General features: G+C 47.8%; 1 protein-coding gene and 1 long non-coding RNA gene across 2 annotated transcripts; one reads left to right on the top strand and one right to left on the bottom strand.

The window, feature by feature from the left end:
- Positions 1-2,577: 2,577 nt before the first annotated feature.
- ACTA2 (actin alpha 2, smooth muscle) lies at positions 2,578-20,742 on the bottom strand. Its single transcript, XM_058696270.1, has 9 exons — positions 20,639-20,742; positions 16,677-16,831; positions 14,846-14,974; positions 12,226-12,336; positions 10,105-10,189; positions 9,142-9,303; positions 7,501-7,692; positions 5,966-6,147; positions 2,578-2,872 (listed from the first exon to the last, which is right to left on the bottom strand). Exons 2-9 carry the CDS (start codon positions 16,803-16,805, stop codon positions 2,729-2,731), a joined length of 1,134 nt encoding a protein of 377 aa, XP_058552253.1. The 5' UTR covers positions 16,806-16,831; positions 20,639-20,742; the 3' UTR covers positions 2,578-2,728.
- Positions 20,743-20,868: 126 nt separating this feature from the next.
- On the top strand, positions 20,869-22,659 carry LOC131492594 (uncharacterized). The gene is made up of 2 exons (XR_009252154.1): positions 20,869-21,139; positions 22,121-22,659. It is a non-coding gene; the product is annotated as an uncharacterized LOC131492594 (long non-coding RNA).
- The last annotated feature ends 30,678 nt before the right edge of the window (positions 22,660-53,337 follow it).

Raw genomic sequence — 53,337 nt, 5'->3', positions numbered from 1 at the left:
GGCATCTTATGGAATCAAGGGGAGGAGGTGTTGCTCTAGGACTGTGCACGGTGTGGAGACACTGAAGCTGGGTGCTCACAAGGAAGGGGCGACTCACTTAGGCTCATTTAGTGAGTGGTTCTGGCTCTCCTGGTCGCGGCCTCTGGCCATGGCTCCTTCAGATCCTGGGACTATTCCAAGCCCTCATTCGCTGACCAGAGACCCCGCATCCTCTGGTGGTGGATACGAGTAGGACAGTGCAGGGATTTGTTTTACTTTATGTAAACTCTGCAGTGATGACGGGAACGGTTGGTGATTTCTGCCTCAGTTACCAAAGCGATCTGGCTGCAGGTGTCTGCACTAATGCCTAAGTTCAAGTGTAGGACGTAGGGAGCGCCCTTGCCTGGTAAGTGTAATCCTGCAACTGGGAAATTTCCTTCCGTCACAGCATGTTACAGTGCTTCTCAAATTTTGCTGTGCAAAAGAGGCATCAGAGAAATCTTTTTTAAATATTTTGAGAGAGAAAGAGAGAGAGAGAGAGAAACTGGGAAAGGCAGAGAAAGAGAGAGAGGGAATCCCAAGCAGGCTCCACACTGTCAGCGCAGAGCCTGATGTGGGGCTCAAACCCACGACGGTGAGATCATGACCCGAGTTGAAATCAAGATTTAGATGCTCAACCGACTGAGCCCCCCGGGGGCCTCTCACCAGAGAAATCGGACAAAAACCTCAAGCCCCTAGCCTCAGATCCAGAGATTCTAGCTCAGTACGCTTTGGTTATGACCCAAGAATGTGCCCGTTTAAAAGGAGCTCCCGATGACGTTGACCTGTATGGCTTACTCCTTGAGACACAGCAGCCTAGTAGCTAAGAACCGGGCTTGGAACCAAGGTCAAGTTGCCCCTCTGCCAGGGGCAGGACCACTCACAGCTTCAGTTGCTTCATCTGTTAAAGGGCAGGAGGAATACCAAGTGCACAGGGCTCTTGTGGGATAAAATGAGGTCCTAGTGTAAAGGTTTGGTATAGAATCTGCTCAGGACAGTTCCCAGCACACGTCAGCTCTTTTTATTTGTGCTATTCGTCTTCATTAGTTCAAGCGACAGGGCCAGAGAAGCGTGGACTTTCTGGGCCAAACAGATATCAAATCGTGCGTAAATCTCTGCGGTAAGATGCCGCGATGGACAGAGACCCCTCACTCGAAGGACCACCAGTGGTGACTGATCCCACTCGGACTTTCACACACAGGACGAGCGGCCCCCAGCTGGATTATCCGCCGAGGACGCCAAGCAGCCTGGGCAGAAAAGCACTTGAGAGGAAGGGCCTTACGGGTAGGGAAGATGTCTCTGTGCACCTTGGCACCTCCCAGGCCAAATCGGTAAAAGAGAAGTCGAAGTTGGCAGCTCTTCCTAATGATGATGTTAAGGGAACGTCTGTTTCTTCATCTGTGAAATGGACGCGATCACAAGATTGTGCCCACATCGTTCTGAAGAACACACGAGGGAGGATATTTATAAAATCCCCTGTATGATGACGGACACAGTGGTCCTCGGCTGGTATTGCTAGCGCCCCCTCCCTTCTCGTGTGAATAGATCCAGAGCCTCCTTTTCAGGCACAGATATTGGTCGAGGGGAGGGGAACCGATGATCCAGTTGTGTAATGAGAGTTTAGAGCGCTGTTTCTTGTTTTTGAAAAAAAAATCTGTTTCCTCTGAAAGACTTAAAAGTCACACTTTCTTCTAACATACGGATGGTCCCAGCTCACAATGGTTCGACTTGAGGTTGGTGTGAAAGCAAAAGGCATTCAGTAGAAACTGTACTTTGAATTTCGATCTTTCCCTGGGGCTAGTGCTCTGTGTGGTTCCCTCTCTCCCGAGGCTGGGCGGGAGCAGAGAATACAGCTCGTGGGGTCAACGACAGACCCCTTCCCGCCACTCTGTACCCATATCCTGTCTTTCACTTTACAGTATTTCATAAATTATATGAGACATCCAACACCTTTTTAATATATGAAATAGGCTTTGTGGTAGATGATCCTGCCCAACTGGAGGTTACTGTAAGTGTTCTGAGCACGTTTAGGGTCACCTGGGGTAATTTCCAACATTCGGTAGGTTTAAGTACGGAAAAAGCATTTCAACTTACGATGTTTTCAACTCGGGTTGAATTTGTTGGGCTGTAACCTTGTCGTAGGTCAAGGAAAATCTGTATATTTATTATGTTTCGTATGTGTTTAATATATATTATAATCAGACATCTGTGCGTGTGTAATACACGAAGTTGCTATTCTGTATTCGCATATAAGGCTACCGGTACTGAGGTCATAAGACAGCAAAGTGATATAATGGCCCGGCAGTTTGTGAAGTCACTGTGGGTTATCCTATTGGTATACTTTCATCTATGTTTCCATGTACCTGTGTATTTTCAAATTCTTTCTACTTCAAGCATTTAGTTGGAACTTCCCAGGCTAGTGTGAGTGTACCTTTTCCTGGGAAGCGTCCACGTCCACAGCCCTGTCACGTCCCGGGATGTGCCACCAGAGGGAGCCACGATGTAACGGGTAAGGTCCCCCTACAGAAACCTGAGAGGGGCAGAGGCCAAGGCCGCAGGTTACCAGTAACATATTTCAGATTTATTAAAAAACACGTAGGTAACAAGTCAGAGCTTTGGCTAGGAATGATTTGGAAAAGAATCGAAGGCGTTACTCCACAAAACATTCACAGTTGTGTGCCAGAGACAGACAAGAGAGCAAGGAAGTGTTTTAGAAGCATTTGCGGTGGACAATGGATGGCCCGGCCTCGTCGTATTCCTGTTTGCTGATCCACATCTGCTGGAAGGTGGACAGAGAGGCCAGGATGGAGCCCCCGATCCAGACAGAGTATTTGCGCTCCGGAGGGGCAATGATCTGTTGGCCGGGAGGAGAAAGAAAGACTGTTAGCGAATTAGGGTAGGGCCGGACATGCCACCATGGTCCACACAGCTCAGGTTCCACGGGCAGTGGGACAGTCTTGGCTGTCAGATGCCTAACCCCAACCCCAACCCCAACCCCAACCCGAGGGATGTGACTAGGCTGTGAAGTTAGAGACTCTCCAATGAGCGCATTTGTTCCTCTGGTTTCTTTTACACAATCTATTCCAAAGCACCTGTAACAACTCTAAGGGGGTTGGTCTATGAAATGAGAAACTAAATGTGGGCCCCAAATCCTGCACGGCCTCCACTCAAGAACACTGATGACGTCTCAGACTCTGTGTCTCAGAACTCAGCACGACCCCAGCATCCTCAACGAGAAGCTTTGATTGTGCCAGAACTTACGAGATGAGTCTTGCTCCACCTGATTATGTCTACTGAGACCGTGGGGTCCCCCGGATGGATACCACTTCCCTGGGGGTGGCTCCCAGTTGAGCTGCACTGACTGGCTTTCCCGCTGCACAGACCTGACACGCAGGCCATGCTAACGTTTCTTAAATGAATGGTTTGGACGCAGAGAGCAGTGAATCGGGGTCCAGGGGTCCCCTCCACCTGCTATCGCCCAAAACACAGATAGCTACAGTTAAGCCAGTCCCAAATCCACTCCAGACTTAGATTCTTGGGTAGGAACAAAGGTGGACATTTGGGCAAAAAGACAAGGTATTTCTGAAACCCTGGGGGAAAGGTTTCATTTCTGTTTATCCCCCAAGCTCCGTTTGAACATTTATTTTTGAATACAAGTAGCTGCTTTTCACTGCGTACTTACCACGTGCCTACTATGCTCAACGTTTTACATGAATTATTCTCATAACCACTTTAAAGAGTATTGAGTAGTGCCCTGCCACACGTGGGGAAACTGAGGCTGAGAGAGTTGTTGCTGTTGTTGTTGTTGTCGTCTTTAAGCAGACTCCACGCCCGATGTGGAGCTCAAACTCACAACCCCAAGATCAAGAGTCACGTGCTCTACCGACTAAGCCAGCCAGGTGGCCCCGAGAGAGGTTGGAGCAACAGGCGTAGGTCCCACTGGCTGTATGCCTGTCAGACCCAGTATTCAAACCCGGACCTCTCCCAGGTGGTTTTTGTTTTTGTTTTTGTTTTTTTTAATTTTTTTTTTCAACGGTTTTTATTTATTTTTGGGACAGAGAGAGACAGAGCATGAACGGGGAAGGGGCAGAGAGAGGGAGACACACAGAATTGGAAACAGGCTCCGAGCCATCAGCCCAGAGCCCGACGCGGGGCTCGAACTCACAGACCGCGAGATCGTGACCTGGCTGAAGTCGGACGCTTAACCGACTGCGCCACCCAGGCGCCCCTCCCAGGTGGTTTTTTTGTCTGTCTGTTTGTTTGTTTCATTTCGTTTCATTTTAGAAGTAACTTTTCCAGTTGGGGGTAATTTTAGATTTACGGAAAAGTGGTTAAAGCGAGTGCAGGGTTTCTATAGCCCCCTTCCAGTTTCAGTTTCGCCTAATGTCATAACCTTTACTGCCCCAGGTTTTTAACGGTGTTCTCTCACCACACCGGAGCCCAAAGTTCCATATTCATTTTATTCCAGAAGCTGAGTTTGGAGGAGCAGGAGCCAGCCAGCTCCGGCTGCAGCTGCTATAATGCACCCCCACCTAGGCTGGCTTTGTCTGTGAGCCCGGAGCTGGTTTCCTGTCTCTCCCTCCAGTGTGGGGTGGGGTTGGGGGGGGCGGGGAGACAGCCGATCAGAGGAGCATCCAAGAAACACCAACCTCAGGAACCTGTCTCTCCTGTCACCATGCAGTCTTTCAGAGCCCGGGACGCAGGCCGAGAGCTCTGGTCTGGAACTCTGTACGTGATCTGCAGACCCTCTTCCCGAGAAAGAGAAGGGAGTGCAAATCACAGAGAAGGTGCCTGAACACTTCTCGTGTGTGTGATCTGCACGTGGAATGCCCTTTCTCCCTCTCCCTGCGACAGGGGTCAGAGAGTCCCAGCAGGGCCTTCTGATTTCAGAGAGTGATAACAGCTTTCGGGAATCACCGGGCACATGTAAGTTCGCCTCCAAAGAACGGTGTCTGTTTAATCTCTGAGTTGGCTTCGCTGGGACTCGGAACACAATAGAAGGGTCTTTGGTGGCTCGGGGACTGAGCTAGCTCATCCTGGAGTGATTCTGCGCTTCTGAGCGCCCGGATCAAAAGGCGCCCCAGACAGAGATGACGAAACAACTCTAATCCCGGCCACCGACAGGTGATCACTTTTAGTAGGGGAAGGAGGAGCGGATGCTATTGAACCCACGGCTTTTCAGCCTCTTCAGAAATATGTGTGGCTCCTCTGACTTTTTTTAAATGTCTCTGTGAGACGTGGATGCACTATTTTTGTGATGGGGAGAAACGACACGCGTGTATTTTTAAGAGCAATGACGGAAATCGTCTAGACTTATGGTGATCGCTTCACAATATATACAAATACTGAATTAGGTTGTACACCTGAAACGAATCCAATGTTATATGTGAGTTATATCTCCATAAAAAAAATAACGGGATACGCACACACGGGAGCTTTGGTGACCTTTACCTGAAAGTAGCTGATAGACAAGATAATTGTAGATTAAATTTTGTATAGAATAACTTAGCTTCTCTTATGAACTGGACTGACTTATAGCCAATAAAGAGTGGAATTTGTGGGGGCGGCTGGGTGGCTCCATTGGCTAAGTGTCCAGCCCTTGATTTCTGCTCAGGTCCTGATCTCATGGTTTGTGAGATGGCTCTGCACGTCAGGCTCTGCAGTGACAGCACAAAGCCTGCTTGGGATGCGCTCGCTCTCTCTCTCTCTCTCTCTCTCTCTGCCTCTCCCTTGCTCATGCTCTCTCTCTGTGTCTCTCAAAGTAAAATAAACATCAATAATAATAATAAAAATAAAGAGTGGAACATGTGGACGTGGACCCACCACCTAGTCCTGGAACCCATGAGCACACGTAAGTAACACGTGTTGCTCTGAAGAGCCCGTCACGTCTGGTGACAGGGTCGGTACCTCCAGCAGCAGAACCGTAGCATCTGACCCCGAACCGTACCTTGATCTTCATGGTGCTGGGCGCCAGGGCGGTGATCTCCTTCTGCATGCGGTCGGCGATGCCCGGGTACATGGTGGTGCCCCCGGAGAGGACGTTGTTGGCATACAGGTCCTTCCTGATGTCAATGTCGCACTTCATGATGCTGTTGTAGGTGGTTTCGTGGATGCCGGCAGACTCCATCCCTGCAAAGGAGACACAAGCCATGACCCTCGGGTGGTGGGCGACACCCAGGTCGGACGCAGAAGACCTGTGTGAGCCTCTGGGGGGGGGGGGGGGGTCTCACAGTGGGCTGAAGCTCGGCAGGAACCACAGTGTAAGAACCGCCCATCCGAGCGACCAGAAGGCTCTTGTAATGCTCCGTGTGCTCCCATGTCTGATCTAGCGAGGAGGCCCTGATGGGACACCGTAGGGGCGGAGGGTTACAACATCACATCGCTGATCTTTAACAGACTCACTTCTAGGTGGGGTGCAAGGAAGGGCAGAGCCTTCAGGCCCCCCACGGAGGGTCCCGTGCAGAGCCAGCGCCCCTGCCGTAGCTCAGGGCACTGACTCCCCGGGGAGGTGCTTCATCCGATTTGGACAAGGCTCCTTTCTCTTCTTTTTTTATGTTTCTTCATTTTTGAGAGGGGGGAGGGCCAGAGAGAGGGGGACAGAGGATCTGAAGCAGGCTTCGAGCTGTCGGCACAGAGCCGGACGCGGGGCTTAAACCCAAGAACCGTGAGATCATGACCCGAGCGGAAATCAAGAGTCCTACGTTTAATTGACTGAGCCACCCAGGGGCCCCACAATCCTCATTCTACACATGAAGACACAGAGGCTTGGGGACGTTAAGTGGCCTTCCTTCCCAAGATCATGAAAGTATAACTGAGACTGAGCCCGGGCTCCCCCCTCCCAGAGCCCACCCTCTGTGAACAACAACGCTCACCTTTGTCCGAGGTCAGTGCTCATGTGGGAACAGGCTCTTCCATTTTTCTCTCTCCCGCCCCACTCCTCCCACAGTCCCAGCATTCAGTGTTATCCTCCCCATCTGTCGATGGCGCCACTGTGTCCTCGGCACAGGCAAGATCTGATTTGTTCACCATTCTCCAGACACACGGACAGTGTGTGCTTAGAAAGAAAATTCCTGGGGCACCTGCGTGGCTCAGTCAGTTGAGTGTCTGACTTTTGGTTTCAGCTCAGGTCATGATCTCACGGTGCATGAGTTCAAGCCCTGCATTGGGCTCTGCACTGACAGCACAGCCTGCTTGGGATTCTCTCTCTCCCTCTCTCTGCCCCTCCCCTGCTTGCACTTTCTCTTCCTGTCTCTCTCTCAAAATAAATAAGGAAAAAACACTCCTTTCCTGGCCTCCTTCTCTCTCTAAAACTGTGACACTCTTTCCCTTGCCCTGGTTTAGAAATGCATTTGGTCCTGTGGCCCCTGTCACATGTCCCCCCCCCCCCCCCCCCATGTAGAAGGATGCTGATGGCCAGGGGCTAGGGGGATGCAAGGGGCTAGGGTGCCTTCCCCTTCCCGGGGATGGGACGCTGGGACCCACCGATGAAGGACGGCTGGAACAGGGTCTCCGGGCAGCGGAAGCGCTCGTTCCCGATGGTGATCACCTGCCCGTCGGGCAGCTCGTAACTCTTCTCAAGGGAGGAGGAGGACGCGGCTGTGGCCATCTCATTTTCAAAGTCTAGAGCTACATAGCACAGCTTCTCCTTGATGTCCCGGACAATCTCACGCTCGGCTGTCAAGATACAGACACGAGGGTTTGCGCCTGTGCTAGAAACCCACCTGCCTCACATCAGTCTCTCCCACGGTGTGGGTTCACGGGGTGTAAGTTCGCCATTCTGCAGCCCCACATCCGCGATGGTAATGAAACTATAGAGAGTCCCTGAGGGAACCACTCTGTCCCTGGCAGAATGGTGGGCTCGTGGAAAAGATTGTCTGGGAAATGCAGGGCAGGAGTGAAAGGAGCAAGCCAGAGAAAGGCGCAGAGGAGGGTAGCCTTCTGTACCTTATGTTTTCTTTTTTTCGGGAGCAACGATTCACTCTCTGTTATAAGTGTTTTATACTAGTTTGTCATATTGGATTTTCGGTTGACCAGGAAGTCTTATGCTGAAATCTTATGCTTTGGGGCCCCACGGTTTTCAAAAAGCTCCACAGATCCACGGTGCTTGGCCCAGTAGCTATACCACTGGTGTATCCATTACCTTCCAGAAGGAGGCAGGCCCTGGCTCAGGACCAGTCCTAGACCAGAAGGCTCAGTGATGCATATTGAAGGAGGTGTGGAGGAAGCAGGCGGCCAGTCTCTTCCAGATTCCTACACTTGGAACTTCTAAGCTATGGGTTCCATCCAGGCCCCTGGAACCTTTGGGAGATATTCTGGGGTTCTTTGCGGGGAGAAGAGGAATGTAGGAATTAATTCACCTCCCTACCCCAGAAGGAAGCCTGAACATCCACAGGGCTCAAGCTCAGAGTCTATAATAAACCTGAGGCATGTCCAGAAACTGAGATATTTGGATAGTACCTGACCGATGAGTGGAGGGAAGGCAGTTAGGGCTGACGAGTGGAGGGAAGGCGGTTAGTGGAGGACATCCCAACATGTCTAGCACCGTGGGACTCTGCCTTGTAAGTTCGCACTGGGGGCCACCAACACAGAGGCCAAAGACACATGGATAGCTTCCTGCCAGGTTGGCCTTCATGCCAGCTAACAATCACTGAATTACTGACTTACAAACACTGAATTACTCAGTGTCGGTATCACTTAATCGGGCAATCACGTCGGGGGTGAAACCTTATTCACGGATGAGGAGGCCGCAGGTTGGTGAGTTGGGTCACCCCCACTAGTGCGTGGCAGAACTGGGACCCACGCCCTACCTAGATGTCACCAAGCCCGCCAACCAGTGTGCCACATTCATTGCATTCCATCTCTGCACTCTCAGCTTCCCATTTGTGAACTGAGGAGGTTAAAAAGTGTCCAAGTAACAGGCCCCTGACGAGCTTACGCTGGAGGTTCTCACCATTCTTCTCAAGAAAGAAGGCCGTGCTTTGCTCTGAGCGTCCGAGGCAGGCCTTGCCAGCTGCACGGTCCCCTCCCGTCATGTCCCTGGATGGTGGCCAGGGTCCTCGAGGTTCCCGTGAAGAAGACGCGGCCCCTGCACCCCCGCCCCTCACTCCCACGGGCCTCACTCACCGGTGGTCACGAAGGAGTAGCCGCGCTCGGTCAGGATCTTCATGAGGTAGTCGGTGAGGTCGCGGCCGGCCAGGTCCAGACGCATAATGGCGTGGGGCAGGGCGTAGCCCTCGTAGATGGGCACGTTGTGGGTGACCCCGTCTCCCGAGTCCAGCACAATGCCTGGGGGACAAATCGCATGACAAAAGTCACCACGGCCCCTGGTGCGTGGTCCCTGGCTGGCCCAGGAGAAGGGGAGTTTCTGAGCCTCTGACTTGAAAAAGAGAAAAAGCATGTGGTAGGATAGGCGAGGCAGGACAGGCTTGGGGAACATAAAGAAAGAGCAGGAAGAGAGAAAAAGTCCTGCTGGAAATAGGAGCTTGAGGGCTTATTTTCATTATTTCTTTTAAGCTTATTTACTTATTTGTTTGTTTATTGAACATTTATTCAGTTTTGAGAGACAGAGATAGAGCACAAGCAGGGGAGGGGCAGAGAGAGAGACACAGAATCCGAAGCAGGCTCCAGGGTCTGAGCTGTCAGCACAGAGTCCGACGTGAGGCTCAAACCCACGGACCATGAGATCATGACCTGAGTCGAAGTCGGGCACTTCCCGACTGAGCCGCCCGGGCACCCCTATTTATTTTGAGAGAGAGCGTGAGCAGAGGTGGAGAGAGAAGACAGAGAGAGAATCCCAAGCAGGCTCCACGCTTTCCGCACAGAACCTGACTTGGGGCTCCATCTCACCAACCGTGAGATCATGACCTGAGCCGAAATCGAGAGCCAGCCACTCAACCAACTGAGCCACCCAGGCACCCCTCCAGGGCTTGTTTTTAAAGGTGGAAAGAAGACCTTTCAGGGCTGGGATTGGCCCTGTCAGTTCTAACTACCCCCCACCCCAGGCCATCCAAACCCCATGTTGATAACCATCAAAGCCCACAACGGATGGTGCTTCTGGTCGGGGCTCCCAATACCGCGTCCACCTACCAGTCGTACGTCCAGAGGCATAGAGGGACAGCACCGCCTGAATAGCCACATACATGGCCGGGACATTGAACGTCTCAAACATAATCTGCAAAGCAACCGAAAGAGCTTAAGTTAGTGATGTCTCCAGTCTCAGCAAGAATGTTCAGGGGAGCACCTCTTGCGGGTGGGCTCAGAATACAGATGGGCCCGCCTGGCTCTGGGCAGAGGAGACTGGGGCAGGGGGGCGGTGCACCTGTGACTGGCAGGGGCTGTGCGGGCTCTGGCCTTGGCCCTGGCTCCAGTGTGACCCAGGAGGGCTCACCAGACTAACAGCTGACTTCTGTGGCCTTCCTTCCTGGTGTCTCAACTGTGAACGGAGGAGTTTGGTCTAGGGGAGCTTGAGTGTGGGCAGTCGAGGACGCACGCATGATATCAAAGCCAAAAGACCAAGGAAAGACAGCATTCCAGTTTTGACGTCTCTAGTCTACAGGAGAAGACCTTTTAAACCAGAAGCTCAGATGGGTTTGGATTAGCCCAGTTCTGTGATTTGTCTGAAGTTCCTTTTAACCTCTTCCACTTTCCAGGGAGCTGCTGAGTCAATGTCAGCCCTAGACTCTGAGGCCACTTTGGCTGCTGTGGTCGAGACCTTGATTCCTGGAAGACAAGATCTGCCCACTGATAGCAGAGGACCACGTGTGAATGGCAGGGCCTCAACTCATGTGGTGTGGGGACAAGATCAGAATGGGAGCCCCTCCAGGTCACTCATGAGAAGTGTGTGCCCACAAACATGCCCACGGGCCTCCATTTCTCCATCGGCAAAGCCCCCCCTGGGCCATCCCCCAGAATGTCTGACATTGTTTGCTAGAGAGCCATGCTTCCCAAATATTTTTCTGCCTCCGCACCATTCACAAGGACGATCACGCCCATCAGAAATGACATCGCTTGCCTCACGGAGTGACTCCCAGGCACACAGATGTCCCCTGGAGAGAATGACCACGCATGTGTTGGGGTAATCAGCAAGAGCTCTTCTGGGGAAGAAGCCATACAGTATTTCTATGATGTCTATGGATTGTTCTCCAAGGCCAAAAGATCCTAGGTCAGTTCCAGGCTCTGGCACGTCTAGCTGTGTGACCTTGGGACAGTCTTATGTATTGGATCCTTGAATGATTCATTTATATAATCAGATATATAATTATATAGTCATTTATATAGTATAACATGCTTCACATTGCTAAGATTTAAAGAGACCATGCATGTAAAATTCTTAACCCAGAGCTTAACTATAACAAGTGTTAAATTGACATCAGATTTTTTATTCGATAGCTCATCCAAACTGGAAACCTTGTCTGGCTGGTGGAATGGATGGTCTCCTGCTATAAGGTCTTTGAGTTTCAGGCTAGTCACAAGAATGCTAATAAAAACCATTCGGTGAAGCATCCGACTTCGGCTCAGGTCATGATCTCGTGGCTCACAAGTTCAAGCCCCGCATCGGGCTCTGTGCTGACAGCTCAGAGCCTGGAGCCTGCTTTGGATTCTGTGTCTCCCTCTCTTTGCCCCTCCCCTGCTCACACTCTGTCTCTTTCTCTCTCAAAAACAAATTTAAAAAAATAAATAAATGAACTATTCTTTGTTGAATGTTTACTATATGAGGCACCATGAAACACATTTAACATTTTGCCTCGTTGATCTTCACGTCAGCCCTCTGAAAAGTGATAGCACTAATATTATTCCCCATGTATAGATGGACAAGGACACTAAAACTCAAAGAAATGAAGTGGCTTCATTAAACTCATGTAGCTGATGAGTGACAGATCCAGTTTGCAAACCTCTCTCTGACCTAAGAACCAACTTCCTGCCGTACTTTGAAACGATTTCTCCTTGGAAGTTTTTAAGCTAACGTAACACCTTTGACAATGAAATATTTTCATTTCCTATTGCTTTTGGAGTCACGGGGCAGTTTCTGCAGTAAGGATGTGAGTTACCATGGCCACGCTACTGTCTCTGGCCTCCCCGGAGTCCCTGGAAAGCTGTTGGTCTGTGAGGGGGCCGCTGGGCGCACTATCTCTCTGCTGTCCTGCCCCGTCCCTTTCCAACAGGACTGTCCCCTAACCCCAAATGCTGGATCCTGGAGTGGATGCTCACCTGGGTCATTTTCTCCCGGTTGGCCTTGGGGTTCAGGGGCGCCTCGGTGAGCAGAGTTGGATGCTCTTCGGGGGCGACACGAAGCTCATTGTAGAAAGAGTGGTGCCATATCTAGTGGGGGACAGAGGAGAAACACAATGATGCAACGTCACGGAAGGCTGCAGACCCCAGAGAGGGGCCGGAATGAGCTAAATGAAACAAGGATCAAGCAGAATGTTACAAGCACTCATCAGATGTCCACAACTTTACTGACGTGGGCACCGCAGCCCAGAGATTGTGCGTAACTTACCCAAGGGTTCACAGCTTGTAAGCGACTGAGCAAAATCCCAAACCCAGGTCTATGGGCCAGGATGGCATGGTGGCTCACAGCACAGAATCTGAAGTCAAAACGGGTTCAAATCCCAACTCAACCTCCATTTCTTGGTTGTGTGAGCTTAGGCAAATCTTAACCCTTCTCGGCTCACCTCACCATGGGTAATATCAAAATAACTAGTATGTCTTTGCAAGAGCCCTACAGTTACTATTGAGTCCAGGGTCTGACCCAGAATGAATAGTCCTATTATTCAGCTATATGTTTTTTTTTTTAAAGTAATCTCTGTGCCCAATGTGGAGTTGGAACTCACAACCCTGAGATCAGGCGTCTCATGCTCTACCAACTGAGCCAGCCAGGCGCAAACCGTGTCTTTCCTCCTCCTTCCACTTTAGTGAATATTCACGGCAAAATGGTTTAGTTTAGCAAGCAAGAGACAAATGAGTGAATGTGTGAATGGGAGAATGAAGCTGACCTAAAAAAATCTACTTGCCCTTTTTAATACATTTCAGGAAATTTCCCTCTGCGATATATGCTAAGAGGACAGGTCTCCCCGCCTCCTCCCTCCCCTCCTTGCTCTCCAGGGCTGGCTGAAGCCTGCCTTCGGTGGTGCCCTCAGGACCTCCCATTCGTGGTCAGGTACGTGACCTTCAGGTGCTTCCCAAAAAGCCTGCGCCTATTCATAGCGTGTTTGTATGATGTACTCTGGTCGTGAGTTTGCTTCATGGTTGAGCATCCTCTTTAATCATCAGATGCCAAAGAGAACAAACCATTGCAAAGAAGTCTAAATTAATGATTTCTAAAGGCCTGGAAATTCTCCCCTGGAACCAGGAGTATTAGATTCATCCAGAATGAAAACAAAACAAGAACAGCTCGTGAAAATTGACAAATTGACGAAAGCTAGATTGATCTTGTCCCAGTCTCTCCGGTGTTGAATTTGCGGTTTCTAGAAAAGAACTAGGGAGCTTGAAAGTTATACCCCTCTGAGGGAGTAGAAACGGCAGAGAGCTCAAGAAATCCCGCCAGTCATATTATATACTGTGGTTATTCTGGAACAGCACTGACGATACAGCTGATCCCCCGTCCACAAACCTCTCTGCCCACCCCCCTCGCCTCTCTCCAGAAGACGCTTTAAATTCAGATTTTAGAAATGATGACTTTATTCATCCCAGTGCTCTGGCTGCAGTCTGAGATGCTGCCAGCTCCACGGGGAAGCTCTTAAGAGCATTTCCTACTGCCGTTAATAGCGTCTCTCAGCGCAAACTGCAGCCTTAACCAAACCCAGCCTCTCAGACTAAGCAAACCTAAGGAAATGCAATTTTTATAGAGAGCTAGAGGCTTCGGCATTATTGCTGATCAATTCTGGCAATACCACTTTCTGAGAGCATGTGTACATGCGTGTGCCTGTGTGTGTGTGTCTGTGTGTCTGTGTGAGTGTGCATGAGTGTGTGTGAATGAGCGTGCACGTGGGTATGCGTGTGCGTGCCTGTATATGCATGTGTGTGAGCATGTGTGAGTTGTGTGTGCGCCTGTGTGTAGGGAGCTGACAAAAGTCCAGGTATTGTGGTTCTAATATATTTTGCTACCTTAAGAGAATTAGTGTCTTGTTCTCATTGGTCTTTCTGTTTTTTCTCCGATCGCTTGCGTGTCTATGATGCCTAATACCAAACATCAAAATCCTAGGATTTAACTCTTCTCGGAAGCTCTTTTATATGAATCTGGGAGGTTTTAAAGCACTCTCTTCATAGAACACAGAGAGGCACTTTCTCAAATACTTATTGAAAAATGTCCGCTCCTTGCGCTTCAGTGCGCTGGGGAACTTTCAGGAATGTCCCAAATCTGCAATGTCACGGCTCTCCCTTCTAGAGTGAAAACTAAAATACTTCAAAAAAACGTTCAGGGTGAGTTAATGAAAAGCTTCCAAAAGAGCATGGGCGGGGCGGGGCTTCACCCAGCCCTCCTCCACTGGGAGTCCTTGTCTCCCCGCCTCCAGTAGGCGGTGGGGGGCGGGAGTGGGAGTGTTGTTCCCCCCTCCCCGCCCACCCCCCCCCCCACAACCTGCTGGCCTTAGGAAGGTAATCCAGTGCAACAGGCTCTTAATTCCCACCACTGGCAAATGGCTACTGTTCGAATCCACAGAACACTATCCCTCTGATTAGTGTAGAAACCCTGTTAGGCAAGAGATTAGTGTGTGCGTGTTTTTAAAGACGTATTTCAGGATTTTTTTTTCAACAGTAACAAGATGCTTTGAGTCAGGAGCCACAGAAACCAGGCATCCTGAGGGCTCCGCACACAGAGAACCTCCAGTACCTTTTCCATATCGTCCCAGTTGGTGATGATGCCATGTTCTATCGGGTACTTCAAGGTCAAGATTCCTCTTTTGCTCTGTGCTTCGTCTCCCACGTAGCTGTCCTTTTGTCCCATGCCCACCATTACTCCCTGCAAAGATTCAACACAGCACAAGTCAGCCTCCCCCAGGACTCGTGGACTGATGACAATCCAGTCACAAAGGGTTAAGTCATTGCGGTAGAAAGTTCCTCTTTTGGTATCAGGAACATGACATTCTGTCTTAGGGTCACTATGCTCTGAAGCAACATCCCTCAGTTGACTGGCAACAGGCCTGAAGCAGTCTCCAAATAGCAGAGGGCCCTGTGGGGGAAGCAACTTTACGTTGCGTTTTTTTTGTCTGCCGTATTTCTTAGCAAGCTCTATTAGGACAGAAGCTGTGTTGGCTTGTTCACCACGACAACAAATTGCCAGGGACTCATGTGTCACTCAACAATTACTTGCTAAATGAATGTATGAAATTTTACATATTAGTTAAATGGCACTGTGCTCTTATAAATCCCTTAAGCTATTAAAATTGTCACCCACCCAAGAGTATGTAAACAAGCATCATATCTACAAATGACCACTCAGTGCTTCGTTTCTAATGGATAAATCCATACCAATCAACAGTAAGACATTTGCCTAAACTAAGCAGAAGTATTTTTATTTTTTTTTATTTTTTAATATAATTTATTGCCAAGTTGGCTAACATACAGTGTGGACGGTGTGCTCTTAGTTTTGGGGATAGAGTCCCATGATTCATCACTTACATATAACACCCAGTGCTCATACCAACAAGTGCCCTTTAACGCAATAAAGAGAAGCTTAAAAAACAAACAAAAAACTCCCCAAAAACAAAAACAAAAGAAAGGGAATTCTCATTACTGGGATTTTAAATTGCACTGGGGTGATTGTTTTAGAATTGCAGAACAGCATGGCTGCTAGAGATCCATAAATAGTGGCTTGTGCAAAATATCTCCATGCATACAGTTCAACAAAGAAACATCTCAGGTTTCATTCAGTGGAAGGGGCTATTATTCATTCTTGCGACCGTATGCCAAACTGAGAGCCACGAATATCAGTCAGATAGGGTCAACAAGCAGCTATATTTCTGACGTGAAGAATTTCTAAAACTGAGAGGTTTTTTTTTTTACCATATGGCTCAGTTTTTTTACCATATGGCTGCCCCCAATATTTTGTTTATATGTAATGTTCTATAAAATTAACATGTGGCTGTCCACATATATTTCATTGACACCTAAAGTATGTAAAATTACCTTCAGTAACAACGCTCAGTTTCATCTAATATCAAGATCTTTGAGAGTGAGTGCCCTCAGCCTTTAATTTAGTTTCTTTCCAAAGAGTAGCTGAGGTACACATTATTAGGTACCTCATAGTATTTCTGATGATGATAATGATCATGAGACAAAAAGGTGAACTTATATCTGATAGGTGAACTTTATATCTGATAGGCACCCACCAGACAATCTGTCTATATCATATGTGAAATTCACACTTACTCCTACACATCCATCACCAGAGGTGTATTTTTAACAAGGTCACATAATTTCTGGGCAGAAAGCAATAGACAGACTGTGGGTACTCATGGGCACCCCGTCACAGAGGGGCCTGATGTGTCGCCCTGTTTCGCTCTACTGCAATCCAACCTTCCTTTTCTTGAATAAATCTGGTGTGCGACATCGTGTGGTTTTAAGGTATACGGTTGTTCTCTGGATGCATTTGTGTCTTGTCATGCGATGGTCGATGTGGCGATATTCATCACGTTACATAATCGCAGTACAATATTGCTCACCTGATGCCTGGGGCGCCCCACAATGGATGGGAAAACGGCACGGGGAGCATCGTCCCCAGCAAAGCCGGCCTTACAGAGCCCAGAACCGTTGTCACACACGAGGGCAGTGCTGTCCTCTTCTTCGCACATCTCGGCTGGAGCTGCTTCACAGGGTCCTAGGGGAACAGGAAGGAAGCCGCCCCCGCTGTCATCCAGCAGCCATGTCATTTCACTGACCACTCCCACCTTCCAGAAGGGATGTGGGGTCCTTCTCTGTACTCCCGGAGCGGACTCCACTGACCCTTATACGACACAGCATTTATCTCAACGTACCGTAATTAGACTGACGCCAGAACTCAGACTTCCACATTCATACAACTGACCTCTAGCACGGTGGCCAGCACATCACAGGTGCTCGTGGGCACTTTAAAGAATAACCAAGCAGGTGAATAAATGAACAACCGCAGAGCGCAGACAGGAAGATCCGATTAACGTGTCATGTGGGAGAGAAGTTTCTGGAATATGCTGTCTGCATCGGCCCAAACACATTTTTCTAGATATGTTATAACTTTTAACTATTTTATTTAAAAGGTAGGTTTTGAGAGCCAGGCTGCATGTGAATATTTGGAAATGTTGAATGGAAGGTGTTTAAAAGAAAAATCTCGCGGCGCCTGGGTTGGTTAAGCGTCTGACTTCGGCTCAAGTCATGATCTCATGGTTTGTGGGTTTGAGCCCCACATCAGGCTCTGTGTTGACAGGTCAGAGTCTGGAGCCTGCTTCGGATTCTGTGTCCCCCTCTCTCTCTGCCCCTCCCTTACTTACACTCTGTCTCTCACTCAAAAATAAATAAACATTAAAAAAAAAGAAGAAGAAAAATCTCTTTTGGTCCTGAGAACTTTTATTTTACCTTTGGAGAAACATTAAAAACAATTGAAACTTTCTAAGAAGGTGCTTGAAATTTTAGGGGCCATAGTTATTCTCCATTAATAAAAATCACAGCTAACCTAAAATCCAAGCGAGGGAGAGTCTAATAAGTTACACATACCATAGTATAATATTTTGCTGCCATTAGGAAAGATAAATTAAGAGATAGGGAAAAGGTATATTCTATGTAAGAATAATAGATTAGAGAAAGTAACATTGTATGATCCTATTTAAAAATGTACATTTATGCATTGAAAACAGGTCAATTGTATTTGCCAAGATGTTGATGAGTATTATTTTGAGACAGTGGGTTTTGTAGGTGTTTTTAATGATCTACCCTGGGTTTTGTAATATTTTCTAAATTGGGCATGTATTCAATATTTTGAATATCCAACCCTTAAGCTCCGAGCCTGTAACAAAATCTGAAAAGTGGGAGCAAAGCAGCAGCTTTGGAGAACAGGTCCATTAGAGAGACCATTTGCATGCAATGCCCTCATTTCTACTAATGAGAAAACCCAGAGGAAGTGTTTTGCTCAAGGGCACACAGGGCACTGGAGGCAGAGTTGAATCAGAGACCAAATGTCCTTGGCTACCCCCTGGACTTTCAATTCAGATTCCCTTCCATTTTTCCAAGCAGAATTACCCCATAAAAAGCGGGACACCCACCATTGTCTGCCCGACTTTGAGAGCTTAGGATTTCAAGCTGAGGAAGATTCTTCTAAGTTGGTGCACCCATTGAACACCCTGACCCAGATATGAAATGCAATTCTTTAAAGGAAATTTCTGGGATGTAGGAGAAGAAGAAAAAAAACACACAACTTTTGCTTTTGTTCCGGAGCTCTGCCAGATCATTCCCACGAAATCAGTGCTGTTTGTTTCGGAATGCTGTGTAACCCTTCGCAAAAGCATGAACCTCAACTGAGGCGATGCGTTTTAAAATCCAGGACGGGTACTATTCTCTCCCATTGACAAACAAGGAAATCAAGACTCAAGCCATTGAAGTGACTTATGCAAGATCCCAATGCTGGTAAAGTTAGGACCACGGAGACGGCAGAGTATGATGATTATAGGCTGCGACCTGGTAAGGTATTTAACATCTCTAAATCACAGTTTCCTTCCCTGTAAAACAGCAATAATATCAGTATGTGCTATACAGAGCTCTTACAATGGGGGGGTTAGATTTTTAAAAAGCATTTGAAATGCTTTGTAGTGGCAAACACATTACGGATGCCCATAAATGTTAGTTTTAAAGGGATGATCATTGATAGCATGATAGCACTATGATCATTATCCCGTCCTCTTTATTTCTAGTTTTTGCTTTCTTTCCACACTGCCTCCAGGCGTAGCATGGGGATCCTTGACCTGTGGATTCCACTCCTAAGAACGGAAAACAAGACTTGCCAATGGCTTGCTCTTTCCTTCCCCACCCCTCCCTGCCCTTTCCAGATGCTGGATACCGCTCGGCATTCCTGTGATTGGCTTCCGTCCTACGGAAGGACGAGGGGAGTGGAGAAGTGAGATACGTAGAGGAGACAAGACAGGGCAAGAAGTGAGAGTCGGAGGCGTGTGTCAGAGGCGGCCAGCACCAGCGGCGGGCGGGCTCTCTGTGGATGCACTAAGCAGACTTTCCAAACCCAAAGAGCTGAAAACAGGACGACATACTTGGATATAGGACGCTCTGAGAATGTGACAGGACGGTCACCAGGAGTGCACGTCCCCTTCCCTAACTCTTTTGTTGGCCGGGAGGGCTTGGGGCTTGAATATACTGCAGAAAAAGCAGGCTGCCCCAGAGCATCAGCAAACGTGCGGAAAATTTAAAAAATCTCAAAAGTCAGTAAACGTGTTCTTATTTGGTATAAAACAAAACAAACAGACAAAAAAGCCCAGGAGGGATTTTCTAATCTCTCGGATGAGCACTGTCATTGGAGAAGTCTCTGTGTCCCCGGAAAGAAGCCGACTCAGTGGTGTCCAAGCCTTATCTGACCTGAATGAGCAGCCGGGTTTGGAGCAAAGCATTTCCTAATTAGGTAAAACACACACGACCGTCTGCGTTTGGAACTGCACCCTGGTCGGGGGGTTGTTCCAACTGCTTTTGCCTGCATCTTGTGCCAAAAATGAGTAGTTAGTGTGGGGAAGGCGGGGCGGGGGGGGTGGGGGGAGAGGGTAGTGGGGGAGGAAGAACACTACAGTTCCCAGCTCATCCGTCTTGAAATGCAAACCATATTTAGTCATGGATCACAGAATGAAGGCAAATCTCAGTGTGGAAACTCTAGTCCGGGCTGAAGTGGCCAAGCCCCGATTTCCAGCGAGGTTCAGCCCCGGGGACTGCCGCCTCGCTGCGGGGGGGGAGAGAGAAATGCAAACCAGACGTCCCTTAGGCTGACACACAAGCAGTTGTCAGCCGCTCCCTCCCTCTTTATTCACAGAGAAAGATACAGCCTGTTTCCTGCTGCAAATGACCAGTGGAGCGTGCGAGGCACAGCCTGGAGTGTAAGTTCACAGACATGCCTTTGCTACAGAAGACACTACCAACTGTAGCCACAGGAACCCTGATGCGAGCACGTAAACAGCCAATACCAAAGACGAGGCCACTAGACTCTGTTCACTTCTCAAATGCATTTCCAGGCGCCTCCAGCGGCCCTGAAAATACCATCCGATGAAAAATCCCCACGGCAAAGTGAACCACAAAAAGTACTAGGATCCCTGGTGCCTAAGTAGAAATAAATGCGTAACTCACTGGAAATTGCTAGGTTGCATCTCTGAAAGAGCACAGCCAGACCTGGGCTGTGGATGTAGTATAAACAGATGGTGCAGGGGACACACAGATTCTGTTCTGTCTTCCTTTCCTCCTCCCCCCACGCCAAACCGCATCTTAACTTTGTTCTTAATATTAGATAATGGGAAGCTAAAAGCTACAATCATCTTAGTACTACAATGTTCATTCAGAAATTGCAGAGGGCACAAGCCCAAGTAAATCTCTGCAGATGACGTCTGAGTGCACTGAGTAATGTCAAGGCACCGGGATGGGGAAGTCACAGCCCTGGGTCCGAGCCACTTACCCTGACAGCGCTCAGCTGGGCTTCTCCGCTCTGGGTGGTGTTCAGGGAAGCTGAACGCTGAAGGGTTATATAGCCCCTTGGCCTGCTTCCCTCCCCTTTGCTTCCCAAACAAGGAACAAAGACAGACTTGGGCCTGGCGTTCAGGCTAACACAACCATATAGGGACCTCAGCACAAAACTCTCTAATCTGGGTGGCCGGAGGTCTGGGTCTCTTCCACCAAATTCCACTGCTCTGCTCAAGAAACGGGAGGCAGGTCAGCTGCCTGAGGGGAGATAAACACCCGGGGCCTTCAGAGCAACTGCTGAGATGCCCGGACGCCCTGGGCTCGAGCAGTGGGGCAGGTGCACGCCCCGTCTACACATTCCGCAGAAGAAGCCAGCCCACGGTCTCACTGGCATTCCAGGGCATTTCCTAATAGAGCCGAGCACAGAGAGGAGCGGCCTCGAGAAGTAGGGACTTTTAAAACATTCTCCCACAAAGGAGGCCTGCAATGAAGAAAGGTATTGTTTCAACTGTTCATAAATAGAGAGAGAGCACGCCATGATTTAATGGTAGTCACGCTATGTTGATAAATGGAGCCCAAGCATGGTATTCGTGGGAGCAGGAATTGACACGCAGGCAGGGTTGACGGGCCCACGTTCTTCACAGAGGACCTTGGGGGTCTGCATGGCCTCCACCACTTGGGGACATCAGCTAGGCCTATCGACGTGTCCCTGAGTAAAGTAGCCGAATGATTACGGCTGTTCCTTTGCCGCAGCGCCCTGTCATAGATGCAGTTTGGGAGAGAAAGGGGCGTGTTCAAGTTGAGGGGTCTGTCTGACCCTGCTCTCTACCTGCTGACCCGTTTGACAGGTGAGAGAGAGAGACCCAGGTGGCGCACTCATTTCTCAAAGACAGGTAGTGTCGTTGAGGCAGGAATCTGGCTTTAAGCTCTCGTTCCCAAGCGTCAGTGGATAAGCTTCCATGGCTTTTCGTTTGTCCGCTCCCCTCCTCCAAGCCAGGGTTCTAACTAAATCCATAATAGAAATATTTGTGATGGATATCACGGGTATTTCTGGACCGCTGATACATGAGAAAAATCCCAGAACGAATGGCTTTATTTTACAGCTGTGGCCAGCTGTGCAGTGACTGTGTCTAGCATGTTAGACGTATGGGACGCACACACATACACATATATTCATCTCTGAGAAACTGCACTGTTGAATGTTAGAAGATTTCAAATGGCAGGGGCACCTGAGTGGCTCAGTCTGTTAAACTTCCGACTCTTGGTTTCGACTCAAGTCGTGATCCCACGGTTTGCGCGTTTGAGCCCCTCATCGGGTTCTGCGCTGACAGTGTGGAGCCTGCTTGGGATTCTCTCTCTCCCTGCTCTCTCTCTCTCTCTCTCTCTCTGAAAATAAATAAACTTAAAAAAAATTTTTTAAGAGAAAATTTCAAACGGCTAAAGACTAAATAGTAATAGATTTCTCTCTGTTTTTCAGGACTTTCTCAACTGTGTCTAGTTTTTAACAACCAGAAAACACAACCGTCTGAACGTTCAACTATGAAGACTACACAATATAATGTAAAATTGGGCTTGGGAGACGAAGCCAATGGTTTTTAATCACAGAGACCGTGTGAAGCAAAAATTCCTTATTTTCCTGGTTAGGGGGCCAATCTGAGTGTAGAGGTCATGTTCCTGTCTCAAACACAATCTGTGTCATGCTCAGTTAACTTTGTGAAGTGAATGGTCCTCTAAATGCCAAGGACAAGAGCCTGGGTATTCACCTTTATGATTCGTACGTCATTTTCTTCCTCGTGGACATCCACCGCTCTGGCAATAACCAGACTGTGATATAAACAGATACGCAAGGAGACTCAAGATTTGGTCTTTCCTCCATGTTTTCCCCCCTTTTTTTCTTTCTCCTTCCCTCCTTCCCTCTCTCCCTCCCCCGTCTCTTTCTCTCTTTTCTTCATCTATGATACTAACCAGGGAGGACCTACAACTTAAAATAAACTTCCGAGCAAGTGATTAAATGGTCTCGCTGTCTGGGTTTGAGATTTATACTGTTGTGCCCCATCCAAGTCTCCCCACTGAGAGAAAACAGCATCGGATGAGTGCGTGTGTGCGCGAAGAAATCTCCAGCCAAGTGGCCAGATACCTTCCGTATCCAAGGAGTTACGGGCCAATTAGGAAAACAGAAGTGCCTGATGACTTGATTGCAATTCAGGAAAACTATAAAATAAATTCCAAACTATAAGCACATAGTCAAGAATCCTCTTCAGACGTGCTGTTCTACAAACATCACACACACCATCTTGGTAACTTTATCCAGTGATGATTTAGTGTAAATCCCTTAAGATCTGGGACAAGTGTAATGCTCTCTGGGGCCCAGTCCAGACCTGAGTCAGCAGTGAGTATTCAATAATCGCCTACCAATGTCTTGCTTATTCTCTGTCCCCATCACCTGGTAGGTTTAAATTGGGCCACGTCAATGCTGGCGAACATCCATACAATCTGGATTCTGGTAGGAAAGTGACTTTTTGGCCACTGTCAAAACTTTAGGCCATACGAATTATTTCCTCTGGACGGATCGCACTCATTAGCTATTTTATTCAGCTCATAAAATTCATTTTGTCTGAGAAGACACAGTGAGAGCAAGGCACTCCTCCTGTCTCCCATTCTTGAAATTCTCCGGGTCCTGGAATTCTCAGATCCAAAGGCTGAGTTGTCCTAAGACAGCCCAAGTGGACAAACTCCCCCAGCCCCCACTGCACACGCCCCTCTAACCACACCGGCAGGGCTTGGCCTGGCTCTGCTCTGTCCCTCAGCATTTCCAGGCCCTTCATGGCAAATTTGACGTGACGCATCCTCTCGAGGTGTAAGGGCTGGTATTTGGGGGCTAGGCTGATGCTCAGCAGATGGTTTTAATGTTCATAGTCTTCCCATTAATTCGAAATCTGAGAAACCCAACGACTCTCCCATAAGAGAAGACGCTTAGCACATGAGAGAAATAACAGGCAACATCAGGAAGGAATTCAGTGACCTTGTCTTTGTGCAAAGGCAAACATTTTTGGAGCACTAGGGATTTTGGCTCGGGGTTCGAGTTCTGGACCTACTGCCTAGCAGTCCTGTGTCCTCTCTCTGCCTTAGTTAGCTTTGGTTTTGTTTTGTTTGTTTAATGTTTTTACTTTGTTTTTTGAGAGACAGAGCACAAGCAGGGGAGGGGCAGAGAGAGAGGGAGACACAGAATCCGAAGCAGGCTCCAGGCTCCAAGCTGTCAGCACAGAGCCCGACTCGAGGCTGGAACCCACGAACCATGAGATCATGACCTGAGACGAAGTTGGACGTTCAACCGACTGAGCCGCTCAGGGGCCCCTGGGTTTTTTTTTTAAGTTTATTTATTTTTTTTGAGAGAGGAAGAGAGTGAGTGGGAGAGGGGCAGAGGGAGAGAGGTTAGACAGAGAACCTCAAGCAGGCTCCAGGCTGTCAGCACAGAGCCCCACGCGGGCCTCAAACCCATGATCCATGAGACATGACCTGAGCTGCAACCAAGAGTCAGACACTTAACTGACTGAGCCACCTGGGCGCCCCTGCCTTAGCTTTCTTATATGAAAAATTTGGTGAATAATACATTATTACAAGGTGGTAATGAGATGTGAAGAGTTAATAAAAAAGCAGAGCCTGGGACACGACCTCACCCTTGGACGCTCTGTAAGAGGAACTTGGGGGGCGCTGGGGTGGTTCAGTCGGTTGAGTGTCCGGCTTCGGCTCAGGTCATGATCTCACGGTTCGTGGGTTCGAGCCCCCTGGGGGGCTCTGTGCTAACAGCTCAGAGCCTGGAGCCCGCTTCGGATTCCGTGTCCCTCTCTCTCTGCTCTTCCCCTGCTCGTGCTCTGTCTCTCTCTGTCTCAAAAATAAATAAACATTAAAAAATAAAAATTAAAGAAAAAAAAAAGAGGAACTTGGATGTAGAGGTGTGAAAGGCACTTTCTCAGACAACCAAGGCAGAGAGGAAAACCTAATCGGAAGAATGTGACGCCCTGTGTTTGTTTCCTGTTGCTGCTCAAGGACCTACAACAAACTGACTTCCAACAACAGAATTTATTACCTTACGGTTCGTGAGGTCAGAAGTCCAAACGAGGTTTCGGCGGGCTAAAGTCAGGGTGGCTGTGCATCTTCTGGAAGCTCTGGGGCAGAATCTGTTTCCTTGCCTTTCCTAGTTTCTAGAGGCAGCTTGCATTCCTCGGCCCGTGGCCCCTCCATCTTCAAAGCTGGCAATAAAGCATCTTCAGATCTCATTTTCTAACTCTAACCACCTGCCTCCTTCCTCGAAGGACTCCTACGATTACCGTGGGCCCTGCTGGATGGCACCGGATCGTCTCCCCATTTTAAGATCATTCACTTTTTTTTGTCCATCTCAGGTAACATGTCCGTAGGCTTTGGGGATCCGGATGGGAACACGTAGGGCGGGGCCCATCCCATCACACACACACACACACACACACACACACGACATATTTCCTGTCGCATGTCAAGGCATTTGGAACAGTTTCTCAGTTTAAAAGAGGAGATTTCTACCAACGGTGTTGACATTAAATACACTTACGAACACTTAATAGACACTTAAGAGACGGTGCACAAGTCCTGCCTGAGGAGAGGACCGGAACACTGTAAAGCTGTGTCTCCATGATCCCATAAAGGCCAACAACGAAAGCAGAGGAAGCCTGTATACGCCCATGATCTTTTCAGAGTGTCTAGAATATGGGATGTGTTTCAAGATTGAGAGACCACCCTCAAGCGCTTTATTTTATTTTATTTCGTTTCACGGCATCGCATTTGTTAAAGAACAAAATGCAGGTTGGGTTGTAGAATGGCACCCTCTTGGATTTTGGACACAGAACAACTTTAACGTTCCCGTTGTCACCAAAAGATGGCTTGGGAGATGAGGCTTCACCGTGAAGAACAGAGAGCATTGAAAGCTGAGTTAAATCCCCGGCGGAGAAAGACACTCTCCATTGTTTCTTTGTCAGCTGCCCTTACATTTTTCCTGCTTCTTCCACCTTATCTATCCCTTTAGAAGTAGTGCACTCCAACATTGCCCCAGTAATGCTGAACAGAAGACTTTTCCAGTAAGAAAGCAGGCCAGCTCACAGCTCAGGGCCTTTGCACATGCTGCTCTCTGCCTGCAGCAACCTTTACCCGTTCACCTCTCTACCTCTGCCTCCAACTGCGGCTCTTCTTCTGCTGTTCTACGCACCCTCCCCAGCTCAGGTAGGTGTCCCGGCCCTGTAGGCCTCCCCTGGCCACCTCCACCCCCCCATTTGGGGTAGGGGTCCCTCCTCTGGCTGCCTATACCACACTCTGCTCACCTCCCTTGCCGGACTCATCACACTGTTCTATAGTAACACACTTCATTTCCGGGCTAGATGTAACGTGTCTGAGGGCAAAGACTAAACCGATTTCGTCTTTGCATTCCTAGAGCCTGAAACACTCTGTTTCTGGCATGGAACTGAATCAGGCACAGAAAATGCTTAACGACTGACTTTCAAACAATAAGCGTCAAGAGTATTCTGAGAGGGTGAATGGCGCTGTTATCAGATAGAACTAAGAGCTATTTTCTCTACATACCGGAGTTCATCTAAGCACATAGCAGCCATGGGGATGCTATCGTCCCCCTTTGTAGGTGGGACACAGAGGCTCAGGGAAGCTAAATGTCTTGCAAAAGCCTTCATCGCTAGCGAGTGCTGGACCAGGGACACACCTGAGTCTGACCAGAGCTGGAGTTCAAGCACATACACAGAGGTGTGGGTGGTGGCCTGGGGTCAGCATCTAGACGGCAGCGGGGACCCAGAGGTGGAATTATCATGCGAAGGCGGGCGACCAGGTGACTGCACCCGTCACCATCCCTGCCTCGCGAAACCCCGGGCGCACGGGGGACAAAGCGGGGACCAGCTGGCTCGAGTGAGAGACAACGTCTCGACACCAGCTCGTGCCTCCTGTCCTCACCAGGCTCGAACTCCCCAGCGTCCTCCCGGCTGAAGCTTTTCTTCGCAGAAGGCTTGGATCACTAAGGTGACTGTCGTGGTTTGCCATGGAAGTGGGACTTTATCAGTGCTTGTGAAAGTCCTGAGCGAAGCGGGACAGCTCGGGTATTCTGATCCTCACTAACGATAAGTGTGGCCTTTCCCACGTATGACTCAGGAAGTCTTGAGGGACTCTTTCCTCCTCTCAGAGGCTCTTGGAGAAGATCTCAACTTCTTTTCTTTTCTTTTCATTAAATTAGGGGCACCCGGGTGGCTCAGTCGGTTGAGCGTCCGACTTCGGCTCAGGTCATGACCTCGCAGTTCAAGGGTTCGAGCCCCGCCTCGGGCTCTGTGCTGACCTCTTGCTCAGAGCCTGGAGCCTGCTTCGGACTCTGTGTCTCCTTCTCTCTGCCCCTCCCCCACTCGCGCTTCGTCTCACTCTGTCTCTCAAAAATAAATAAGTGTAAAAAAAATTTTTTAATTAACTTTAAATAACCACATGTGGATACCATAGCAGACAGCACACGGATAGTAAATCTTATTTATTTATTTATTTATTTATTTAGAGGAGAGAGACAGACTCCCAAGCAGACTCCATGCTCAGGACAGGGCCCCACGTGGGGCTCCATCCCGTGACCCTAGGATCATGACCTGACCCGAAATCAAGAGTCAGATGCTGAACGAACCAAGCCACCCAGGTGTCTCCTAGGAGGTGATTTTTAAACTTGACTTTTAACTAAAATCACCTAAGGGGCTTTCAAAAATCTCAAACGCCCAGGCTACACCCCAGATCGATGAAATCAGAGCATCTGGGAAGGGACACCGGCATCCAGGGTGCCACCAACATGAGAACCTTCAGAAGAGCCCAGGGTTCTCAGAGCATCCAAATGATGGATGATTTGCTTGCATCCAAATCGTCCAGGCAGTGTGTTAATAATACAGAGACCTGGGGCGCCTGGGTGGCGCAGTCGGTTGGGCGTCCGACTTCAGCCAGGTCACGATCTCGCGGTCTGTGAGTTCGAGCCCCGCGTCGGGCTCTGGGCCGATGGCTCGGAGCCTGGAGCCTGTTTCCAATTCTGTGTCTCCCTCTCTCTCTGCCCCTCCCCCGTTCATGCTCTGTCTCTGTCCCAAAAATAAATAAAAAACGTTGGAAAAAAAAATTTAAAAAAAAAAAAAAAAAAAATAATACAGAGACCTGACACCCCTCCTGCTCACACACATCTTCTAAGTCAAAATCCCTAGGGAAGATCCCAGAATAAAACTTAAAAAAAAAAAAAAAAAAGCTTTCCACATTAGAGTACATTTAGGTTTACAGAAAAGTTGTGAGGGTAGTACAGAGAGTTCCCATATAGCCCACACCCAGTTTCCCCTATTATTCACATCTTACAGGAGTATGGAACATTTGTCACAGTTAACGAACCATTAGGGACCCCTTGTTATTAACTAAAGTCAATGCTTTATTCAGATTTCCTTAGTTTTCATCTAATGCCCTCTTTCCACGCCAGGAGACCACTTGGCTGTTTCTTAGATTTCCCTTACTTTTTAAAAAAAAGTTTATTTATTTATTTGCAGGGGGGGGTGGAAGGAAGGGGGAGAGAGAGAGGTGGAGAGAGAGATTCCCAAGCAGCCTCCACACTGTCAGCACAGAGCCCAACGTGGGGCTCAAACTCACAAACCATGAGATCGTGACCTGAGCCGAAATCAAGAGTCCGACGCTTCACTGACTGGACCACCCGGGTCCCCCTGCTGTTAGTCATAATCACGGGGCTGAGTTTGTCAGGTTTCTCTGCTGTCAAGTCACTCTCCTCCCAACCCCTCCCATGCTACACCTTCTGGAAGGAAGTCGCTAAGCACAGCCCACACTTAATGGGGGACCCACACTCCACCTCCTTGAGAGCTGAGGATCTACATGAATCTTCCAGGATGGAATGTATTTTTTTTTATTTTTTTTCAACGTTTTTTATTTATTTTTGGGACAGAGAGAGACAGAGCATGAACGGGGGAGGGGCAGAGAGAGAGGGAGACACAGAATCAGAAACAGGCTCCAGGCTCTGAGCCATCAGCCCAGAGCCTGACGCGGGGCTCGAACTCACAGACCGTGAGATCGTGACCTGGCTGAAGTCGGACACTTAACCAACTGCGCCACCCAGGCGCCCCTGGAATGTATTTTTGATAGGGATCTCAGTGATTCTCATCCATAGTGATGGATGAGGATCCATGTGAGTGATTCTTAGTGATTCTCAGTGATTCTCATTCCAATCCAGTGATTGGGAATCACTGGGCCAAAGGGGCAGAATCATATGATGTCCTGGGGTTCCGTCCAACTTGGTAACTCTTGGATTCTCTGAGCGTGGATGGCATGCAAATGGGTGGATTTGCTGGACTCCAGGGGAGACTAACTGATAGTCACTTATTTAGTCTAGAAACCAAGTCGCAGATCCTCTAGACACAAAACAGTGAATAAATATAGAGTTGTTGATATTACCACCACGGAGTGTTTTGGAATTGGAACCCAGCATGCTGGGAGGAGAAAGAAAGCCATACCGGGGAGGATATACATACAGCGCTTGGGGCCGGAGTCAAACACATTGCAGAGCTAAAGAAAAAGTATCGGAATCAACTGGACAATCGGTGCTGTGGAGGAGCAAAGGATCCTGGGATATAGGAGGCTGTGGGAAGAGGGTCCCGTGGCACACGAGTGATCTCAAGCACTTCAGAGCTACTATAGCGTGAGGAGCAACAATAACAAAGGTGCCTACAGCCATTAGTACGTTCTAGGCATCAGTTGCGCTAATAGCCTATCCATTCTTTAAGACACTGGAGTTGAGTTTCAGTAACTTACCCAAGCTCACTTGGGTAACCTTTACTGAGCGATGGGTTTAGGATTCAAACTCGGGTCTGTGGAAGCGAAGGACTTTGCATTCTTAGAGCCACAGGACATTCCCAAAGGTATGCGGAGGAGGTAAAGGAAGGAGGGAAGCAGCCACGTTCCTACTCAAGAAGGCGGAAGAAGGAAGTCCCCTTATTCGCGTCACTGACTTCAGAGACACAATATAGGAGAGGCGGGCCCAAGGCGGAAACCATCAGGCAGAGTGTGGGCACACGAACTGCTGAGTTTGTGGTGTTAGACCTACTTCAGAAACTCATCTGTCACCAGTGGAAGCCATTCTGAATGTCCTGACTCTCCCCTTTCCCCACAGCACCCAGATTCAGAGTCCAGCCCCGGAGCCTTCATGGCCTTCCATTTCCAGAGCCTGAGATACCTTCTCACTTCTTATCCTGCCAAGTCATGTTCCTGCCTTTTTTCAAAAGCTTTCTTAGATTAAATGTTTCCACGTGGGGGACGATCTGTCGTTCCAGGGATCCCGTCATCGTACTTCCTTGTTGTCGGCTCTTGTATTTTCTCACGGGCGCCCTCACCATTGGGCTGCTAGAGGTTGGGGGCAGCCCGCCTCCCTTACTGTTACTCCCTTAGGGCGCACTGCCCTTCCCACGGAGTGGGATCTCAGGAATGCGGTTAAGCAACAGCCTGTTTCCTCCAAACCTTTAAAGAGTCACAACGATCATCTCAGACATTGTTATTTTCAGAAAGTTTTCCTAATTTAGTTTAAGAAAAGAAGCGATAAGACACATCAGATAGGGCAGTTCTCTGGCCCCAGGTTTTCTTTAGCACATTTCAGGGTCATTGCCATATGACAGCTTTGCCTTCTTTTCCTTAAACAGAGGGTGGCTGCCTAGGATCCCGACCTTAGGAGAACAAACACATTGGGCAAATCCATGTACATCAACTGCCTAACAAGGCACAGAACAGAGCCCTTGGCCAAGCAAACTGGACCAGTTTGGGAGCTCGGGTCATTAGTCAAACAGGCAAGAAGCCGTCAGGCTTCTCTTTGTGTTTGCACAGAGGGCAGTGTTTCCTGGGGACAGCTGGGTGGAGGAACCCCTTAGGAAGGGAGCAGCAGACTCCTTGAATTAGTCTCTGTTGTATGATATGCCACTGGTTGGGCTGATTTGCAGCTAACCACTTATCCATCACCATTGTGGTTGGTCTCTGAGTGAGCCCTGTAAAAAGTACATTGTTCCTTCAGCGTGGCTGACCAGTGACTTTCCCGCCCCGGGAAGTTAGAGAGAGAGAGAGAGAGAAGTGAGTGAGCATGAGCAGAGGAGGGGCAGAGAGAGAGGGAGACAGAGGATCCAAAGTAGGCTCTGTGCTGAGAGCAGTGAGCCCGACTCGGGGCTCAAACCAACGAACCATGAGATCACGACCCGAGCCAAAGTCAGATGCTCAACTGACTGAGCCACCCAGATTCCCCCAGAACAGACTTTCTTAAAGCATGGCCTGATCTTCTAGAGCTACTATCATCAGAATCACTTGGGCAATTTGTCAGAATGTACACTCCCGGGGCTCCCCCGACTCAGATTTCCTGGTGTGGGACCTGAAATGTGCATTGAGTCGAGAGCCACCCAGAAGCCCTGGAACAGAGGCTGGGGGGGAAGGGGGGGAAGGGGTGGGAGGAGATAATTGGAACTGAACTCTCAAAAGTGCAGGAAAATAATGAGGATCCGTTTGTCATCACCATCGCTATCACCTCTCATTGGATTACAGGTCCCAGACATATGTCCTCAGACAGCAGCGTGGACGGTAGGCGCACAGACTGGAGAAGGTAAGCTCTGGGCAGGACTGGAGACCCGTGTTCTATTTTAGGTGCTGCCACTGATTGTACGTGTGGCTTCTAGCCTTGGCTTCGTCCCCCCATAACCATAAGGGTGTGGACCTATATATTTTAACGACCGTTTCTACCTCAACTAGCCTTCTTCAATTCTAAAACAGAAATATACTCTCCTGATGGCACCCATGGGGTAATAGGCCAGAGAGGTCGACCGTTTTCACAAAAGGACAATGTGACTCAGAGACAGCGGGTGAAATTCTGCCCCAGGAGCCAGAGGCTTATCATCGGTGGACGGTCCACGTGACTTGTACCTCTGTTTCCTCATTTGCAAAATGACAGCGACTCCGGCTCAGCCATCTCACGGGGCTCCTGAGCTGAGAGCTCTTCTAGAAAGAAATACGCTCCTCCGGTATTTCGAAAACTATAAAGTAGCAATAGAAAGAAATACGCTCCTCCGGTATTTCGAAAACTATAAAGTAGCAATCAAGGGGCACAGCGTCCGCTGTCACCTAAATTAGGATTGATTCAGGTGAGTATCAGGCGACAGGAAGTGCTCAAAGGGTCACTGTCCATTGAGCACTGGGAACTCGGGTGTCCACTAGAAGATCCTGAGGCTTGATGTGAGAAGACCTAGAAGGAGGAAAGTGGCCCCGGGTGGTGCTGAGGGAGGGCAGGCTCTGTGCCAAGGTGGCCCCGGAGCGTACCCAACACCGTTTTTAGCATCAGACATACTTTAGCTCCTAGAAAAGAAAGCCAACCGGAAGGACCCTGTGAGATATCTTTGGATGCTTCAAGAATTCCAAGAGTTGCAACTTGGAATTCGAGGCATCCACTTCCTCTTCTAACAAAATTGAGACCCTATAGGGTAATCTCATGCCGCCGAGCTCCCACTTCTTCTTTAAAGGCTGGCTGGAATTTGAGATTGTCGGAACAGGCCGGGACTCTTGTTCTCTATGATGAAAGGCATCATGAAATAGGGGCCAGCCCCCGGGCTTTGAAACGCGGTTGGCTTCAAAGACCAGCTGTGTAACTCATCTCAAGTCTTTGGGCAAACCATCCAGCAGCCCAGCTCCTCAGTTTCCTCATCTGAAAAACAGGGACAACGTGCCATCATTCCATCGGGGTTGTCGTGAGGAACGGCAGACGCTGGCGACTTTCGGTCTTCTGGCCCTCGGCCTCGCTCTGTCCCCCCCTGCCTCTTCCCACAGCCCACGCTGCCTAAACGCGGCACATCCTGGCAGGGTCGAACACAAGCAAAAGCAAGCATAAGAGCCCTTGTCTCGTCAGCCTTCAGAGCTGGGGGAGGAACATGTCGAGTAGCCCATTTTATTTCATGATTTTCTTACTTGAAGCCACGCCGGGTCAAAGGCCAAGAAAAGAAAGTGGGCTGAATCTCTGTGAATCACTTCAGCCCAGAAGTAATGAAGGTTCACACAGCTGAGCACGTTTTCGGTGTCACAAAACAGAAGATGGTTGATAAGGTTTTCTTCTCCCCCCATCCCCTTCTTTGGGACACTACTTGCAATATACATAAATTGGAGTTTGGGTTTGTTTTTTTTATTTTTTAAGTTTGTTTATTTTCAGAAAGAGAGTGCATGGGCAGGGGAGGGGCGGAGAGAGAGGGAGAGAGAGAGAGAGAGAGAGAGAGAGAGAGAGAGAGAGAGAGAGAATCCCAAGCAGGCTCCGCTCTGTCAGCAAAGAGCCCGATGTGGGGCTCGAACCCACAAACTGTGAGATCATGACCTGAGCCGAAATCAAGAGTCCGACGCTTAACCGACGGAGCCACCCAGGCGCCTCTCCCTGCTGCAAGCTTACATTTTTCCCAGAATTCGCACAACCATAATGTCAGATAACATCTGCTTTTTTGCTGTATATATAACAATAAGTGGGATTTTCCGCTTGTGACCTTAAGGCATAGCACGGTCCGACAGCGTCTCCGAAGTCAAATGTCCACTTCAATCGTTTTGTAGATATAATTATTTGTATTTAACTTGCATATTGTATGCAAAGCTTGTATTTTAAGTCTTTGAATACAGTTAATTCGCATCCATGAGAGTTGCCAACTCTCATTTAGGCAGAATATCGGACAAGCCCAGTATCTATATATTGGTGTGGTCGGATCCGTGCACTTGCTGGATTTTCTTATTTCGCAGCAAGAATATATGATTTAGGTGACTTCTTTCGGGGAAGGAACCCGCCAAATCTGTATGCACCGTCTCACCTTAGTTTTACAATTGCTCACCTTAGTTTTAAAATTGCCAATAGAACAATTGAAAACATGTTTGTCTTCCTGAATCCACGATGAGAACTTTATCCAAAAACCCGCCGTGGATATTAGTAACACGGGCACTCCACTGACCTGAAGGAATTGTAGGCGTTTCACACGCCTACACGCATATTTGTTGATGGAGTGCTTTTTTGGTAGAGAGGGACAGAAACCTCTGGCTTCTTCGGAGAACTCCTCCTCCCAAAGTAGTCAAATACCACTCCAGAGAACCTTGACTTTATAAGGGAAGGCAGCTTCTGAGTCACAGAAAGTCTCTTCCTGCTTCCTTCTCACAGGCTGGCCCGGAGTGAGGCTCTGCTAAAAATGTTTCAGGCAACTGTTGATTTGGGAATTTCTGTCCTCTTTTCTAGTAACAGAATGTGTACATGGTACAAAGTTCTGCAGGTCCCTGTACCTTGCTCATGCCTTTGAAAGCCTTCTTCTGGGAGAGGGGCATATGGAAGGGAGACTTCTCAGACTTTGAGAAGGAAATCTTTCCGTCCATCAGAACTCTGTATGGGTGTGGCATGTGGGGCAAAGCATTGCAGTATTTTATTTTTTCCCAGACGACACACAGATGGAAAATGTGTCTGGGTAAAGGATACTTCTGGATGAGGAGAAACAAACATCCCAGTAAAAGAAAGCATTAAGGCTTTGGGAAGCTATTCTCTGTATCGTAGTAGGACTTTATTTATTTAGTTAGGTTTTTGTTCCCCCACACCGAAGAGTACTCAAGGCAACTCGATAAGTAGGATTTTGATTGTTGAATCAAAAAGTCTAATCCTAAGTGGTAGGAGTGGGCGAAGTCAGAATACAGTGTTGTTTCCGTAAGATTAAAATAGATTTTTTTTGATGCTCTGTTGGCCTTCCTTTTCTCTCATCTCCCACAAAACTTCACTGACTGAAGTGTTAATACTCCATCTCAAACACGCACACGCACGCACACACACACACACACACACACTCCACTGTGGAAGAAATGAATATTTCTACATTCTAGTATGTTTGGGGCATCGGCGGGGCCTAAACCTATTTTGTAAACAGAGGAGTCACTCTGCCCCAGCGTGCTTTTGGAAGGAAGAAAACATACCCAGGATGGCACATCGTCTCTTGGGCAACAGAGACTTTCAGAGGTTTGGGCTTCGTCTGTCAGGGATCATCTGTGGGGGGAGGGGTTACTCCTACTCAGATTTTTCAGGTCTCAGGGATGATGGATTTCTCCAGGAAGCCTTCCCTGAACACCTCCACCCTCCTAACTAGATTTTGTTGGATACTGTAATAGCACCCGGCCTTCCCCTGGTAGTACTTCTCGGTGTTTATAGCCGTGACGATTGTGTACGATTGTTTCATTCCTATCCATCTTTCTCACGGGGCCAGGGCAGGGACTCTGACTGTTCACCATCATGTCTTCAGCATCGATTACCACGCCTGGCCTCAAGCAGGTGCTCAGTAAACGCTTCTCGTGTGGGTGTTGGTAAATTATAAACTCCACCTGGGCTTTTATGATGAACGAATGCTTCGATCCTTCAGAAAATACACGCATTTTGAAAAATAAGCTGATGACAGACCCGAGCTGCCACTGAGCTGACAACTGGAAAGAACGGTAACGTGGGTGAGTTTTCAGAGACAGATCATTGTTGCTAATATTCAGGCAATCCACAAATCCCTCAAGTTCAGTGTTCAGACGTCAGCTAGGATGTTTAAGAAAAATCTTCACTCTTATGTAGCTGGAGAGGGCAGACATTTTTCCTACCCTTACTTGTCCTACAGTTTAAAATGTCAGCTGTCTGAATGGGTGGGTGTCCCTCCAAGTGTGCAGAATAATGGACGGCGTATTTGTTTTTCATCTTGCTCACTGGAGGAAACAAGTACAGCTAAGGACAAAAATACAAACACAAAATGACCAAACTTTACGTGGAGTGTTTTGTAGAGGGCGTCGGTGGGACGGCACCATACGATTTTGTTTCAATTTTGTCAAGGCAGCGCATTAAAATTTAAGTTAGGATCCGAGTGTTTGGGTAAACAGAATAAACGCAGAACGAGTGGGAGACGTATTTCCTTATGTTCCATCTGCTAAAGGTTTTAGTTCCAAATCTCATTATCTGACTAACTCCTTCCTCTCTAGACCATTTGGATTTGATTTTTTTTTTTTTTCCTGATGGGTTTGCCAGATGCAGAAGGAAGCAGCAATGCTAACCGCTTGAAGAGTTGTTTGTGGTTCATTTTGATTTTGTTTTTGAAGTTTTAAAATTAGGACCATAATTGCAAATGGGAGCCACAGCATGTCCCGGCTTTGGCCATTTGTGAAGTATCTTTCTTCTTGCTCTTGCTGCATTTTACCTTAGAAAACGGCCAGTGGGGTACCTGGGTGGCTCAGTCAGTGAAGCGTCCGGCTTAGGCTCAGGTCATGATGTCGCGGTTTGTGGGTTCGAGCCCCGTGTCAGGCTCTGTGCTGACAGCTCAAGGCATGGAGCTTGCCACTCGTGCTCTGTCTTTCTTTCTCTCAAAAGTAAACATTAAAAAAATTTTTTTAATTGAAAACAGCCAAGAATGGGTGTTCGGGGGCAGGGGCAGGGGCTCCCTGATGTGGAGCTGACATAGAGATCTGGAGCTTTTCCAATAGCGTATTTCAGCCAGATTTATAGTTTCTGGAGAACTGAAGTGTCTGGTGCCCAGTGCAACCACCTGATAATTATCCATTTCTAATGAAATGAAACACAGTCATCAATTGCTAATAACTAAGTGGGGAAGACTTTAAATTCAGCCAATTTTCAGGCAGCAGTAAAACAGGAGATTGACTACTATTATTTTTAACGGTGACTGATGTCACAAAAGGAGTTTGAGGAACAGAACACTTAGGAAAACAATCAATCCCCTTTTTTTTTTTTAGGCCATTTTTTTTTTTATTTTTTTAGGCCATTAACATTTTGTTTAATGTTTATTTATTTTTGAGAGAGAGAGAGACAAAGTGTGAGCAGGGGAGGGGCAGAGAGAGAGGGAGACACAGAATCTGAAACAGGCTCCAGGCTCTGAGCCATCAGCCCAGAGCCTGACGCGGGGCTCGAACTCACAAACCACGAGATCATGACCTGAGCCAAAGTCGGACGCCCAACTGACTGAGCCACCCAGGGCCCTTAGGCCATTAACATTTAATGCCATATTTGATATGGGTGGGTTTCGATCTACTATTTTATGACTTCTTTCTGTTTCTTTCCTCTGTTTTTTTTTGTTGTTGTTGTTCTATTTCTTCTCTCCTGCCTTCTTTCGTATCATTTGATTTTTTTTCTAAATGTCAGTTTAATTTATCTATTTTGCTTGAACCATATCTTTTTGCATTATGTTGAAGCAGTTGCTTCAGGGTTTACAATGTACATCCCTAAACACTCACAAGCCACTTAGAGTTAATCCTGTCCCACTTCATGGGAAATGTTGAAACCTTACAAGTGTCTAAGCACATTTACCTCCGCAGCCTGTTACAATGCACATACGATGCACACAGGGGTATAATTTCTGCTTTAATAGTCTCTGCATTATTTCTATGTTAGCATATGTGCTGTCAAAGTGAACATCCTATGTATCTTTCGATCTATTTCTTTTTTTTTTTTTTGATCTATTTCTGATCTATCCGCCCCAAATCCATTTTAACCGAGAGCCTCAGAGGCAATTTTGTAGCATTCTAGGTATTGCAGGTGACAGGTACAAAGATTGTGTGTGTGTGAGTGCGTATGTGTTTGTGGTACGTATGTGTGTGTACGTGTGTGTGTGAGTGTGTTTGTGGTGTGCGTGTGTATGTGCATGTGTGTACAAGTGTTTTGGTGCGTGTGCGTGAGGGCTGAGCTATTAAAAAGTGCCACTGCAGAATACTAAAGCAGATCGAACCCGTACGGACTTTGTGGTTGTTTATTTTATTTTATTTTTTAACGTTTACTTCTTTTGAGAGAGACAGAGAGCATGAGCAGGGGCAGGGCAAAGAGAGAGGGAGAGAGAGAGTCCCAAGCAGGCTTTGCTCTGTCAGCGCAGAGTCCGATGGGATGTGGGGCTCCATTCCATGACCCTGACATCACGACCTGAGTGGAAACCAAGAGCTGGGCACTTAACCGACTGAACGACCCAGGTGCCCCTTCTGGTTGCTTTATTCTAATAGCTAAATATGTAAGTCCTTAGTTTTTCCAAAAATCAATTTTAACTTCTAAGTTTCTTTTTTCCACTTGCATCTTGCTGGGACCTTCCCCTCCATTCTCCGCACCCCCACCCCCTTTGCTCCCCGTGACCCACTGAGTCAGAATTTCCTTATCTGGATAATTCCTGGCACTGCTTTGGAGACAGAGTCCGTGAAGAGTGACCCTTGAGATTCCCGTCTGGATCAACCAGATTCTCACTCCCGGGGAACCTCCAGGCGGTCACCCTCTGAGCAGGTTCAAGGGAAACAGGAAGTGAAATGTCTTAATAGGGAGAGACAAGGCAGCCCCAGAGAAGAGGGGGGAGGAGGGGGGAATTGTGAAATCCTTCCAGAGTTCACAACAAAAAGAACACTTTCTTATTAGAAATTGTGTCTTCCTCCCGCTTTCTAAAAAAAAATCGATGGGGGCACCTGGGTAGCTCAGTCAGTTAAGCGTCCAACTTCAGCTCAGGTCACGATCCCACAGTTCATGGGTTCAAGCCCCACATTGGGCTCTGTGCTGACATCTCGGAGCCTGGAGCCTGCTTCGGATTCTTGTGTCTCCCTCTTTCTGCCCCTCCCCTACTCATGCTCTGTCTCTCTCTGTCTCTCAAAAAATAAATAAATGTTTTTTAAAAATTTAATAAATAAAAATTTAAAAAATTAAAGAAAAATCGATGGTTTCATCCTGGCTCATCAAATTACCAAGTACTCACGGATCTCAGGCAGTGTGCTCTGTAAGCCGTATCTGGGCACCTTGCTGGGCTTAACCTCCACTCCCTCTGCCCCCCAAAAGCCTCCCTGACAGGGGCTAGTCTCTCTCCGGGTACAAAGCGCTTCACCTGAAAGAACCTGAAATGGCCCCTATTGATTTGCAGACATTTCAATAAAACCTGTATTCATTTTTGCAACTGAACCAAAGTCATCTGACAGCCTAGATTTTGTCAGGCTGCACGTAAGCAATTACATTTGCACGTACATGCGTAATCACCGGTATGTTTTGCATATTACCATAAACTGGGACCTTCTGAGCTACAGATTTTCGTTAAACTTTACAAGGGGGACTAAACCAGGCCTCAAGATGAACTGGAAATACAGCCTGACTAAAGTGATATTTCATTTGACTTAAATCTTTGCTGAAGAAACAGATTCTCAAGGCCCCTATTTAGGAAACCCTCTGCAAATAGAAAGATGTTCCTGGCATTTCCCCCAAAATAGAAGCCCCAAGAATTTGCCCTTTGAACCTGACGCTTGCTTTATGCTTTATGTGTTAAAAGTGAACTGAAAACCATGCAACCAATACATAGCCTGCAACTTATTAGATGTTGGTGGTCTATTTTCAAAATGAATTCCTCTAGTAGGCCAGATACATCAGCTAAAGGTAATTAAGTAATAAAAATGTTTTTGTGAATTCCACCTGACCATTGATCTTGGCATTCACAGCTCACTTAAGACTCTGTTTGCTAAAATGAATCTCTCTCCTTCTAATTAGGAAGCATGTGGGGGAAGCTGACCAATGCTCTAATGTTGTAGGGTCAAAAAATATGAGGAATGTTGCTCCCCTTTGAAATGATGTTCTCAGTCAGTGTCATGAACAGGGTAACTTTCTGGGACAGACAGCAAAGAGTTAGAGTTGTCTAGGGCTCAGTCTCTGGAGTTAGCTGAGCTCATTTGAAACCCCAGATCGGCAGAACGCCTGGGTGGCTCAGTCAGTTAAGCATCTGACTTTGGCTCACTTCACAGGTTCAAGCCCCGCGTCGGGCTCTGTGCTGACAGCTCAGAGCCTGGAGCCTGCTTCGGACTCTGTATCTCCCTGTCTCTCTGCTTCTCCCCTGCTCGCACTCTCTCTCTGTTTCAAAAATAAATAAAACATTAAAGAAATTAAATTAAAAAAAAAAAAAAAAAGCAGATCGGCGATCTGCTGGCTTTGTTAACCCGGGCAATTCACCTCTCAAAATTGCATCTTTAAAATGGGGAAAATAAGGTTATTTTGCAATTGAATGAGATAATGAGAATTGCTTGGTGCAATGTGTAGCACGTGATTAGTATTCAGTGCATTTAACTATTATTACGGACTGTGTTAGTATCACATTAAATTACCAACTGAAGTGAAAGTAAAACCATGTTTTGAGTCATCAGTTTAAAAAAAGAGACAGCTATCAAGCAAGAGCAAAAACCATGTCTCTACATTTCCTAAATCTTTGAACACTGGGTATGGAAGGTCTGTGAAGAAGGTCGCTAAAGTTCATAAAGAGGGAGGAGACTGTGAAAGGACGTGGAGAGAGTGAAGGCAGCCTTCGGGGACCCAGCCTGGGGGTTCCAGGCTCCGCGAACCGGGGGCCAGGTCTGCTTGTCCCTTGGATTGTAAACTGCGTGAGAGTAGGCCTTCCCCCCCACCCCCTCCAATTTTCTTCATCACTCCAGGACCTAAAACAGTGCCTGGCACCTGGTGGGCTCTCAGTAAATATTCTAGAATAAAAGCAAGGCCACACACTAAGAGGTACTAAAATGTTAAGGTAGTCAGAGCCTCGGTAAGTTTGGCAACCGACAGCTGTTGAGGCTCACTGTCCTTGGATGTGTCTTCTCCCCTTTGATTTGCGGAGTGTTTATTGTGGTATTAACACACAGTACTAACACGAGAATACCAACACTGGGTACTACTCCACAGGAGAAACAAGCATAATTCAGTGACTTTAGTTTGGAATCGGTATTGATGACAGAAGCTTCATCTGGCTCTTGTTCATTAGCTTCTCAAATTAACTGTGGCTGAGATCTGAGATCTCTGTCAAGCTCGAGGCCAGGGCCAAATGGCCCAGCCACAGAATCTTACGTCCTTTCTGCATTAACACTCTATCACGGATTATTATTAGGTATCATTATACATTAATGACGCTAATCATATACTTATTATAAATAATAGATAATTAATATCTTAATTCGTGATATTATTAGTATGCTAGAGTAAAGACAGGAAGGCAATATTGAGTCTTAAAGGGGTTGATGGGGTTGAGGTCAACGTATTGGTTCATTTTGAGAGTCACGCAAAATGGAGAAACAGTATATTATTCACATTTAAATATCTGTTCCGTTGTACTGGCTTTAATTCAAGCTCTTTGGCTCTCAAATTCTGTAATTCTATACCGAAAATTCACTTCTTCAATGACTTGGAAACGACTAACATGTCTGTAAAAATCTTAAATAGCAATTGGGTGATATTGTATTTAAAATATTTAAAAATATCTCTAAGGACTGAGACTATAATTTTATTTTGTTTTTACCTTTTTTTTAATTTGAGAGAGAGAGAGTGTGAGTGGGGTAGAGGGGCAGAGGGAGAGAGGAAGAGAGTCCCAAGCAGGCTCCACACTCAGTGCAGAGCCTGACATAGGGCTTGATCCCAGAACTCTGGGATGATGACTTGAACTGAAATCAAGAGTCCGACGCTCAACTGACTGAGCCACCCGGGCACTCTGAGACTCTAATTTTAAATTAATGGAGGGGCGCCTGGGTGGCTCAGTCAGTTGGACGACCGACTTCAGCTCAGGTCATGATCTCACGGTCCGTGAGTTCGAGCCCCGCGTCGGCCTCTGTGCTGATAGCTCAGAGCCTGGAGCCTGTTTCAGATTCTGTGTCTTCCTCTCTCTCTGACCTTCTCTCATTCATGGTCTGTCTCTCTCTGTCTCTAAAATGAATAAACGTTAAAAAAAATTTTTTTTAATTTAAATTAATGGAATTATATTCTATTGCCGTTTCAAAATATGTGTTCATAATTAAGAAGCTATGATGGAAAGAAAATTTGGAACAGAATCCCTGAAAATGTTTCATAAAATACGGCAAGATGCAGCTGTCCAGGTACTAGGGTAGAGTTGGGGTTTAAATGTTAAATAATTATTTCTTTTATTAAACATTGTTAGAACCTCTTAGAGGCTTAAACCAATAGCAATGTTTGTGGGAGATGTTTACATTGTTTGGGATGCTTACCTCTGGTTGAGGACACTTTGCCTGTGTCCCCCAGATCCTTTTGGATAAATCACAAAATGTATCCGCACGCATCCCAAAGCAGAAAATGTATTCCCTGCATCTTCGGCACCTAATGAATGAGTACTTTTGTGGGCTGAGTTATTGAAAAGCTAGAAGCCCCTACTCTTCCTGTCACATAAATAGACGAAGCTGAGAAAACGTAATGGCAATACGTTTGTCGGAACTCTACAAATCTGCACGATCTTGTTTCCCTGTGGACACTGGGAGAGCTTCTGTCACGTCTTCTGGGACCTGTCAGCCCTCTGTAAGCAGTAGGAGACAGAAAAGGTCCCGTTCGGTGGGGACCCAACCACCAAGGAAAGAAGAAATGACGCGCGGTCATCAGTCACGCACACTCCGTTGTGCTGCATAGACCACCGGGTCGCCCTGCTGCCGGGGAGCTCGGGACGCCCAGGGAGGCCGGGGAGCACCCTGTGAGGGCCAGGGTGTCAAAGTGAGTCTTCTCTCCCGCCGGCAGAGACTAACGTGTTCTACCCCGAGAGACAGCGTCTCCATAAAAACAGACACCAGGAGCCATCGTCACGCTGTTGGCCCTCTTAGCAATACCTCCCCTCAGAGTAGGAACCATGCGTCTGACACTACGGGACATCTTCTTCATGAATTACCTGTCCACTCACACAAGAATATAAAGTACATCCTGTTGTTACCACCTTTTTCCAGACAGAAAGCCAAAGCTCAGAAAAACTAAATAACGGCCCCATGCTCACCTAACGCGTGTGGGGCCAGAAGTTGATTCCAGAGTCCAAGCCGTGAGCCTCTAGCTCCTACTGGCCTGCCTGCACTCTTCTAGGTGACGAGACTCATATCCCCTTCATCTCTGTGGCCTAAATCTTTCTTCTCTCCTGCCACTGCAGAGATAGTGCCTTGTCCAAAAGTCAGTAAATACAGTGGGGCGCCTGGGTGGCTCAGCCGGTTAAGCATCTGACTTCTGGCTCAGGTCACCATCTTGCAGCCCATGAGTTCCAGCCCCGCGTCGGGCTCTGTGCTGACGGCTCGGAGCCTGGAGCCAGCTTCGGATTCTGTGCCTCCCTCTTTCTCTGCCCCTTCCCCCACGATCTCTCTCTCTCAAAGATAAATAAACAATTTTTTCAAAAAGTCAATAAATCTTGTTGGAATGAAAGCGCAGAAGTGAATCGGTCTTCAGGTTGAACCAGGCCGGGCCCGGGACAGACTGGCTTATCCTGGCTCCCTCACTGAGGATTATGAATGTGTCAGGGTGAACCACTTGGGGACAGAATTAAAATTGAAAAAGCTGTCTCCATATACCATACACCTTCAGAGTTATAAACCAAGTGAGAATCCAACTGTGGTTGATTTTCAGGGTGACCTGGAAAACCCTTCTCCTTCACCCTGTTTAATAAGCCAACTGAGCGTTCACCTGGCCAGCCCACTGTCTACACCCAGAATCCTAAGGTAACAGCGGACAAAGACTTTAACAGAAGGGACCCTTGAAAGCGGTCGATGGGGGGAAACGTGGCTCCCACAGACAGAAGGTCCAGTCCCGTGAGGATCTGGCAGCTGACGATCTCCGCGAGCAGACGTGAGCCCACTGCGCTTCCCTGTCCTGATCTAGGCCCACACTAAGGACACTGTCCCCTGCGACCTCTGTTTACTGAAGGAATAAGGAGGATGACAAGAGGCAGAGAGAAAGAACAAGTTCAGAACTGATGGTTGTCAAAACATGGGCATTGGTGAGAAGCATCAACACCATGTCGTTCTATGCTTAGGAACGTGGTCCACTGTCCAAAACACTGAAAAGCCAAGCACCGGCCAAACTCTAGCATCTTTAGCTGCTACTAAGTCGCTTCTACTGAGCTACACTGGTGTGGAGGAGGGAGGGAGGGAGGGAGGCAAGAGCTGTGATGAAGGGGAGGAAAAATGGGGTCAGCGAGTTTCCAGGCTCCACAGCACAGAGGACTCTGGCAGCCCCATCTCCTAAGGAAGCCAGGCCTTGTGATTCATCGCGGACCAGATGCCTGCGGACTTCAAAGACAGAAATTCACTACAACGTGCCAGCGCTCCGAAAGGTTGACAGGCTGGCTAAATAATTGTCTAGAACCCTTACAACGTAGGCTACTCGTGTTAAGATGATACTAAAAAACTCTGATTAGTGTAGGTGGCAGTAACCCTAATAAAAACATGAGAAAAGAGAATATGATGGTCTCAAGCTGAGGCTAATCTCTCCCTGTCTCTGTGTCTCTGCGTCTCTCTCTCCCTCTCTCTCTGCCTTTCTATTATTGACGATGACACCATCGCTTTTCTGAACACGTCTACAATCCCTGAGAGGTGGGGAAGGACGGCCTGGGTGGATGGAACTGTTTTGATCTTTCTATCAGAAATCAGGACAAAACTCCAACCTCATTCAATCAGGAAGAGTTAAGGGTGTGGAGGGAAGGCGCAGGGGAGGAGAGAACTCAAAGCTAGTGTCTGGGGAACCAAAGAAGAGAAACATTCCTCAAGGTGGGGAGAGGCCAGGGCTGACTATTGTTAACCCTCTGCTGTGTTGTCTGCACTGGTCTGTAAAGCCCTGAAGGCAGGGGCCATCCCCGTCTTGCTCACTACTGTTCCTAGAGCCTGGCTGAGTCCGTGCCATGAAGTAGGGACTCATAATGTTTTACTTAATTCAGGAAAACTGTTGAGATCCAGACTTAAGCTCAAAGCCTCCATTCAAAGACTGTGGAAAATAATGCCTTCTTTTCAAGCGACTTGCTTCCTGATCAGTAATGTGTCTCGCGCCATCTAAAGTCACGTATAGTTGTGGAGCAGTGAACTACCTCGGTCAGACCGGGGTAGTTCATTTCCAAGCCCATATGGATTTATCTGAAGTGTCCATTTTTAAAAAGAGAGATACTTTTTGGAGACTCAAAATATGAAAATTGGTCTCCTCACTCCTCAAAAGTGCAGAGAAAGTTCTAAGTCTGGAAGGGTTGCAATGGCGGGGGGGGGGGGTGGGGTGGGAGGGAGGGGTAGCAAGTCAGGGAAGGCTCCAAGTGTTTCATTTTGCTTCATATGAAAAGTGGGGGTTGGATGGTCAAAGTGGAGGAAGCAGGTCCTTCCAGAGGGGCAGTTTGGATGACAGCACGGGAACAGGGTGCGGGGCAGTAGAATATAAGGAAGTCAGCTGAAGCAAAGGGTAAGACGAGACACCATCAAAGAGGAAGGGGACTCTGTTGACAGAGGGGCAAATTAGGAGCCGGGAGACCTGTGTTCCAAGCCCAGCTTTACCATGTCCTGGCACATAGTCTCAGGCAAGTTACTCAAGATCCTTAATCTGTAAAGTGAGGATAACACTGAATATTAAGATAACGTGAGGATCCAATACGATGGTATGTGCATGGAGCATTTTCTAGTGCAAGTGACCCCCTGGCAAATGGTAGCAATGGGTTCATCATTGGGTTGCAAGATGGCTTTTTTTTTGTTTTTTTAAGGAATTGGCCAATGCTTTATCCTTCATCATCGCGTCTTATGAACCTATGCTATATCCACAACAGGAAAAGAAGATAGTACATTCTATTCTGAGGTGAGGTCTAGACTGGGATCTAAGCGGGGGAAAAGGCAAAATCAAGGGATGAGATCCTAGGGCATGATACAGCACCAAGGGAAGGCAAGAAAGGGACATTTTCCAATTTGATTCAATGTCTGCTTTGTAAATAGCACCACAAAGAGGTAGATGGGCCCAGGTGGGAGACATGATGTCATAGGAAGAGGGAACTGGGGGCAGGCGAGGGAAGCAAGCTGGGGAAAAGAGTGGAGAATCGGTTAGGCAAGGCATTTTAGATGCTTCCAGACAGTGTCCCAGTGACAATAGGATACGCAATATTCTAGGTTGTGCTTTGGTGTATGCAAAGGTTTCAGATTGGCCCTCTATTAAAAAAAAGGGTGAGGGGGCACCTGGGTGGCTCGGTCGATTGGGCGTCTGATTTCGGCTCAGGTCATGATCCCGCGGTTCGTGGGTTTGAGCCCCACATCAGGCTCTGTGCTGACAGCTCGGAGCCTGGAGCCTGCTTCGGATTCTGCGTCTCCCTCTCTCTCTCTGTGCCTCCCCCGCTCGCACTCTGTCTCTCTCTTTCAAAATTAAGTAAACATTAAAAAAAATTTTTTTTAATAAATTAAAAAAAAAAAGCACGAGGCCAACTCTCAATCACTAAGAAAGTGGAAGACACCAAAACATTGTGCAAAGAACACAGGGTCAGAGACAGACAGACCTGAGTGCCCACTTGCCCCGGGAACTTGATCCAGGTACCTGTCCACGTGAATAAGATAAAGTGATCCTTCTCTCATAGGTGTGGATCCGAGGGTTCAATGAGGTCATACATGGAAAAGGGTTTGGGACACAGTGAATGCTCAATTAGTTGGCACGTGCTGGCTCAGGAACAAGGGAGCCCATTGGTAAGGGCAAGAAACGATTCCTTGTCCTGGGTCGAACCCCAGCTCTGCAACTTACTTGCTGTGTGACCAGATCCTTAGCTGCTCAAGGCCTCACTCACTACCCTTCTGTAACAGGTGTAAGAAGACTTGCCTCCGGCCTTTGGACGAGCATTAAGCGAAAACATGTTTATAAAGCCCTTAGAATAACACTTTTTAAGTGCCCTAAATGTGTCAGATATTGTTAAAAGGTAATCAAGAGCTGTGTGTGTATTAATACCTTTTAACATAAAAGACAATGGGCTTTTAGATGAGAGATTCTTCAGAGCTTAGTTTTTTGTTTGGGGTTCTTCTTTCTTTCTTTCTTTCTTTCTTTCTTTCTTTCTTTCTTCCTTTCCTTCTCTCTTTCTTTCTTTTTTTAGGACAGGAGAGGAAAGACATAAAAGGCAGACTATGCAGCACAAAGCTGTAAGACACATGTCCCCACGACAGAAATAAGGAAGGCAGAGATTCACTGAGGGGGGAATTTATGGACATTTATGGTCACATTATTCTGATTGGCTGAGCGAATCAGCAGGCTTCTGGCCAGGGTTCTTACTGTTCACGGAAATAAAAGCTCAGCCTGTTTGAAAATGAACCAAGTTTGTTTGTTCTTTTTCTTGATAGGAAGAGCTTATTTATATAGTCAAGGCAGACTTGTCTCTGCTAAGTAAAAATTTGTCTCAGCTGTATAACATTAAGGTAAATGGAAACTGGGTGGAAATGCATGTATTAATTTTTTATGACATGAGTTAGTTTGTTGATCTTCCTAGATTCCCCACCTAATTCCATAAAAGAGGCACCTGAATAATAATGCAACTGGCCAAAATGCTAGACTCAGCTAGTTTTTATCTGTATGAGATCAAACCCCCGGACTGATGGCTGGTGTCTCTGAGCTGGCTGGTCCTTCGCCCCTTCCGAATGGTGCCGTTGACCTCACACGGGAGCTCGGGAGAAATACAGAATTTCACACGCCTCTTCAGCCCTACTGAATCAGAGTCCAAATTCAATCGTATCAGCAGGTAAGTCACATCCATACACACGTTTGGAAAGGCTCCAAGTTAGAGCGTGGAGTTACGTCCACACAGGCTTAGTCGTGCTGTCCTTTATTTCAACCCGATCTGCAGAAGCCAAGAGCTATAATTTTTAGAAGGGAAAACGGATACAAGCCCAGCAAACCGTCTTGCTGGATAGAATTGTTAGCTCACGGCATTACGGCCCGAGTGAATAAAACCTGCAATTGAAGAAAATAAAACGCTATGTGTGTGGCATGAATCAACAGGAAACCACGCGTTCGACAGAACAGCAACACGATCAGGTTTCATACTTCCTTAGGGAGTTTATGTCTCAGTCATAAGGCCATTGATGTATCTGTTTTGAAAAGGAAGTAGATTCAGCAGGGACTTCAGAAGTTAGTTCTCTGCCACCTAGAGCCACGCGAGTCTGGGCAAGTTGCTCACCTGAAATGGGATGGTAACAGGACCCTGTTCGTGGCGGCAGCTGGGAGGTTTGGATGAGTTAACACGTACGCAAGAAACACGCCAAGGTCCCTAGCACTATATAAGTATTAGATGCTGCTAGTCGCGATTCCTTATTTTTGTTTGATTGCACAATTCCTAGCTCCTTAAACAATTCCTCCCCTTACATTTTCCTGGCTTAAGTAAAAATAGCTTTGAAGAAAGATCGTAAAGCATTTTGGTAACCTCCTGGAATGAACTGGAGACTCCAAGGGGATTTCAAAGCCAGCGCGGTGGGGAATATCTGTTTCATATCCTTCCTCAGCGTGGACGCTAGAAAAATCCGTCTCGCTCCATGTGCTGCGATCAGGGAGTCGGGCTGACTGGCTGGAAGCATCTGGAAAGAAGCGTCTCAAGACGTGGGTCTGTGAAGGGCTGGTGAGGAGGGTTTGGGTGGTAAAAACACCTCTTCTAACCTCGAGTTCAAGGACGGTTACTATCGCCCGTGTTTCATGGAGCATCAGGGAGCATTTCTGACCGCTGGAAAGTTCTGAAATGGAATGAGCCACCTCGGGAAGCAGTGAGAGGCAGGGCGGGAAGGACTGCAGCCCATGCCGGGGTTTCACTCCCCAGGCTGTTCTAGTGGGATTCAAGCGGGAAGGGCCAAGCTGGGGTCCCAAAGGTCTCTCCCGCTTTGAGACTCTGTGACCGCAGGTCAGAAGCTGTCAGGAATGCCCCGCCGAGGGCCTCAAGTTTAGATTCTTGACACTAGCCCCACATGAGACTCTACATTGCAGTTTTAAGTGTTAAAAGTATCAGTCTGCTGAATGGAAGCACTTAAGAGACCGCACAGTTTTTGCCAACCCACGTTGATATTTGTGCTGATTTTCTTCTGGCTTGAATGCACCAGGAGAACTTCCAAAGGAAGTGCAGATGTGGCCCAACTTCTATGAGCCGGACCTCTCCTGAACTCTGACAGGTGTTGTTCCCCCCGCCCTTTTTTTTTTTTTTTAATTTTTTTTAATGTTTATTTTTTGAGAGAAAGAGACAGAGCACAGAATCCAAAGCAGGCTCCAGGCTCGGGGCTGTCAGCACAGACCCCGATGCAGGGCTCGAACTCCCAGACTGTGAGATCGAGACCTGAGCTGAAGTCAGACGCCTAACCAGCTGAGCCACCCAGGCGCCCCGATAGGTCTTTTTCTAAGTGGACATTAAGTCTCTGGGGTCCATTGTCCCCTCGATCCGCACTTCTGCTTGGCCCTACAGCCTTTAATAAGAAATCCAATCCAACCAAATATATTGTGATGGTCCACAAAGAGAGGACCCATCAAACAGGGCCCAACACAGAACATTTTTTGGGGGAAAAAAGAAACCTCACCAGACAGGTCTTTCCCCAAGTCAGTCCTCCTGACCCCTTGTTGACATTACCTCCCTGACTGCTGCCTTGACCCACCTCTACTTCCCCCAAAGATCCTCACCTTCCCTGGCAATCTCCCACCCCTTTCTTGTGCAAGGCCAGCCCCCCAAACCAGCAGACTCACACAAAGTCCCAAGTCTCCCAGAGAACCATCCTTCCTAGAGGGCGCTGTGTATAGGGAGGAAGGAGATGCTGAGAAATTTAAAACTATTTTAAATCATATAGCCATGCCTCACCCCCTTTTTGGGGTGTTTCTCCTTACCATTTTGAACTATTTTATAATGATCATCTAGGCACGTCACAAAGATATTCGTTCTTTTCTTCACCAATACCTATCTGGTGGACTCGAGCCAGTAAATGACCCAGAGAGCACAGACTGGGGGCATGTGGCTTGCAGTGAGCCTCTGGAGAAAACCCTGGGTGTGTCTGAACGATCACATTTGTATGAAGAGAGGCAGAGAAAGATCGGCACCTCCTCTCCTTCAGGCCACACCTGACCAGAGACAACAACGGACGGTCATGGGAACTAAGAGTCTGATCCCATGATTCCATTTTAGTTCTTTTCCAGAAAAATGCAACCGAGCTATTTTCCCTGTGGAGAGGCTGAGCTGACAGGCTGCGGGCGATGCTGTGTTCTCTCACCTCGTGAGAAGGCAGGCAGTTCAGGAAATGAAAGGCACCGTTGCTGGGCACCGTGGGCGGGGACCCCATGTGTTGTCACCTATAAAACATGTTGGTGACCCCGTAGGGTCTGAAGTGGACCATTTGCAAATTGCAAAAATTAAATTAAATTAAATTATACAATGCGAGTCCAACTCCCAGGCAAATCATCACGATTCAAAGGGCTTATGTTTAAAGTGAGACGGAGAGAGAGAGGGGTTAAATATTATGCAAAGCTTCTCGTAGCTAGCGAGGTAATGAAGATTTAAATCCACGGGCCCAACCTTGTCACGAGTCTATTAGTGAACTAGGGCTGCCTTCTGCGGAAAACCTTCCACTTATCCCTTCTGTGGAAGAGACCTGTGCTCTGGACCCGCCTCCAACTGCCCCCCCCCCACCACTCTGGCTCTGTGGGACTCACTTTCCTCCTCCCCCAACCATTTTCTCCCTTAAGCTGACTCAGCCTGTTCTTTTTTATCATTATTATTTTTTAATTTTTTAATGTTTCTTTGTATTTGAGAGAGACAGACGGACAGAGAGAGACAGGGGGAGGGGCAGAGACAGATGGAGACAGAATCCGAAGGAGGCTCCAGGCTCGGAGCTGTCAGCATAGAGCCAGATGTGGGGCTCGAACTCACCAACTGTGAGATCACGACCTGAGCCGAAGTCGGACGCTTAACCCACTGAGCCACCCAGGTGCCCCTGACTCAGCCTGTTCTAACAGGAAAAGGCGGGTGCCTGGCAGAGGGCCCCCCCCCAGTGTAAAGACAGCACCCCTTCCAGTCTCCTGGGGAGCATCCGGGCGTCAGACCAGAAAGACTGGTCTTTCTCCGGCAGTCACCTGAGGGCTGGCAGGAAGGCCAAATTGGACAGAAGTCACCTCTGCACAGTAAGTCAGCTTCTCCAGAAGCCTGTTGGCCTTTCCACCCGCGGGCTGGGAAACAATTCCTAGTGGTATGCAGGCGAATATTTTGTTTCAATAGTTGTATATTTATTTTTATGGATGCCCTCTGTGTTTGGTAAGGAATGTTGATTTTCCATTTATGGCTATATGACAATATAATTTTTTGTTTTAAAAATAAAGTCATCTTAGGAACCAAGTAAGTTGATTTAAAAATATAGAAAGTTAAATAAAAGTACAAGTGAGCCACACAAATGGCAAAAGGGGGACTGAGGCTGGAGGAGCTTTGTCTTAATCTAAGCCTTAGATCTCCTCCCCCCACCCCCACCTCCCCACCCCCCATCCCCCCACCCCCGCCCCCGCCCCCACCCCCAATGGACACCTCTTGGGAAGCAGCCCCTATTTTCCCATGGGCCAGTTTTGGACAGCAGGAGGTGATCACACTTCTCATGCGTGCTTGGAGGGCGCACCACAGGCGGCCGGACGCAGCAGGGAAGGGCCACTCAATGGCATCATGATCCCAGGCCTATGGAGGACCTGTTTCTCCCATCGCTGGTTGCCCACGTGTTCCCTGCAATCTGGCCAGCACACTCTTAATGTTCCTTAATCCACTGTCTTCAGGTTCTTGCCCAGGAAGTAGGCTAGTAAAGCACTTTTCACACTGGGGGAACCTGGGAGCTTGAATAACGAGCTCCACATCTCCGTGGCCGAGCTTTCCAGCTCCGGGCCGCCGGGCTCCTAGCGCCTTTCCCTGGGCAGCACCTTCAGGCACGTGAACGCGTTCATACAGGAAGTGGTGGAGGAACGGAGCTGCAAGCCCTGTAACTTGTCTGGCTTCCCATCTGAACTTTGACCCCAAATCAGCAACCCGCCTCCGGAAAGCCCCACATTCACGAAGAGCAACGGAGCAGTGAGAAAGCATTCACTGGTATTCTTGGAATGCGCCTGGTGCTGGGCGATTGTCTTTTCTTTAACCCTGTAAGACCTAATACGTTGTCAGGGAGATGAAATGTCTAGGTGATGAGGCTCGCAGACTGCCTGTCTAAACCGAAGCTCTCTCTCCTCCCTCTTCCCTCTCCCAAGAACCGAAATATATTTCCGTTAATTGATAGAAACAACATTCAACTTCATCACTTGACTGGTGTGGTATTTGGCGCCCTCTAGTGGTAGGAAACGCTTCCGTCATACGTAATGTCTCCCGATCTTGAGCCATCTCGACAGGCTCGCTCAGGCAAACATCCCTTGCGTGAAGCTGAAAATGTAACAGTTAATTTGTAACAATTAATTTTAGTACCAGAGGACTTCTGAGGCTGATGAGAAGCTCTGGCGAGCTATCATTCAGGATTCTTTTAGTTGCAAGAATCTGGCTTAAGCAAACACTGAGAATGTACCGAGTTTGGTAACTGGGTGGTGCAAGGTTCCGGATCGGGACCAAATCAATCCAGGATTCAGCGACACTGCCAGTCTCTGCCTCTCAGCGTGGTTTCTGCTCAGCAGGAGCTGACTGTTCCTTCAGCCCTGGCGGGTCCACGAGCTCTCTTAACAGCCACATCTGTTCTGCATTTCACGTCTTCCCACTTCAAATCCAGTGGAAAAGAGAAAGTGTGTCCTACTGTTTCCAGCAAAGGTCACAAGGTTTATGACCGTCGACACAAGGTTTATCTGGTAGAGTGCCTGAATTTCTATTATTGAGATTGTTATTTTCCCTTGAAGGCTTGGAGGCCCTTAGGAACGTGTTGTTAAAAACAAAAATAACTTGTAGAAATGTCCAAACTGTTTTCCTTAGGACGCCAACGTATTCATGAGGTGTTCACTCCATACGTGGTCTTGAAAGGATCCCATAAAGAAGACACACAAGCGTGGGCCACAGTGTATATCATACCCCCCTGTAGACAGTCACAATGCATATTAGCCTATGAAAGGGTCCGAGAAGTCTCGGATTAAAAGACCTGTTTACATTTTTTAAATCTAGAACATTCTAAAATCGTTTGGCCCCTCACGAAACACCCGTCTCCCCCACAAAACACCTATTACCATCTCACGGAACCTGAGGGTAATTGGAGGAGTGCGGGACAGCAGGAGCAGGGCCCAGGAGCAAAAATATCTAAGCTAATTCTTGGCTCTGCTATTGATTAACCAACTTTGCCAATGTTGCTTAACCATTTTTGGCTACAGTTCTTTATGTGTCAAGTTAGCTTAATAATCACCCACCTTGCTGGCCTAAAATAGTAAGTACCACGTCAGTAGGAACCATTTGTGAAAGTTGCTAGCTCATCAGTCACACTCAGGAGATGTTGATGTTGTCATGGCCTCTGTCTCCTTCCTCTTGCCTCATTCCTTCCTTCTTCTTATGTTGTTTTTTTTTATTTCAATGAACTTTTTTTTAAAGAATGGTTTTAGATGTATAGAAAAGTTGCAAAGATAATACGCACAGTCCCCGTGTGATACCCCCCACGCCCATTTACTTCTTTTGTGTCTGTTCTGTGGGGGAACAGTGACACTTGAAGGGGGCTGGCCAGCCAGTCTTCACAGGGCTCGCTGACAACCTTCTGGAAGGTGAGGCAGAATCAAACCAACACCTACAAGTCAGGGCCTTAAGTGCAGGGTGAACCACAAAGTGAGCGAAGGCATCCAGGAGGGCCACCTGCCCCAGGCTTTGGGGGCCTGAATAGTCTTCCAGAAGAAAATGTCTACAAAGACGAAGCCGGCCAAGGGGAAGG

The sequence above is a fragment of the Neofelis nebulosa genome, chromosome 13 (genome assembly GCF_028018385.1).
Source record: "Neofelis nebulosa isolate mNeoNeb1 chromosome 13, mNeoNeb1.pri, whole genome shotgun sequence".
NCBI classification, from domain to species: domain Eukaryota; kingdom Metazoa; phylum Chordata; class Mammalia; order Carnivora; family Felidae; genus Neofelis; species Neofelis nebulosa.
Note: the sequence above shows the minus strand (reverse complement) of the source record. Positions and strands in the feature narration are given on the sequence as shown.

What these genes read in the sequence shown, in the direction of transcription:
- ACTA2 (XM_058696270.1), bottom strand. Translation starts at nt 16,805, where the DNA reads ATGTGCGAAGAAGAGGACAGCACTGCCCTCGTGTGTGACAACGGTTCT. An exon ending in ACTGGGACGATATGGAAAAG is followed by an intron (nt 12,337 to 14,845) that starts GTACTGGAGGTT and finishes GTCCCCCACTAG; the next exon opens with ATATGGCACCACTCTTTCTA. An exon ending in TGCCTCTGGACGTACGACTG is followed by an intron (nt 9,304 to 10,104) that starts GTAGGTGGACGC and finishes TTTGTCCCCCAG; the next exon opens with GCATTGTGCTGGACTCGGGA.